Raw genomic sequence first — 52,516 nt, 5'->3', positions numbered from 1 at the left:
GAGAGAGAGTAAGTGAGAGAGAGAGTTAGAGAGAGAGAGAGTTAGAGAGAGAGAGAGAAGGTTAGATAGAGAGAGAGTGAGAGAGAGAGAGAGTGAGTGAGAGAGAGAGTTAGAGAGAGAGTTAGAGAGAGAGAGAGTTAGAGAGAGAGAGAGAGAGAGAGTTAGAGAGAGAGACAGAAAGAAACCAAGAAGAAAACAAAGCATGAGAAAAAGAAGAGATAAAAGAGAGAGAGAAGAAGAGAGAAAAAGAAGAGAGAAAGGGGAGAGAGAAGAAAAGAGAAAAGGGAGAGAGAAAAAGGAGAGAGAAAAGAGAGAGGGGTGAGAGAGTAAGAGACATTACCATTTATTTCATTACCCAGGTTACCCACACACACTTTCCTGCGCCCACACAAACTCTTTAATACACTTTTCTCACACATTTTCGCACATCCATTCTCATACACACTCCCCACAAAAACACTCACACCAGCAGTTATCCCAACTTTCTAAACATTTTAGTTTTTGTGTGAGTGTTTTTGTTTTTTTTTTACTTCATTGTTTCGTTGGTTTGTTGGATTTTTTGTTTTTAATCTATCCTACTTTCGTTTCTTTGCTCATAGTCCGGGGTTCGAACCCTTATGTTTCTACCCCAACCACCACAGTTCTAAACATTGATAAGAAAAAAAAAACACTTAAAGATTGTTTCACAAAACTGAGTAGAATTAATTTGGTTTCAATATTTGTTTTAGTTTAAAACACTAATAAAGTTTTATTTAAAAAACAGTAATTTATTTAAAGTTCTCTCTTTCTTTCTATAAAAAAAGGATGAAAATTTGGATATAAATTCCACCAAATGTTTTTCATGAAATTTTTTTTTTGCATAATTTCCCACCCCCCTCCCCCAGCCCTTACTCTCATAAAAAAAAAGTGGATGTCAGGTCTCTGGCATGCGCTAAAGTCACGATGGTCCCCAAAGGTACCCGCAGCCCTCTCCCGCGTTAATATTTCATAATATCAAAATATTCTAAATAGGCCAAATTCATGCCTAATTTGTAATACTTAAAAACAATGGTAAATAAAAATAAATTTACTAGAGATTGAGTTTTTTTATATATATATTATAAAAAAATTAATCTTTTTTTTAATCAGAGTATCTATAGTTCTATACATTTGATACCCCGTCTTTTTTTTTTCTTACTAGAGATATTACATGAAGTTTTATTCAAATAGCCAAAACCAAATATTTTCTCATTTCCATGTAACATCGTATCACTTTGTAGATTAGACTAGTTGGTAAATTGCAATATAGAGAAGGATACCTCTGCCTTACCAATCCTGTTTGGCATCGTTACTTTAACAGTCTACCAGCGAGTCAAAATGCCCTGCTAATGTCCACTACAACTTGTGAGTCTGTTGAAGCAGAGGCGCGAGCCCGGAGATCAATGAAGCTTCCACTGCATCTCAATCCCAATCGATAATCCTCCCTGGGAGACCAGCTCTGGCCTCTGATTGGTCGGTTCTGGCACTGTCATCTCACTAGACCAGACCCGTTGATTCTGAGGGACAGCATTTCTAGGCGGGATCTTGTCTCATTAAATAGTCAGTTGGTTCGGTGGAATTTGGACAGCTCTGGAATCTTCGAGGTGTGTGTTTTTTTTTAATTCTTTCTATACTGAAACTGCCGTTTGGATGGTGTCTTAAGTGAAATAATGATAGATATCTAGATCGTCGTTCTGAAAGAGAATTCTCAACATTGAGGTGAAATGAAACACATTTTATTTTGTTTATTTTATACAGGTCCAACTTTTTGATCTGTTTACTAGCTCTGATCAAGAGGCGGAAGTTTAACATAGGACGTAATATTACTTGCTTTTAAGTTTGTTAATTGACATTTTTTTTAGAATCGCAAGTTTTCGCTTTGATGGATAGGCTGGTGACGAAAAGAGGCAGTTAATCTTTTTAAGCGGTGGCTGAGTGGCAAAGCGCTTGGCTTCCGAACCAGGAGTCCCGGGTTCGAATCCTGCTAAAAACTGTTGTTTTTTTTTAAATTTCGGGATCTTTGACGGTTGATCATTGTGCTGGCCACATGACAGCCTCGTTAAACGTAGGCCCCAGAAACAGAAAACCTTTACATCAACTGCCCTATAGATCACAAGGTCTGAAAGGGGAACTAGCTTAATAATACATTATTTAAAAAAAATGCTATCAAGATCATTTTGAAATCGTTGCAAAGATCATTAAAGGTCATTTAGCACAACGCTGCTGTGATCAGGTACGATTTATTCATGCTCTCTCACTTGACCCTTGAGTTGTGTCGTGAGAATGATTTGACATTCCATTTGATTTTCTTGGAATGATGCCGCCCACAGTTACAAGAAACAATCCTCGTTGATTAGGTAAATGTTATGAAAATTATATTCTGTATCGGTTATCGTTCTTATGTTTACATGTGCTTGTAACTCGTCCGTAAGAATGTGTTGACGAAATGTGTGTTGTTGTGTTATCATTCAGTGTATTAACTCTTTCTCTCCGTAATTATTTACCACACTCTGGTGGAATCAACGCTGGTATCGTCAGTTAGGAGAGAAAGAGTTAAAGCCATACTATGCAGACATGGTTTGCGACAGTAACAAATTTACAACCCGATACACAGGGCCGGATTTTGGACTTGACAAGGCTTTAAGCTCGGGGCTGAATATTTACCTATGGGCAATAAAGGTTGGAACTTAGGGCTCCCGCTTACTTGGGAGGCCCCAGAAAAGGGTTACAGAAAAGGGTTACAGAAAAGAGTTACAGAAAAGGGTTACAGAAAAGAGTTACGGAAAAGGGTAAAACGTTTGTTTGTAAAATGTTTTACATGTTTCGGATGTTCCTTCAGAGTTGAAGATAATTACTTCCTAGTCCAGACCTCCCGCAGGACGACGGGGGATGGGAGCGGGCAGGGTTTGAACCCGGGACCATCGATAAATCTGAACGACAGTCCAGCGCGCAAACCGCACGACCAGGCAGCCAGAAAAGGGTTACAGAACCATTTTCAATCATTTTGGAGACATAGAAAACGGAAAAATTGCCTTACAAGGGATCTCATATACTTAACTCTTTCTCTCAATTCTAACGTTGATTAGACCCCTGTCACGAGTCGAGTCTGTGACCTATTTCGACCAGTTTCTAGAAGCGAGTTCAAACCAGTGCAAGTGTCCAGCGTAAACAAGTTAATTGTAGGCATCCAAATCAGAGAAGGAGGTTAAGGGAAAAAAATAGCACACGTCAGCTTCTAGAAGGTCAAAGTTACTAAAATAATTAACGGAGAAGGTTCCATGATTCTGGAACGTACGATCAAAGAAAGTATAAATTAGGGGAAAGTCAGTTAGACGGGGTCCTCACATAGTAGAAGTTCTTGTAGAGCGATGGTCCTCGCTTAGTCCTCTCTTAGTAAAGGTTTATTCAAGTTTTGTGATATTAGCGGGTTCATTTAATTAAAGTTGTATTAGTTGAAGTAATATTATAAGTTGAAGTTATACTAAGTGAAGTTTCATGTATCTTTAAGTTTTATTTATGAAGTATCCAGTCAAGTTGTTATTGAATTGAGAAGTTAATTTGATGTGAAAGTTGAAGAAGAGAGATGTTTCTTTCTTCATTTCATTGAATTATCAAGTTTGATAATATAATCCCCGGCAAGTGTGTTCGTCACAACCCCATTAAACTAAATTGATTTTTGGATTTATAAACTTTAATTTGTGTTGTGTAAAAAAAAGAGCATGCATTCCCTTATAATTCGATACGAAATATAACATTTTCTGATAAACAGACAAAAAGTTATTTAAGTTTATTCATAACAGGATAGTGTAATACAATAAGCAAAAGGAATATTTCTATCGGAACAAGGAAAATAATTACGGAGAGAAAGAGTTAATAGCTTAGGGCCATATCAAGTCTAAACCTGCACTGTCTAAGCTCCTTGTAATCAATATTAGGCAATTTATTCTTTTGCTTTTTCTTCAAAATAATGTTTTGAGTGGGGGCCCTAAGGCCTAAGGCGGCCCTAAGGTATAGCTTTTGTTGCCTAAAAGTAAATCCAGCACTGCCGATACGAAACCAGGTCATGATTTATCTACTCTACTGAATCCCAGCGTCGTGTTTATATACATCTACATGACTACATGTGCACATTTTGATTTGGTTTTTCAGAAAATATTTGCATATTATGCAAAATTTAAAAAGCTAGAGAAAGTTGACATATTTTATATTTATTAACTCCTAACCACATAATTGGTTAGTGTGAGAGTATAGAGAAGTTCTGAAAGTAACCTACTTTAAAAAAAAATACATTTCATGAAAAAAAAAAAAAACATGGCGAAAGACAGTGGTGTACCAAGGCCCCCCCCAACCCCTATAAGAATCGATTTTATTTCATTTTAGTCATGTGATTAGTTTTTTAATGCTACTTTAAGATCTGTCTTGACTCTTTTTTTTTAGACCTTATGCTGGGACAAAAACATACAAGAACCTCGTTTTCATTTTAGTGAACACTAAAATAGAAAAAACAAAGAACTTACGCGATTACAATCCGCAATGTTTTTATGCACAGAAATGGGCGATGGAAGAGATAACTTTTTTTATTCAGGGAATTTTCAGGTTGAAATAGAAAAGATAATAAGATGTATTTCAGGTTGAAACAGAAAAGATAATAAGACAAGGAGGTTAGGGCAAGGTTAGGGCAAGGTTAAAGCAAGGTTAAAGCAAGGTTAAAGCAATGTTAAAGCAAGGTTAGAGCAAGGTTAGGACAAGGGCGTGAAAATGTTCATTTCTGAAGTCCGAAACTTAGACAACAAAAACCTAGAAAATAATTTTTTAAAAAGGAAGAAAAAAAATGTATATCTATCAGAACTCCGTGTTAATGCTAGGCCGTTTGTTTTTAACTCCAAACAGTTTGTAAAACGAAACCGATGTAGCTGTTACTTAGTTAATACTTTGCACTCCCAGAGGAGCTTTGGGCCGCAACCGCGCCTCTCCACCGAACTCGGTTCTGAGCAGCTTTCTTCATCCATGTCACAGTAACCTCAGCTTCACTGATGACTGACCTCTTCCAGGTTTTCTTGGGTCTGCCCACTTTCCTTTTTCCTTGTGGGTTCCAGTCAAGTGCCTGCCTTGCAACATTGGTAGCTGGTTTTCGCCGGGTGTGTCCTATCCAGCTCCACTTTCGCTTTTTGATATCTTTGACGTTTGTCTAGCTCTCTCCCACAACTTTATGGAATATGGAACTTGATTTCAGCTTCTCCACCGAATTCGGTTCTGAGCAACTTTCTTCATTCCAGTACCCTCAGCCTCACTAATGACTGACCTCTTCCAGGTTTGCTTGGGTCTGCCCACTTTCCTCTCTCTTTGCGGATTCCTATCAAGTGCCTGCCTTGCGACATTGGTAGCCGGTTTTCGCAGGCTGTGTCCTATCCAGCTCCACTTTCGCTTTTTGATATCTTTGACGTTTGTCTAGCTCTCCCCCACAACTTTATGGAATATGGAACTTGATTTCAGCTTCTCCACCGAATTCGGTTCTGAGCAACTTTCTTCATTCCAGTACCCTCAGCCTCACTAATGACTGACCTCTTCCAGGTTTGCTTGGGTCTGCCCACTTTCCTCTTTCTTTGCGGATTCCTATCAAGTGCCTGCCTTGCGACATTGGTAGCCGGTTTTCGCAGGCTGTGTCCTATCCAGCTCCACTTTCGCTTTTTGATATCTTTGACGTTTGTCTAGCTCTCTCTCCCACAACTTTATGGAATATGGAACTTGATGTCAGCTTAAATCGAGTTCTTTTTTTAAACAACCTTGAAACTCAAACCTAGAAAAAAAAATTATCTTATCTTATCTTATATAATACAGACGTTACTTCATAAAAGAAGTTGATTACGTCCTACGCGTCTTGCATTCAGTCATGCATATTAACCAATGACTTAAATTCAGCCAAGTCACTGGTTTTCCTGGCTAGCTTCAGACAACCCATTCCATGCTCTAATAGCACTAGGGAAGAAGAAGCACTTGTACAAAATTAGTTTGGATTAGGCATGTATTTAAATCTGTAATAGATCTAGACCAACAACAATACATCTGTGCGATTAATAAAATGTTTACCAATTGTTCTTGTTTAGCGCTATCTTCACTTTTTAGCTGTCTCAATACGATAGGATCCTATCACTTTTCTGAACTAGTTGGGAAAAATGTGGCCGGGGGCGGGTGGTGGGGGAGGTGTGGTGGTGTTTATGACAAGTACTGTAGCGTACAAACGTAAAGTTACTTGATTACAGTAGCGAGGTTGTAACTGTGAACTGTGTGTCGTGACACAACTGTGTGTCGTGACACTTTTACATTTAAGAAGTTGTAACGAAATAATGTGTCGTGACAGTGGCGAGAGGTCCCAACAGACGTTGTTTATGACAAGTACTGTAGCGTACAAACGTAAAGTTACTTGATTACAGTAGCGAGGTTGTAACTGTGAACTGTGTGTCGTGACACAACTGTGTGTCGTGACACTTTTACATTTAAGAAGTTGTAACGAAATAATGTGTCGTGACAGTGGCGAGAGGTCCCAAACAGAGGATTCATATTTTAACTTACATATATATACAAGATAAATCGTTTGTTAGGGGGGGGGTGTTCGGGAGGGGGGGGGGGGGGGCTTTAGTACGTCACTGACCTTCGCCAGTGTTTTTTTTTTTTTTTATCATGAAATGTACCTTTTATTTTTCCTGTAGGTTTTAGGAAACCTCAGAATTCGCGCTATTCAATTTTAGCTTTATCATCATAGGAATCCTTGGGCCTTAGGCCTCTTTTTTTTTTTAGGGGGGGGCTTTATATGCATCTTTTATGGGCCCTTTTGCCTCTTTTGTGGGCTTTTTTTTTTTTAATAGAGATTTTTATTTGTAAGTTTTCATAATTCACAAGTATTAAATCAAAGGTTAATTCGTGAATTTCTTTTTTTTTTTTTTCTTTTTTTTTTATAGGTTTTTATTTGTAAGTTCTAATAATTCACAAGTATTAAATCATAAACAATTGAAAAGTGATTAACCTTAAAAATATAATAATAGTAATAGAAATATTATTTAATATCAAAGACATACTACCTAATCATTGAAACCACTGGAGACAGAAAAATGATACAAGTATCCTCTACCCCAGAACAATCAACACAATATCAGATATCCCTGACCCCCAACACCCCATTTCTAGAATACTACCTGAGTATTGTACAAGTATATGAAAATCAAACTAGATCATTCTCTACCCTAAAATCCATTATTTTCCTAAATGTCAATTCTAAGTGATTAGTATCAACACCTTATTATTATTATGTGGAGCTTTGAGCCAGTTAGCCCAAACAAGTTTCCTGTATGCGTGAATTTATATATATATATTTTTTTTTAAAGGAAACCTCAGAATTTGCGCTATTCAGTTTTAGCTTTATCATCATAGGAATCCTTGGGCCTTAGGCCTCTTTTCTTTGCCTCTTTTTTGGGCTTTATGTGCCTCTTTTATGGGCCATCTTGCCTCTTTTGTGGGCTTTTATTTTATTTATTTTTTTTTATTTTTTTTTTTTTTATATGTTTTTATTTGTAAGTTATCATAATTCACAAGTATTAAATCACAAACAATTGAAAAGCGATCAAACCAAAAATACAATAATAGTAATAGAAATATTGTCTAATATCAAAGACATACTACCTAACCAATGAACCCCCTAAAGACAGAAAAATGATACAAGTATACTCTACTCCAGAACAATCAACACAATATCAGATATCCCTGACCCCCAACACCCTATTTCTGAAAAACTACATGAGCATTGTACAGGTATATGAAAATCAAACTAGATAATTCTCTACCCTAAAGTCCATTATTTTTCTAAATGTTAATTCCAAGTGATTAGGATCAAACACCTTATTATTATGTAGACATTTGAGCCAGCTAGCCCAAACAAGATTCCTGTATTCGGAAACAATAATCAAGTTAAAGTTATGTATCATTTTATTTTTAGTTTTGGCAGCTTGTTTAAAATAATAGATAAGTTAACATTTACATAATTGCCACAGTTTGCTTCCAATAGGTCCATTACAGTACTTCTAACTTGAAAGAATAATGGTCATTCCAATATATATATGTTTCTCGTTATCAGCATTTTCAAGGTGGCATAATATACATTCACGGCCATTTGCCCGTCTTCTAACCATAGGGGTCATCCCAAAGAAAATTCGTGAATTTTTATTTTCTATTATAATTGACAATTTTCATCACACCGAGGAATTTTACATTTAGGAGTTAATAGATAAAAAATGTGTCAACTTTCCCTGGTTTTTTAAATTTTGCATAATATGCAAATATTTTCTGAGAAACCAAATCAAAAGTGTACATGCAGTCATGTAAATGTATATTAGCACGACGCCGCTATTCAGTAGAGTAGATAAATATTGCCTGGTTCGTAATCATTTAAAAATATAATTCCAAAAGGGCATAACCTATTTTCAATATCTATGGGCCATTTTCATTCCGGTAAATTTTTATTCTAGTAGATAAAATATATGTATTCATAGATGTATGTTCTCGGTAATTCTCTAGAAATACGGTTTTAAATGCGATCCGCAGTAACAAAAAATACACATCTCCAACATAGACAAATAAAGAAAAGTAGGTACTATTACAGACTAATTATTACAAAGCTTATATTAACTCGCTGTTTGTCTAGTAAAAGTTATGTGAAAGTAATTTCTCCGACGCCCTTTCTCAGATCAAATTGAAACTTTCCACAATTATACATTGACAAGACATGAATCTATACAAAACATTAACCAATTAGTCAAATAATTACTAATAATTTTATTATTATTTTATTTTTAGCTAATTAGATCTATGCATTATTCAGAACCGGAGGGGCTTCACCTTCTCTTATTTATTTCAAAGTCGTATGTTTTATTAAGAATAAATAAGTTTAAAATTAACTTTTAGAAAATGTAATATTTATTACATAAATTTAAAAGAAATTTTGTTAGGTTTAACATTAAAACTTCTCGGTTAGTGTTTGTTTTTTTTAAATTATCATTACAAGATTGGCAACCTTGCTGAAACCTTTTTTTTTTCCTACTAGATATGAAGATGGAATAACAATTAGAAAGTTTATGATGATATTCTGATAAGTACCGTGTATTATCGATGCACGGTGGCTGAGCGGTAAAGCGCTTGGCTTCCGAACTTGGGGTCCTGGGTTCGAATCCTGATGAAGACTGGGATTTTTAATTTTGGGATCTTTGGGCGCCCCTAAGTCCACCCAGCTCTAATGGGTACCTGACATTAGTTGGCGAAAAGTAAAGGCGGTTGGTCGTTGTGCCGGCCACATGACACCCTCGTTAACCGTGGGCCACGGAAACAGATGACCTTTACATCATCTGCCCTATAGACCACAAGGTCTGAAAGAGGACCTTTTACTACCATGTATTATCTCAATGAATCTAAAAGAGCAGATATCCGTTTTTTATTGTTCTTTAAAGCTCTTCATTAACTCTTTCTCTCCGTAATTATTTACCACATTCTGATGGAATCAACGTTGGTATCGTCAGTTAGGAGAGAAAGAGTTAATCCAAACAGGTCTTGTAATGTTACATCCGTTTTTCTTATACCCTCATCATATAAATTGATTCTCCATTAAAGTTTTACCGTATTATGACATCCTCAAAACGTAGCTGAGAATAGTAAAGAAAACTTAAATAGACCCTCTGCGGACAACGGCTTTGTCAGCACAAGAAGCGGAGAAATATGTAGGTCGCAACTGGGTCTGTTAGTCATGTGAACAACTGCATACATCATTGATCTTCGGAATCAAGACTAAGACTAAGACTGCTTTATTGATCCTTACGGAAATTAGTTGTGATTACAAGGACTCTTTTTTTCATATAAAGACAACACAACAGAAATATACACATAAATACAACAGACAACATAAAGAGTTCATTCAGCGACTACACACATTGCCAATATATTATAATCGTCTCAAATGATTCCCAAGTTTAAATGATTTCATAGCGTCATTACTTTGTTGCATAATTGACACACAGGCAATGAAGATAGGAGTGAAGCCAAATTTCAAATAATCAACTCAGTGCTGCATTCATTTCTTTTTGAATTAGGCCAAAGTCACATTTAGATATTTAAAAAATTAAATACAATGTTAACAATAACAAATTAAAAAATTTATTCGATTTATCAAGGTTGAAATTATCTTATCTTATGTAATACAGACGTTACTTCAAAAAAGAAGATGATTACGTCCTAAGTGTCATGCATTCAGTCATGCATATTAACCAATGACTTAAATTCTGCCAAGTCACTGGTTTTCCTGGCTATATTAACCAATGACTTAAATTCTGCCAAGTCACTGGTTTTCCTGGCTAGCTCTGAAATTCAAAGGATTAATTAAGGTACAAATCATGTGTGTATGACTTAGCTCCATTAATAGGAAATAAAATTTAAAGACTCGGCCTGCTTAGATGAAATCCACTATAGTAGACCCCCATTTACATTACATAGACTCCCATTTCATTATTTTCACTCTCGTAGACCCCTTGGAAGTCGCCGCAGACCCACGGGGTCTATATAGACCACTTTGGGAATTACTGGTCTAGATCTATTACAAATTTAATTGCATGACAGATTCAAACACTTGGTTCAAGCTTTGTGTTTTGTGGTTATTTTTTAGAGTATTTTTATGTCTTTCTTTTAATTGTTTAGTAACTTAGTTGACAAGCGTGAACTTTCGTCTATCTCTTTCAATATCTATCACAATCTTCCTCTTTTTAGTTTCTTCTTCTTTTTCTCTATAGGTTTCTATAAATGAACTCCATTTCTCTTTATCGCTTTCTCTTCTTTTTCTATAGAAATGACAGAATGTTGACCAGATCATACACATCAAAATGTAAACAAGGAAAAAAAATGACTCCATGCGTTTGAAATTTGAAATTCTCAATAGATTTAACGTTTTGATATTATTACTGATTACTTTTTGTAACGCCTGTCTAATGTTTGTTTTGCACATTTCGGGTCAGGGCCGGCTTTAGTTAATCGGAGGCCCTAGGCGAAGTGAATATAGGGTTGTGCCATATGAAATAGAAAAATAAAAAAAAATTAAGACCGAAAAATGCGAAGGCCCTAATGAATTATAAACCGTCCTGTATCTTTATCTAAATTAGCAAAGTAATTAGATTCATATAACGTCGATAGAACGAATGTGCTTCATGGACGATTCATGGTCACCAAACTAGAAAAAACTTTGACATTTTACTAAAAGGAAAACAATGGTTTTCTACATGGGCGTAGCCGGGGGGGGGTCCCTCCGAAAAAAAATCCTGGCTACGCCCATGGTTTTTTAACAAAATTAAGTCTAAAACCTTGAATCATAGTAGAGACTTGGGGCTAGTAGACGTAGAGCCCTAGAGTTTCTCTGTTATGTTTGAGATTTGGTCCACGTTTCGCAATGTTTTCTCTGTGTCCTGTGCCAGGGGCCCTCGCTAACCCGAGGCCATAGTTTGCCTAGTTTGCCTATACCCAAGGCCGGCCCTGCTTGTTGTTTACACTGTGAATACATTGACCCCCGTAATTTAACTTGTAAGTTTTTTAATCTTACTTACAAAAATAAAGGATGGTTACTTACTAGTCCCTACAACCCCCACCCCCCAGCAAGACTGAAGGGAATGCTTGTGGGAAGGGCCCCAACCCGAGACCACGGTGAGACAGCCCAGAGCGCATACAACACAGCCATCAGCCATCTGGTTTTGTCAATTCAGTTACTCTTTGTTAAACGTTTTGCTTCCGAACCGAGAGACCCGGGTTCGAGTCCTGGTGTGGACTAAAATTTTTTTAATTTCGGGATCCTTGGGGGCTCCTCTGAGTCCACCCAGCTCTAATGGGTGCCAGAGATTAGTCTTGTGGGGGGGGGGGGAGGTGTAAAGGCGGTTGGTCGTTGTCTTGGTCACATGACACCCTCGTAAACCATGGGCCACAGAAACAGATGACCTTTACATCATCTGCCCTATAGCCTATAGGCCCTAAATCACAAGGTCTGAAATGGAAACTTTTTGTTGACTTTCATTAAGAATCGTCTTTTGAATGCATCCGAAAATCTGCAAAACTTTTAGAGATAAATTCAACTCAGTTGTTGATTTTTCTCTGCAATGTAAATTAATATAGATTGTCCACCACTTTCATAAGACCTTGTGAACATATTAAAAAAACTTGCGATGTATTAATTATTCATTTTTACAATACCATACCTGTTTTACTTAGACATCAAATATTATAGAATCTATTTGACACCATATTCTTACTGTAAAAACGATCACTGCTTAAATATTAGCGAATCTTTACCGCAAGTGCAATGCCATTAGCGGAAGACATTTTAACCCTTATCTTATATAATAGCCTACAGACGTTACTTCAAAAAAAGAAGATGATTACGTCCTAGGCGTCATGCATGTTAACCAATAAATTAAATTCAGCAAAGTCACTGGTTTTCCTGGCTAGCTCAGGCAACCCATTCCATGCTCTAATAGCGCTAGGGAATAAGGAGCATTTGCACAAATTTGTCCTAGCACATGGGACGAGGAATGTGCCTTTATCTCTGGGTCTTTCAGAGTATTTTATTAGTATTTTATTAGGTTTTGTTTTTGTATTTGAAGATTATGGTTCAGCATTTTATGTATAATTGCTACTTTACTTTTAAGTCTTCAATCCTGAAGGCTTTCTAAATTTAATAAAGGTGTTTTTCTAGTCAAATGTGAATATTCGTATGTTATGAATCTCACTGCTCTATTTTGTGTCTGTTCCAGTTTCTTAATGTTTTCCCGAACCCTTGGCCATAAAACCACGAGATCTATCACTTTTGAGAACTACAAATCTTGTTTTAAAATACTCTCTAACAAATAACAAAACAATTATAAACATTCTCTATCCATAAAAATAAAGAGTCGTTGTGGTGCCATTGTTGACTCTTTCACTACTTACCTGTCTCAGTCTCACGCAGTGTTTTATTGAGTGTACTAAAGTTAGGGTGTGACTAGACGATTGGATTCAACTGGCTTGTGTCTAATAGTAGTACAAGCACGATGGCCGAGTGGTTAAGGCGTTGGACTTAAGATCCAATGGAATTATTTCCGCGTGGGTTCGAACCCCACTCGTGCTACTCATTTTTTTATTTTTTTTATTTTTACAAAATACTCTCTAACAAATACCAAAACAATTAGAAACATTCTCTATCCATAAAAATAAAGAGTTGTTGTGGTGCCAGTTTTGACTCTTTCACTACTTACCTGTCTCAGTCTCACGCAATGTTTTATTGAGGGTACTAAAGTTAGGGGGTGACTAGACGATTGGATTTAACTCTGGCTTGTATCTAAATGAAGAACAAGCACGATGGCCGAGTGGTTAAGGCGTTGGACTTAAGATCCAATGGAATTATTTCCGCGTGGGTTCGAGCCCCACTCGTGCTACTCATTTTTTTATTTTTACAAAATACTCTCTAACAAATACCAAAGCAATTATAAACATTCTCTATCCATAAAAATAAAGAGTCGTTGTGGTGCCATTGTTGACTCTTTCACAACTAACCCTCATCTGTTTCAGTCTCACGCAGTGTTTTATTGAGGGTACTAAAGTCAGGGGGTGACGACTAGACGATTGCATTCAACTGGCTTGTGTCTAATTGTAGTACAGGCACGATGGCCGAGTGGTTAAGGCGTTGGACTTAAGATCCAATGGAATTATTTCCGCGTGGGTTCGAACCCCACTCGTGCTACTTATTTTTGATCCAATTTTTTTCTATTTTTTAATGTTTACAAAATATGTAGTTTTAAAAAATATGTAGTTTAAAAAAAATATTTCTAATTTAATAAATTAAAATGCAAACAAAAGAACTCTCATACTCCTTATGCTGATAGCTCTTTTTCCAGATAGTGCCATTAGAGCGTGCAACGGGTGGCCTGAATTAGCCAATGACCTAGTAGAGTTTGTCTCAAATTAAGATGCATGACCAGATTAGCATAAGGATACTAGTAGGTCGTAATTAAATGTTCGTTGAAGGAAAGTCTGTAGCCCCCCCCCCCCGATGTATAAGATACCATTGGAATAAGTCAAAGTACTAATGTAAGTTCCCCTTTTCAGACCTCGCCGTCTATAGGTCAGATGATGTAAAGGTCAACTGTTTCTATGGCCGACCGTTAACGTGGGTGTCGTGTGGCCAGCACAACGATGGATGGGGCTGCCTGGTCGTGCGGCATGCGCGCGTGACTATCGTTCGGTCGTTTCGATGGTCCCCGGGTTAGTAGGCTACACTGACCGCTACCATTCCCAGTCTTCTTGTGATAGGTTTTGAACTAGGAAGTAGATTCTCTTCAACACTGAAGGAACATTCTAAAACATGCCAAAACATTTTACGCCAAACATTTGCAGCTTCCAACCGACTTTACTTTTCCCAACGGTCAGGTAGCCATTTGTAGTTGGGTTTAATCAGGGGCGTTCTTAGTATTCCTATATTCAAAATCCCAGCCTTCAGTGATTCGAACCAGAGACCCCCCGATTCAGAAGCGAAGCGTTTTACCACTCAGCCACCACAGCCCGTATACAAAGAAGGAATACCGGCTTGCCCCCCCCCCCTTTCCCCACCCTTTAAAAAAAAAGATACGTAACTCCCAACAGTTGTTAATGAGTAGCAGAACCCTGTCTCCATGGTAACCGACTCATCGAGTTACAGTTCACATCAGAAGAGCAGATAGAACAACATGCAGTGACAAGTTATATGTATATATTGCTATAACCCTGGTGGCGGACTGAAAGGGTTATCTTATCTTATATAATACAGACGTTACTTCAAAAAAGAAGATGATTACGTCCTACGCGTCATGCATTTAGTCATGCATATTAACCAATAACTTAAATTCTGCCAAGTTACTGGTTTTCCTGGCTAGCTCAGGCAACCCATTCCATGCTCTAATAGCACTAGGGAAGAAGGAGTATTTGTACAAATTTGTCCTAGCATATGGGACGAGGAATGTGCCTTTATCTTTGTGTCTTTCAGAGTATTTTATTAAATTTTGTTTTTGTATTTGAAGATTATGGTTCAGTGTTTTATGTATGATTGCTACTTTACTTTTGAGCCTTCTGTCCTGAAGGCTTTCTAAATTTAGTGATTTTACTAAAGGTGTTACTCTAGTCAAATGTGAATATTCGTTTGTTATGAATCTCACTGCTCTATTTTGTGTCTGTTCTAGTTTCTTAATGTTTTCTTGAGTTGAGAGGTCCCAAACAGAGGATGCATATTCTATTATTGGCCTAACCAAGGTTAAATAACATTTTAGTTTTATGTTCTTATTTGATTTATAGAAATTTCTTATAATGTGTTATAAAGGGTTAATGTGTGTGCGGCCTACTGACACACATGACTCAGGCCAATCACACAGGTCAAGGGCTGTTGAACAAGGGACATTACTGCTTAATGCACGCAATATGACCAATGTTATGGTCATGTGACCAAAAAGCCTTTACAGACGAGAGACAGTGTGTTTGAAAGGACAGTAGAGTCCAGGACAGCAAGCAGTAAGGACTGTGTGGTACGAAGTGAGTCCTCGAAAATGTAGCTGTACGAGCTAGAGAGACTTGTAGTGATTAGTTAGGCAGTTCTGTAGTGTAGCAAAGCATTTAAAGTTAAAGAAGCTAATTGTGTTTATTTGCTGTTTTTTTTATGTATTTGTAAATAAACCGCCACTTTGTTTATTGAAGCTCTTGTTGTCAAGTTGATGTTTTAGATGTGCTGTTGTGTTGAGCAGTGTTTGCAGAAGGCCTGATAGAGAAGAACATAACAATATATTTAAATCCTTTTTAAAAAAAAAAGCTTGAGGGAAAAAACTCAACACTACAACTGTATCTCTCAATAATGGAGAAGTTATTACCCAAGCAAAAATAATTAACAATTAATTGAACGATTGGTTCATTTTTTAAAAATTGATTTATGTTTTGTTAGATGCAATTTAATAATTGTTTAAAGTTTCAATTTGATCAAAAAATGGATGTGGGAAAAATAACGTATACAAACTTTTTACCAAACAAAGAGACAGACAGACACCTAAGCTAGCCAGGAAAACCAGTGACTTGGCAGAATTTTGGTCATTGGTTAATATACATGACTAAATGCATGACGCGTAGGGCGTAATTATCTTCTTTTTTGAAGTAACGTATTATATAAGATAAGACAGACAGACGAGTTGATACAAGTTTTATAAAAAAAAACAGGGGGAGATGACTTACGGTAAATTAATTATCAAGAATTTGTCAGCTAATACAACGCAAGTCAAAAAGAAAGTGTGTGACCCAAAAATGTAGCGTGTCGCACTTAGACCTTACTATTTACCATGACAATTCATACAGGTGTGTAGTGTCAGTGCCGACCTTAGGCAAACTTGGCAGCCGCTTAGGGCTTCTGATTGTTGCGAGCCTGGCACAGGACTCAAAGAGAAAAAGTATTTTTTAGAGAAAAACATGCCAAATAGGAATCACATCTCAAACCTAGCCAAACTCTATGGCTCTAAGTCAGCGGTTCTCAACCTTTTTGGCTCGGCGACCCCTTTTTACCATCCCCCACTCTGCCTCGACCCCCCCCCCCCACACACACACAGCAATAGAAGAATAGACATAATCAATTTTTATTTTCGATGGTCTTAGGCGACCCCTGGCAAATCGTCAATCGACTCCCAAAGGGGTCGCGATTCACAGGTTGAGAACCCCTGCTCTAAGTCTACTAGCCTAGCTCAAAGTCCGTACTAATATTCAAGGCTTATTCGCCTAAGTTTGTGAGGCGCCGTGGCTGAGCGCTTGGCTTCTGAAAAGGGGGGTCCGGGGTTCGAATCCTGGTGAAGACTGGGATTTTTAATTTCGGAATCTTCGGGCGCCTCTGAGTCCACCCAGCTCTAAATGGGTACCAGAATTAGTTGGGGAAAAGTAAAGGCGGTTGGTCGTTGTGCTGGCCACATGACACACTCGTTAACCGTAGGCCACAGAAACAGATGACCTTTATATCTATCTGCCCTATAGATTACTAGGTCTGAAAGGGGAACTTTTCTTTACAATTCGCCGAAGTTTAGATCTACTTTTTAGGCTTCATATGTCTTCTTATCTTATCTTATATAATACAGGTGAAATGTGAAACGTTATTTCTAGCGCTCTAAGAATTGAACTTATTTGTTAACTTAGATAGAGATACAGGAAGATTTTTAGCTCATTGCGTATTTTTCGATCTTAACTTTTTCGTTTTTTTCTATTTCATTTGGGGGCCACCCTGTTCACTTCGCCTCGGGCCTCCAGTTACCTAAAGCCGGCCTTCGTAGTGTAATTGTTTACATATATCACCTCCGGCTGACACCATGAGTTCGACGGACATTCATGATGTGGAATGAACATCACAACCGACAACCGCCACCCTCTCCAACGCTAATTATGCGAAACCCTGTCGAAGTGGGACGCTTCTGTCTATTATGAAAAGAACTGAATGCTACAAAAAAAAAAAACATGCGGTTTGCGCGCTGGACTGTCATTTGAATTTTTTTTCGATGGTCCAGAATTCAAACCATGCCCGCTTCCATCCCCCGTCGTCCTGCGGGAGGTTTGGACTAGGAAGTAAACTATCTTCAACTCTTAAGAAACATCCGAAAAACATTTTACAGACAAACATTTTACAGTCAAACATTTTACAGTCAAACATTTTACAGACAAACATTTCACAGACAAACATTTTACAGACAAACATTTTACATACAAACATTTTACAGACAAACATTTTACAGACAAACATTTTACAGACAAACATTTTACAGACAAACATATCACAGACAAACATTTTACTGACAAACATTTTACAAACAAACATTTTACAGACACATTTTACAGACAAAACATTTTACAGACAAACATTTTACAGACAAACATTTTACAGACAAACAATGTATCTGCGCTGCTTTTTGACTGGGGAGTGTGAAAAAGAAAAAGATGTCTGTGTGTAGTCACTTAACGATTGTGTGTGGGGTGTGTGTGTGTGTGGGCGTGTGTGTGTGTGGGCGTCAGTGCTTGCGTGTGTGCGCGCAATGTCCAGGCCTGGTTGTTGGATAAAAGCCTTTCTAACGACCAACGGGATGAACGGCGCCCCTGCAGGCGCCGATTCCCTACTGGACTTCATTGAAGGTTCTAGACTCTACTAGCATATTTTTTTAATGTACTTTCTACTTCCAGGTCACGCCATGACCATGACCCCGTTTCCAGAGACTACCAGACGACACACTACACGCTTCTACATCGATGACATTCTCGTCAGCAAGCCCAAGCCGCTCCCTCGTGAGCCGGCGCCCCAGATACTGCACCGCCCTCCGTTTCTCGATTACGCCTCCTACGCAGCCGCCAGCCTGTCCGCACCATGCCCGCTGCTGCTGACTCCGCCTTTCTTCGCACAAAGCCACGCCTCTTTCTTGAATGGTCTGCCCGATCACCCAGCGTTTCTTCTGCCTTCTGCTAGAGGTAGGAAGACACAATTGTCAGTGAATGTCTTTTTAAAATAGCGTTTTAGATTTATATCTAGAAGTGTATTTGTTTGTAGCACATATCAATGTGTCCGCAATGATTTATATGTAATGTGTAGCAGGTATTAAATGACTTTCCATTTCCATTCGTTTCTGTTTGAAGCCATTATTATATTAGGCCTATGCTTTTTTTTTTCATTCTTTTTTATATTTTTCACTCTTGCAGCCAAACTTTTTTTTTGGCCATGTGTCTCTGTCTTTTGTATATAATTTTTTTTTTGTTTCACATTCCCGCCATTTCATCCTTTTTTTCTTTCTTTCTTTTGTATGTTTCCTTCTTCAGTACTGTCTCTAGGACTTTTTTTTCTCTCTCTTTCTCTCTTTCTTTCTCACTCTCTTTATCTCTTCATCTCTCTCTCTCTGTCTCTCTTTCTCTTTATTTCCGTCTTTCTCTCTTCATATCTCTGTCTCTCTTTCTCTTTCTTTTACTTCCTTTCTCGTTGTTTTTGTCACAGTTCTTTGTTTCTCTCTCCATCACATTTTTGTCAGAATTTTTTTAGAAAAAGGGGGGGGGGGATTTGTTTCATTCCTCTCTTTCTTTCTTAATAGTTCTTTCCTTTTTTTTTCTTTCTTTCTCTCTTGATCTCTCTTTCTTCGAAACAATTTTTCAGCAATGTTGCTTGTTAGACCTCTTTATTCCTCTCTTTCATTCTCTCCCTCTCTCTTTCGTCTTTTCTCTCTCTCTAATTTCTTTTTTTTCTTTTTCTTTCTTTTTTTTTCTTCTCCATCTTTCTCTATCTCTAATTTTTTTTCTAAAATTTCAGCTTTTGTTTCTCAATCTCTCTCAATCTTTCTCAATCTCTCTCATTCTCTCTCATTCCCTCTCATTCCCTCTCATTCTCTCTCAATCTATTTCTCATTCTGTCTCATTCTCTCTCAATCCCTCTCAATCTCTCTCATTCTCTCTCAATCCCTCTCATTCTCTCTCAATCCCTCTCATTCTCTCTCATTCTCTCTCATTCTCTCTCAATCCCTCTCATTCTCTCTCTCATTCTCTCTCATTCTCTCTCAATCCCTCTCATTCTCTCTCATTCTCTCTCATTCTCTCTCAATCCCTCTCAATCTCTCTCATTCTCTCTCAATCCCTCTCATTCTCTCTCAATCCCTCTCATTCTCTCTCATTCTCTCTCATTCTCTCTCATTCTCTCTCATTCTCTCTCAATCTATTTCTCATTCTGTCTCATTCTTTCTCAATCCCTCTCAATCTCTCTCATTCTCTCTCAATCCCGCTCATTCTCTCTCAATCCCTCTCATTCTCTCTCAATCCCTCTCATTCTCTCTCAATCTCTCTCATTCTCTCATTCTCTCTCAATCTCTCTCTATCTCTCTCATTCTCTCTCATTCTGTCTTAATCTCTCTTATTCTCTCTCATTATCTCTCAGTCTCTCTCATTCTCTCTCAATCTCTCTTAATCTTTCTCATTCTCTCTCATTCTCTCTCATTATCTCTCAATCTCTCTCATTCTCTCTCATTCTCTCTCAATCTCTCTCAATCTCTCTCAATCTCTCTCATTCTATCTCATTATCTCTCAATCTCTCTTAATCTCTCTCATTCTCTCTCATTATCTCTCAATCTCTCTCATTCTCTCTCATTCTCTCTCAATCTCTCATTCTATCTCATTATCTCTCAATCTCTCTTAATCTCTCTCAATCTCTTTCATTCTCTTTCAATCTCTTTCAATCTCTTTCTCATTCTGTCTCTTTGTTTTCTCATGTATAGGTGTGTGTATTTTCAACGTATTTAATAAAGGTTTAGTGCCCCTGGCTGTACAACTCACACTAGAGACTTAGTGCCCCTGGCTTTACAGCTCACACTAGAGACTTAGTGCCCTGGCTTTACAGCTAACACTAGAGACTTAGTGCCCCTGTCTGTACAACTCACACTAGAGACTTAGTGCCCCTGTCTGTACAGCTCACACTAGAGACTTAGTGCCCCTGGCTGTACAACTCACACTAGAGACTTAGTGCCCCTGGCTGTACAACTCACACTAGAGACTTAGTGCCCCTGTCTGTACAACTCACACTAGAGACTTAGTGCCCCTGGCTGTACAACTCACACTAGAGACTTAGTGCCCCTGGCTTTACAGCTCACACTAGAGACTTAGTGCCCTGGCTGTACAACTCACACTAGAGACTTAGTGCCCCTGGCTTTACAGCTCACACTAGAGACTTAGTGCCCCTGGCTGTACAACTCACACTAGAGACTTAGTGCCCCTGGCTGTACAACTCACACTAGAGACTTAGTGCCCCTGTCTGTACAGCTCACACTAGAGACTTAGTGCCCTGTCTGTACAGCTCACACTAGAGACTTAGTGCCCCTGACTGTACAGCTCACACTAGAGACTTAGTGCCCCTGACTGTACAACTCACACTAGAGACTTAGTGCCCCGGCTGTACAACTCACACTAGAGACTTAGTCAAGATTTCCATCAACCAAAAAAAAATGCAACTCATGACATCTCTTCGATATCGTTCGTATTACTGGGCACTTCTTCTTCTTCTTCTTCTTCTTCTTCTAGCCAGCTTTATTGCTGCTGAGCTGTGAGCTCTTTTGCAGACTTGTGCCAAGGAAAAAAAAGTGTGCTGTTTTCTTCAGTTGTTCAGCACTGCCGTACAGGGTGTTGGTTATGTTGGGCTGTAGTGGAAGTAGGGTCTGCCTAAGGTGGATTAGGGAGGGGCATTCAAAGAGGATATGGTTTACGGTTTCAGAGGGTTGGGCGCAGTGTCTGCAAAGGGGGAGTTGTGTGGAGTTTATTTTGTTCAGGTGGTAATTTAATAGTGGTGTGTGTCCTGTTCTTAGTTGGAAAATTGTAGATTGTCCTTTGCGGGGGAGGAAGTTAATACTGTCCAGTTTGTTAGGCGCAGTATTACTGGGCACATGATGCTAGTTATAAGTGGGTCAACCTGGCCCATGAGTTTAGTGAAACTCTATTAGTTCCTCTACAACTAGTATAAGAGATTTAATGAAGGTACTAGAGCAGAGAAAGTGTTTTAGTACTTAGATACTTAATAATATGAGTGTAGCCGGGGAGGGGTTCAACCCCCCCCCCCTCCCCGAAGAACATCCTGGCTACACCCATGCTTAATACTATATACATAATAGATTTGCGGACTGGGTATTTTAAAATCCCAATTCTTGATTTAAACATTTAGCAGTCTACTTCGTTTCTATGTTTGTAGATCTATATATAACTAACATTCTCTTATTTTCTCGAGTTGATAAACAAACTGCTTTCGTCGATTCTAATTGAGTACCTTTCGCCACCCACCATTTCTACAACTTAAAAACTTCCGTATATATGTGATAAAATAGAGATATTTATTTTGTGTTAACTGCTACTAGTTTCTGCTCTAAATTCTTACTTACAAGATATACATATACATGATCCACATTTCGATTTAACACAGACATGACCACTCCTAAAAAGTTCTATCAAGCAGCAAAGCCAGTTAATATCTACATTAGCTCAGGGACGTAGGAGGCAAGAATATGAACAACTCAAATACACATTATTACACACGGATGGTGAAATCGTTAAAACAGAAACTCTTTTAAAACTAGAGGAATTAAACAAGTATACTTATAGGGGTGCTGAGATTAGGTGTAAAAATTACTTAAGTAATGAAGGTCCTAGTAAACTATCCCTATCGTTTGAACAGAATGTACAATCAAGTAAAATAATAAACAACATCATAGATAGTGAGGGGAATAAAGTAGATGATTATGAAGATATTAAGAATATTTTTACAAAACACTTCGCTACTATATACAGTGAAGAGCCAGTATATACTGATGCTCAAGATAATTTTCTAAAATTTTGTAATCAGCTGGACAAGACAGATGTAGATCTTTTACTGAGTGTAGATCAAGAAAAAGCCTTTGACCGAGTAAGCCATAGCTTCTTGTTCAAGGTGCTTGAGAAATGTAAAATAAGTTCCCTGTTAATCAGATATATAAAGCTTGTCTATACCAATGCAACAGGTAGATTGATAATTAATCATTCTCTCAGTAGGAGTATCCTCATACAAAGGTCTGTCAGACAGGGCTGTCCCTTATCCCCCTTCTTGTATATCCTTTGCTTGGAACCCTTCTTGGAATCTGTAGGATCTGACCCCTCCATTATTGGGATAAATATACCGGGTCGTTCCTTCTCAACCATCAAAGTCAAAGCCTATGCGGATGATACAACCTTTTTTCCATCTTCAGAGCAAGATATTGAGAATATACTAAAGAAATTTACACTTTTCGGAGAAGCTAGTGGTTCAAAAATAAATATAAATAAATCCTCTGTAATGGGACTAGGGAAATGGAAATTCAAAGAGAATTGCGCTTTCAGAATTGTTGATAAAATCAAGATTTGTGGTATTGTCTATACCTGTAATCCTTTGTTCTATTGTAAAGACCAGTGGGAGAATATCTTTGTCAAAGCCTCAAACTTAATTAAACTTTATCAGCACACAGGTTCTACAATATTTGGTAGAGCTGTATTGATAAATAGTTTGGTCATTCCAAAGATTGTCTATTTAGCTAACATTACAGAGCCACCTCCTAAATTCATAAAGAAGCTGAACAAGTTAATTAGAAGCTTTATATTTAAAAACACTATTAGGAGCATTAAGCACACTACACTCATTCAAAACAAAGAGGATGGGGGGATAAACTTGCAAGATGTTAAAACAAAAATACATTCGCTAAGGCTAAAATGTGTAGGTCAAGTAGTTAGGAACCTAACAAACTTTCCCTTGACAATTTACTATTATGGTTTAAGATTAAGTAGTCTTCTTCCAATACACAATGATACTCCTCACTATTTTGGTACAGTCACTCATCCATTTTACAGATCTATTTCAAGACTTTTACCTGGTAATGAACATTTAATACACAACAAAACCAAATATTAATACACAACACTTAAAAAGCTGTTACATGAAAGTCTAGTGAATAGGATTAAGTGGGGGAGAGTTCTTGGGGTGACAGAATTCAAGGACACATTCATAAACCTACACAGCAAACATATCCCACCAAAAGCTAGAGAGATAAGTTATAGACTTATCTTTGGGATGACCCCTATGGTTAGAAGACGGGCAAATGACCGTGAATGTATATTATGCCACCTTGAAAATGCTGATAATGAGAAACATATGTGTTTGGAATGTCCATTATTCCTTCAAGTTAGAAGTACTGTAATGGACCTATTGGAAGCAAACTGTGGCAATTATGTAAATGTTAACTTGTCTATTATTTTAAACAAGCTGCCAAAACTAAAAAATAAAATGATACATAACTTTAAATTGATTATTGTTTCCGAATACAGGAATCTTGTTTGGGCTAGCTGGCTCAAATGTCTACATAATAATAAGGCGTTTGATCCTAATCACTTGGAATTAACATTTAGAAAAATAATGGACTTTTGGGTAGAGAATTATCTAGTTTGATTTTCATATACCTGTACAATGCTCATGTAGTTTTCCAGAAATAGGGTGTTGGGGGTCAGGAATATCTGATATTGTGTTGATTGTTCTGGAGTAGAGGATACTTGTATCATTTTTCTGTCTTTAGGGGGTTCATTGGTTAGGTAGTAAGTCTTTGATATTAAATAATATTTCTATTACTATTATTATATTTTTAGGTTAATCACTTTTCAATTGTTTATGATTTAATACTTGTGAATTATGATAACTTACAAATAAAAACATATTATATAAAAAAAAAAGCCCACAAAAGAGGCGAGATGGCCCATAAAAGAGGCACATAAAGCCCAAAAAAAAAGAGGCAAAGAAAAGAGGCCTAAGGCCCAAGGATTCCTATGATGATAAAGCTAAAACTGAATAGCGCAAATTCTGAGACTTAATTACCGTGAAATTACGTTAGTGTCTTGTGTGTTGTTAGCGATGTAACCTCTTCAGTACTGAATAAACAATAAACATGTAAAAAAAAAAAAAGGGACTTCATAGGGGAAAAAAATATCGCCACTCCAGACATATTGCTAGAACGCATAATCAATCCTAGATTATATATAGTCCTCAAACTTTTTTTTTTACCTAGGAACCTCTTATTTAGTTAAAACTTGCAGTGTATAAGTTACAGATGTAAAACATAATACAAAATACAAGAAGCGTTCATTGAGATAATAGCTTTTGTTTTAAATATGAAAAAAAAAAACAATTATATTTCTTGGATTCTTTGGGCTTCCATAGGAAATAAGGACAGATCCTTCCGAAAGAATCCCAAAAACTTCGTTTGTCTACAGCAAAGGACAATGGACAGCCCAGTGATCGTCAAGTTTGGACAGTTTATGGACAATTTTAATGTGAACTGTTGTGTAAACCGTAAACTTATGTTAGTGTCTTATGTGTTGTTGGCAAGGTAATCTCTTCAGTACTGAAAAGTTCAAATACTTCGTTCGTTTGGTATGTGAGCTGAGTGAGCACATGTATCATATGTATGTGTACGCACAGTGTTTACAACAGAGAACAAAAGACAACCTAATGATTATGAAGTTTGAACAATTTCTGAACAATGTCCACCTTAATAGTTGTGAGAACAAGGAACTTTCTGTTTTGTCTTGTGTGTTTTTTGGGGGAATGTAATCTTCTAAACCAGGGGTTCTCAACCTGTGGGTCGCGACCCCTTGAAGGGTCGATTGACGATTTGTCAGGGGTCGCCTAAGACCATCGAAAATATGGATTGTATTTTTTTCTATTCTTCTATTGCTGTATGTGTGTGTGTGTGTGGGGGGGGGGGTCGCCGAGCTTAAAAAGGTTGAGAACCGCTGTTCTAAACAAAATAGTAATAACGAACCGTATTTCTCTCTTTGCCGCAGGGCTGCCTCTCAATCCCCTCTTCCAACACGACAACTCCAGCAAACATTGCCGAAGGCGTAAAGCGAGGACTGTGTTCAGTGACCAGCAGTTGACGGGCCTGGAGAAGAGGTTCGAATCCCAGCGCTATCTGTCCACGCCGGAGAGAATGGAGCTGGCCTCTCAGCTCAATCTATCAGAGACACAAGTAAATAGTTTCTATTTTTAGAATACGTATTTTTTTCCCCCCGTTTCTTTTAAGATTGTAAAATTAACATTAATAGCATTGGACCACAGACCTATAGGCCCATATATTATATCTAGACAGGACAGGACCCTCCCTCCTTTTGTCCTACCAATATGGTGGAACACGACCTTGTCACCTTTGAATGTGCTGTGTGTCACTCCTTGTTACGGAGTGTGTGTGTGTGTGTGTGTTTCTAAGGTGACAATGGGAAGAGGTAAGCGATTGGTTGTGGATGATGCAAGATAATCGGAATTGTCGTCTGCGGTCTAAAGTAGGACAGACGACTCCAGAGCGTGAAAGTGAAAATGGCGTGTTTTTGTAGGGATATAGATTTTTTTCAGAATTCGGTTTTATATCATTTATTAAAGTCTCTTACATTTATTTTCAGTTCATATCGAGCTGATTTTGTCGAAGCAGGACGTTTTGGCGCCGCCGTTTTGGCGCCGCCGTTTTGGCCCCGCCGTTTTGGCACGAAGGTCGTTTTGGCGCGAGCCGTTTTGGCGACGGGACGTTTTGGCGCGAAATACATTATGTACGTTTATTGTATTATTTCTTTTAAAAGAATTATTCTTTTTTTTTTTGCATGAGTGTTTGTGTTACGACATATTTTTCACGTACTAAATGTAAATGTGTGTTTGTTTTTCACATCATTTTCTTTAATAAACATTTTGGCTTGTGTATGTGTGTTTAGAGGCGCACTTTTATTTTCCAAAAAGTTGTTTAAGATATTACTTTAAAATTAAAAACAAAATGAAACGATGATAGACTAAAAATTGATGCAATTATTTGTTTACATTAACATTGGTTTATTTAATGACTGTATGTTATAACCAGCAATACATACCAAACACTTGCTAATAATAAGTAAAAATATAATACATGTACCATGTTTCTCAGAATACTTTAAGTTAAGTAGGCCTATGCATAGACAGTTATACACCATGGTTATTTGCTTAAGTCGCTGGAATTCAAGGGTTCATTAAAAAAAAGCAACGTGCTTATTAAATTATAGTCAACTGAGACTCAAATGATATCTCGCGCCAAAGCGTCCCGTCGCCAAAACGGCTCGCGCCAAAGCGTCCGGTCGCCAAAACGGCGTCGCCAAAACGTCACGTACCGTTTCTTTCGTCTATTGTAATAAAATTTATTTTGTATTGTTTAAAAAGAAGTTAATCATGTTATTTCAAGTTTTATTAATTTAAATATATTACGCCTATATCGGTTTAGTTGTCTACCAGCAGTTTGGTGCTACAAGTCAGCAACCATCCACAACACTGATTCATTTAGTTCCGTAAGGTTGTTACTGTTGTGTTTTTAGATATAGCTCTCCACTAGCTATAAACTGCTTCCAATAATTGAAAGCGTGGTCGAGAGGCCAAGTGCGCTTGAACTTGGCTTGGCTTGGCTACCTAGAAAGGGGCTCGAGGTTCGACACCCGACTCGGGCAGAGCTGTGCTTACTGAGCGCCTAAAGGCAGCACGGAAAACCAACTCCTAGATACCACCTCCCCCCTCCCCCCACCGGTCCACAAATGAGATTGGACCAAAAGCGCTCTGAGCATGCTATAAGCATGAAAGTAGCGCTATATAAAAGCTATAATATATAACAAATGTGTCTCAAATAACCTCTGACACCCAGTCCGACTCTTTGCTTTCCCGTGTGACTCAGATGATGGGTCCGAGGAACTGTCTTTACTCAGAGAAAAGAGGCAAAGGCGAGTAGCAGGAGGGGCTCGTGAGCCATGGCTGGCTACCCACCTAGGAGAAGGAAAGCTCTGAATTCAAACCTAAGCTGCCTTACAGCTATATCAAAAGATGGGAAAGTCTTCGGGAGTTAACCCGAGGAAAAATGCGGAACCAGCGACCCTTGGGCAGTTTGCACCATACAGTGCTACAACTAGGCAGAGGGATGATCCCAAACTGTATGACTTGCCATCCCCTTCGATACATCAGCAGCGTGGAGGGGAGGGGGGGACTGCTATGAGGGCGACATGGTTCCAACCATAGCATATGCCCAGGCATTCGTCTAATTTCTATGAGATTATTCGTAATACTTCTGACACTGAAAGAGGTTAAATAACTGCTTTGTTTATAAGTATAATAATGGTTACTCTACAAGGTCTTTTGTTATGATCAGTTCATTATATTATAAGTGTCACGAATCGATACTGTGACCTAATACTAATCTTTCCAGAAACGGGGGTCAGGTCAAAGAAGTCGCAGAACAAACACTTGTTAATTATAATCATTCAATCAGGAAGAGAGGTCAGGAAAAAAGTCGCATACGTCAGTTTCTATAAGTTCCTAGTTAATATAATATTTAGAATAGAAGTTTCTATGAGTCTGGAAAATACGGTTTAAAAAAGTATAAATTAGGGGAAAATAAGTTAGTCAGGGTCCTTGCATTGTAACTGGTCCTTGTAATATAACTGGTCCTTGTAATATAACTGGTCCTTGCAATATAACTGGTCCTTGTAATATAACTGGTCCTTGTAATATAACTGGTCCTAGCAATGTAACTGGTCCTTGTAATGTAACTAATCCTTGCAATATAACTGGTCCTTGTAATATAACTGGTCCTTGCAATATAACTGGTCCTAGCAATGTAACTAGTCCTTGCAATGTAACTAATCCTTGCAATGTAACTTGCCCTTGCAATGTAACTAGTCCTTGCAATGTAACTAGTCCTTGCAATGTAACTAATCCTTGCAATGTAAGTAATCCTTGCAATGTAACTAGTCCTTGCAATGTAACTAATCCTTGCAATGTAACTAGTCCTTGCAATGTAACTAATCCTTGCAATGTAACTAGTCCTTGCAATGTAACTAATCCTTGCAATATAACTGGTCCTAGCAATGTAACTAGTCCTTGCAATGTAACTAGTCCTTGCAATATAACTGGTCCTAGCAATGTAACTAATCCTTGCAATATAACTGGTCCTTGTAATATAACTGGTCCTTGCAATATAACTGGTCCTAGCAATGTAACTAGTCCTTGCAATGTAACTTGCCCTTGCGTTGTAATGAGTTCTTAACCAGTTGCGAGTCCACTAGTTGAAGTTAAAGTTGAATATTAACAAGATGTTAATGTCAAGTTGTTGTTGACTCTGTGTATTGTTTGAGTTATAAGTTTGAAGAAGTGTAATCAAGAAGAAAAAAAAAGAACTCAGATATTTTTTCAGTGTGTTTTCAAGCTTTATAGATATATCTCCCGGCAAGTGATTCTGTTTGTGCCAGAATTAATATAGAAAAGGAAAAGATACGTAATGGTTATACTATAATTAATATATTACATCATCAATAAATATTGGCACTAAAGAAACAGAAATCATTCCAATAAGTTCGTTTCTCGCGAGATATTGGTAAAGATTTTTTTTTTATCTTTTGTAAACAAAACAAGAGGTCAAATATAAAATATACGTTTGTTAGAAAAAACCTCGCTTATATAGAGTGAAATTGCATCAGTCATTTTGAATCCATCATGTAATTAATTTTTAATGACTCAAAATTTAACCAAATACTTGCAATACCATATAGGTCACTGGCGGATCCAGGGGGGGGGGCGGTAGGGGCGATCGCCCCCCCCCACTCGGCCGACCTCCCCCCCCCCGAAGGGGGGGGGGGCAGGACGAATTTTAGTATAGAATTCACACAATTTGTATACGAATTTATTACTTATGTTAATAATATATACTAATTATTTATATTTCAACCTATTTTTAGATTATTTCGCCCCCCCCCCTTCTATTATTTTGGCCGATTTGGTAGGGTCGGGAGGGGGCGATGGCATCAATCCGCCCCCCCCAACCATAAACTTTCGAGTGGGGGGGGGCGGTCCTATTTATTTGTAGAAATCAAAGCTTGCTAACAGAATCAATTAAATATCTATATGATTTAAACTTTTTATTGGTATTTTTATCGGTCTTTATATTATGTCGTTCATCTTTGGCCGATTGGAAGGGGAGGAGCGAATACCTCCACTGCCCTTCCCATCTAAACCCTTTGAGTGGGGGGGCGGTCCTACTTTTATGGAGAAATCATAGTATGTGAACAAAATTAGTCGAATATCTATATAATATAAACAGGTGGAAGTGCGATACATGCAATCACCTTCCCCCCATCGGACAAACCAATACTTTTTCTTTTTATATTATAGTAAGAAATTACAAAATTTAAAAAATCAGTCACTAATATAATTTATATATGCTATAAAGTAAATTCTTATATCGAGTCGCCCAACCTCTATTCTTTAATTCAAAATGCAATCATTAGCAGAAATTATAAAAAGGAGGGAGGATTAACCGTTTTCATTTTACCGCCCTTCCCCTTTCCAGACAGAGTTTGTGTAATTTCACATGAATTTATCATAACTGTTTTAAGAAAGACTTTGCTTTGGAAAAGTTATAATTCAAACGAAATTTTTCAATATATCAGTCACGGTTGAGATGAGTTCAAAGGCCAGATAATCTTTTCCTAGTCGACTTTTTCCAACCTTTACTCTATCTCATATTTTTCTAGTTAAATAAATTTAGGACTATGACTCACAATTTATGCTTACATTTTATTGAATATTATTAATCGAATATTTTTATTTTCGGCGGCGATCCTCAAAGCCTTAATCTAAATATGTTGGGTATCTTATCTTTTCAAAGAACAAATCGGTTGTATTTGCAATGTATTAAGGGACTATAAATTCATATTAGAATATTTTTCCACATTATTCAAAAGGTCCTTTATAATAGAATGAATAATGAGCTGTAGGTCAGGAGAATGCGTTACTGCAGTGAAGAATGCCAAAAAACGCTTTTAGCGTTGAGGCTTCGCCCCGAACCTCACTGATGAATAATAAGCTGTAGATGTCAGGAGAATGCGTTTCTGCAGTGAAGAATGCAAGAAAACGCTTTTGGAGTCGGGGCTTCGAACCCTAACCCCACTAATAAATAATGAGCTGTAGATGTCAGAAGAATGCGTTTCAGTCGTGAAAAATTGAAGAAAACGGTTTTGGCGATGGGGTATCGCCCCGAACCCCACTAATAAGTAATGAGCTGTAGATATCAGGAAAATGCGTTTCAGCCGTGAAAAATGCAAGGAAACGCTTTTGGCGTCGGGGCCCACTGATAAACAATGAGCTGTAGGTGTTAGAAGAATGCGTTTCTGCAGTGAAAAATGCAAGAAAACGGTTTTGGAGTCGAGGCTTCGCCCCGAACCCCACTAATAAGTAATAAGCTGTAGATGTAAGGAGAATGTGTTTCTGCCGTGAAAAATGCAAGAAAACGCTTTTTGCGTCGGGGCTTCGCCCCGAACCCCACTGATAAACAATGAGCTGTAAATGTCAGGAGAATGCGTTTCTGACGTGAAAAATGCAAGAAAACGCTTTTTGCGTCGGGGCTTCGCCCCGAACCCCACGGATAAACAATGAGCTGTAGATGTCAGGAGAATGCGTTTCTGCAGTGAAAAATGCAAGGAAACGCTTTTGGCGTCGGGGCCCACTGATAAACAATGAGCTGTAGATGTCAGGAGAATGCGTTTCTGCAGTGAAAAATGCAAGAAAACGCTTTTTGCGTCGGGGCTTCGCCCCGAACCCCACTGATGAACAATGAGCTGTAGATGTCAGGAGAATGCGTTTTTGCACTGAAAAATGCAAGAATACGCTGCGCCCCGAACCCCACTGAGGAAACTTACAGCGCTTTCCCAGACCCCCAAGCGTGCAAGAGAAAGGCCTCAACATGACTGTTTTTTTCCTGTTTTTTTTTGCCGAAGATTGAGAAATAGTCTTATTTTATTCTCATATATCGAATATATATATATATATATATATATATATATATATATATATGCTGTACGCACGTTTATTCATAGGGTTAGGGTTTACTGGGCGTTAGGGTTAGGGTTTGGAAAAAAATCGCCCCCCCCCCACTCTAAAGTTCTGGATCCGCCAGTGATATAGGTTTGTTATCCAAAAATGGTATGCTTGTTTGTCGGGGTTTCGCTTTGAGCCCCGTTCAATCGCTGCCACATCTCTCACTATTGGAAGGCTTATCTCCGGTATTCTTTGTACATTTTTCACATAAAACAATAATAATTAATTACTAATAATTGATTACATAATTTGTTAATTGTATTATTGATTCATGCGTTGTCATCAACAATGAGTAATTGTGCAAAGTTTCAACTTAATCCGAGAATGGGAAGTGGGAGAAATAACGTGTACAAGATTTTGTCCAGACAGACAGACGGAATGAGTAAGCTCGGTATAAAAAAAAAACACGTAATGAAATTTTAAAAAATATTTTACTAGCAAAAAAAAAAAAAATTAGCACGAGTGGGGTTCGAACCCACGCGGAAATACTTCCATTGGATCTTAAGTCCAACGCCTTAACCACTCGGCCATCGTGCCCCTATAAACCTGGCAACACAACACAACACACTACACTAGTTATTTATTATCATCGTTTTGTCACACGCTGTATGCTTATATCGATACAAAATGTTTAGTATCAGTTTAGAATTAGTTTGGTTCCGCAAGGTTGTTAACGCCGGAAGTGGTAATGGTCGTAAGCCCATCATTACCTATAAAATTCTTCCAATGGCATGCGTCTCAAATAGCCTCTGACAACCAGTCCAACTCCTGACCTTCATGTGTGATTCAGATACTGAGACCAGCGAAACCGTTACCACCAACAGGAGATGGGGCGAAGGGGAGCAGCTGGCGTCTAATTCAGTAAGCTTCGGACAGGAGGCGCTCGTTAGTCTTAGTTGGCTACCCATCTTGAAGAAGGAAAACTTTGAATTCAAAACTCCGCTGTCTTGCGGCTATACCCAAACGCGGGAAAGGATTCGGGAGACAACCCTGACGAAAAATCAGGAGCTGGTGACCCTTAGGCAGATTGTGGCACACCGTGATACAGCTTGGCAGAGCCTGCGGCGCTACTGATCCCAAACTGTATCGGATATTCCGATCCTTTGGTCACATCAGCTGGGCGGAGAAGGGGGGAACTGCTGTGTGGGTAACATCGTTCCAACCATAAACAATGCCCAGGCATTCATCTCACAGACAGACAAGGCAACAACAGTATCAGTTTAGAGCTTGACTATACTTGTAGGCCTATTACAAGAAGATTCAATGAAGAATTTGCAAGCTGAATTGAAGAATTATTACAAAGTATATCTTCCCCACCAAGGCAACGAACATAGTTCTTCGGCGACTTAGGCGCCCCATCGGGGGTCTTGTTTTGCTTAAGTCGACCGTTTACACCCGGGGCGCCACGTAAAGCGTTGCTGGGAGCTTGCTTAAGTTAACAGTTCTTTGGTACAATAGGCCTAAACCAGTGACGTCCAACCTTATACTGCCCGTGGGCCATTTTTAATTTCCGACACTCGTGTCGCGGGCCACATAAACAAAAAGATACAAAAAATTAAATAGAGCCTAAATAATTTTAAATAGTTTACACCCGGGGGCGCCACGTAAAGGCCGAGAAGCGTTGCTGGGAGCCTGCTTAAGTTAACAGTTCTTTGGTACAATGGGCCTAAACCAGTGACGTCCAACCTTATACTGCCCGTGGGCCATTTTTAATTTCCGACACTCGTGTCGCGGGCCACATAAACAAAAAGATACAAAAAATTAAATAGAGCCTAAACAATTTTAAATAGTTTACACCCGGGGGCGCCACGTAAAGGCCGAGAAGCGTTGCTGGGAGCCTGCTTAAGTTAACAGTTCTTTGGTACAATAGGCCTAAACCAGTGACGTCCAACCTTATACTGCCCGTGGGCCATTTTTAATTTCCGACACTCGGGTCGCGGGCCACATTAACAAAACGATACAAAAAAAATTAAATAGAGCCTAAACAATTTTAAATATTTTACACCCGGGGGCGCCACGTAGAGGCTGAGAAGCGTTGCTGGGAGCCTGCTTAAGTTAACAGTTCTTTGGTACAATAGGCCTAAACCAGTGACGTCCAACCTTATACTGCCCGTGGGCCATTTTTAATTTCCGACACTCGTGTCGCGGGCCACATTAACAAAAAAAGATGGCTTCAGTAGGCCTACTTACACACATAAGTCAATTACGTATCACTGGCTTCAGGTCTCTTATACAGGAAAATGTGTTTCTACTAAATAAGTCGATGTAAAGATTAGGATCAGAGTCAGTCATTGTTTTCGGAAATGTGCAAGGCTTATGTAGACAACACGGCGTAGAAATCTATTGTCTGTATTGATCGAAATTTCTTAAGCAGGGAAGTCTGGCTTTGTGAATCAATCAGTTTCACTTGGTGTCACTCCTCAGTGGAAATAGTAATGATTTCGAAATTTGCTTCTATGTCATTTAGTTTTGAATGGAGATTTTCACAGACGTCGTCCACTCTTTTTGCAGTTGTCATGCCAGAAGGGCGGCACAGCTTCAACTGCATTTATTTTTTTTCAGGACGCTTTTATCCTATCATTACCAGCAATCAACTTTTTTTATGCTTCATTTCTCTTGTTAAAATGTGAGCAACTATGTAGCCTCTTACGGCCGCGACTCATTTCTTGACTTCTTGGTCAATATTTTCGTCAACCGCTCAACTCTAGACGTAATTTAGCGATTTTTTTCTTAGCGGCTCAAATGAACAACGCCACCATATTTTTGTAATGGTTTGTTTTGGAAGGAGAATAGATTTCAATCAAAGAAAAAGTTAGAGTCCTTACACACAAAAAATAAATTTTTCAATCTTTTTATTTTTTTTTTATTTTCCACATTTTGTGCCGATTTCTTTGCGTGCTTGTCGGAACCAAGCCGAGAGCCGGATTTAGCCCGCGGGCCATAGTTTGGGCATCACGACAAGTCTGGTCTGTGCGACGTCTGTATGAGTAAAAAAAATGGAGGGGTTATGAGGAAAAGGGTAAACAGAATGTTTTCTCCTGTTCAAACAAGTAAACAATGACGCAATGACAAGTTAAAAAAAAAGAAAACAAAATATCAAGGCTTTAAAATAAGGTTAACAAGCAGTGATACTAGCTGACAAAATAAAAAAATGAAAAAAAAATTTATTTCCTAGTCAAATTTTGTAAAACCTGTTTTTTGTATTACAATTTTGTCCATTTAAAACGCGATATTTGAATCTCTGTATTATTTAGAAATTTTTACAAGGTTGTTGGCACACCTAGTTATAGGTATAGGTAACCAGGCATATGGTAGTGTGGGCGTGTTGGTTCCTATTTGCTTTTATAATTAATTGGTTTATCCATTAGTTGTTGATATGCTAATCCTTGTATCATTTTAGTCTCTGATGGTTTCAATAGCTATGTAGTATGTCTTTGCTATTAAATAATATTTTCATTACTATTATGTAAAGTAATTAAGTGTAATAAAGCCCACAAAGGAGGCTGGAGGGCCCAAAAAGAGGCAAAGAAAAGAGGCCCAAGGACTCCTTTGATGACAAAGCTAAAATTGAAATTCTGAGGTTTCCTATTTAAACAAAAATAATTCACAACTTGGTGATGACCAGCAACACGTTTTGCTTGATTACCCCCAGGTAAAAGTATACATTGTTGGACACAAACCATTCACAATGACAATAGGAATTTATGCTGTTGGTAAACGCACCTACAAAACCGTTTAGCAGTATGTTTGGGCTTCCATAGAAATTAGAGACCTTTCCTTTCGAAAGAATCCCAATTTCAAGGAATTCGTTCGTTTGGCACGTATGACACATGTGTAAGTACACGTGTCTACAACAGAGGACAATAGACAACCTAATGATCATCAAGTCTGAACAATGTCTGAACAATGTTAACCTTAATCTATGTGAGAACATTGAACTTATAGTACTGTCTTATATATTTTCGGCATTGTAATCTTCTATTAGAAAAAAATAAATTTAGAAAAGGTGAAACAGGCATAAAGTAAGGGCAGAATTGATAAATACATAAATTCACGCATCTGACGGTGTCAAAATCACGGGCTCGATACCCCATTGGACCAATTTTTTTATAAAAATGATAATAAGTGGAAAAAAACAACAAAACAACTTTACCTTTACCTATCCCTTAGTCTGTTGGACCGTTGGGTCACCATGCACGATTTGTCGACCGTCTTCCTCCATTCCTCTCTGTCTTTTGCCTTAGTTAGAACCTCTTTCAGTGGCAGGCTCGTCCATTCTTTTATGTTGTCTTCCCATCGCTTTCTCTGTCTAAATACCAAATAAAACATTTTCTCATAACAAACGAGAAAGTTATTAAAGCTTAATCACGACAGTGGAGGGAAAATTGAAGATCTCCGCTGAAACGTGGAAAAATAATTACGGAGAGAAAGAGTTAACTCTTTATCTCCGTAATCATTCCTCACGTTCTGACAGAATTGTTCATTTTTCACATTTGTACATTCTACCCTGTTATGATTAAGCTTCAAAAACATTTTTGTTTGTTGTCAGAAAACGTTTTATTTGGTATAGAATTATCTTATCTTATATAATACAGACGTTACTTCAAAATGGAAGATGATTACGTCCTACGAATGCATGCTCTTTTTATAAAACACAAGCATTACTTTCTAAAAACCAAAAATTAATTTAATTTAATGAGGTCAAATCAACGACGCTAACGTTAATTAAGAGAGAAAGAGTTAAAAAGTTCATCCATTGGAAGCCGTTTTGAACGCTGCTCCCAGGTATGAACCAGGGAACTGTGTCCTGGAACTCAGAATGCCATCTTCTTGTCGTCTGACTGCATGACTGAGAGGCTAGGGTTCTAATCTCCTATGAAACTTGACGGCGATGCCGTTGAACCCACGCAGAGTTAAAGTTGAGGCATATAATGACGCCGCTTGCTCTGGCTTGGACATGTTCGCCGGATGGAGGACAAGCGCATCCCGAAAGCCATCCTCTATGGACAACTCGCGACTGGCTCAAGAAAAACTGGTCGCCCCCACCTCCGTTACATAGATGTAATAAAACGGGACCTCACATCAGTGAACATCAATACTGACCATTGGGAAGACATAGCTCTAGACCGCACCAGATGGAGAGAGACAGTGACCAAGAAAGCTATGGATAGCGAAAGCCCTTAGCCCTGGAAGAAAAATGACCAGCTCCTCTACCACTGAAGCAAAAGCCATCTTAACCTGCGATATTTGTGGACGGGAGTGTCTCATCAAAATAGGGCTCCACAGCCACAAGAGGAAGTGTGCGAGGTGAACCATAGTCGTTCTACGACTGAAGGAGGCCAAATGAGTAATGACTAAGATTTATGCAAATTACTATTGCCAGAGTAAGCCCAGTAAGTCTGTTCTGGCGATATTTTTTTCCCTCATAGAAACCCCTGGACAACCAGTCTCTACCAGGAGGTCTGATATAATCACCCCGGATACAGATGGATATGCAAAGAAATAGCATCTGTTAGTGACGATTTATATTTAGGAAAACTTCAATATATTCCCAAGATGAAAGGTTTTTTTTTTCCTTTTTTTTTTTTTTTTTGGTTTATTTAGATTATACTTTCATTTACACTAATACACAAGACAAACAGGTTATCGCATCCATGTCCAGACCATATAGTACAGTCAATGTTATTGAGAAGTTGTATATAGGTCATGATCAAAAACACTGTACATTGTAATATACCCGCTGGAGTTCATCAATTGGAGAGTCATAGTCGCAGATATAGGAGCATAAACGAGTGGTCAAAATAAGATCAGTTTTTCATGTAGAATGGACCTCATTCACCAATCATAAACAAACAACATTTAGCCACGTGGTTCTCTATCTCTTCTACACATATTGCGTAATTCACACAGCCAGTCACGTGACAGTTTTTTCCCATTGTTTTATCAATATTATCACGTGAATTAATGATGCCCATTGTTTTAATTGCAGACAACTTCTACCTAATTACAAAAGAGTAGCTTTAAAAGATATGATACATTATAAATTGTCAACTCTTTTAAACTTTCTATATTTTGCATAGATTAGATGCATAACACTGGTTTGCTTTAACTTGTCTGTACTGCATTGTATGGAAGGTGAATACTTCGCGTGAACTTTATGTTTATTCTTCGTCACAAGTAACGCAGCGTCTAGATCAGTGGTTCGAAAACTTTTTTGTCTCGTAGACCCCATGCCAAGTTTTCAGGTTTTCGGTAGACCCCCCTGCTTAACTTATATTGCATTTTTTGCAAATTCATCAAATTCATATTGAACAGAAAGACTAATTTCTAACTATAGTGAATCAAAGAGTGGAAAGTAACTTAAAGCTACTTAAGTCATATCGTCCGTTGCTAAGGAGATTATGTTTGAAGTGACCTAGTTTAGAGATTATGCTACTTTTGTAAATAAATATATTGTGCGTTGTTTTTAGCGACGGTAAAAGTAGTGACAAACGAATGACGTGGCAGATTACGGGTACATGACATGAGAAAAATATGGCTAGGGCTTGTAGAAAGATGTATAGTGAATAGACTAGGCAGCGGAGGTTTGAGTTTTCCTTCTCCTAGATGGGTAGCCAACCAATGCTAACGAGCCCCTCCTGCCCGAAGGTTACTGGTTTAGGCGCCAGTTGCTCGCATTTGCCCCTTCTCTTGTCGGTGGTAACGGTTCCGCTAGACTCAGTATCTGAACCACACGTGTAGGCCAGGAGTTGGAGTAGTTGTCAGGTCTATTTGAGACGCGTGACATTGGAAGCATTTTATAGGTAACCATTATCTTATCTTATCTTATATAATACAGACGTTACTTCAAAAAAGAAGATGATTACGTCCTACGCGTCATGCATTTAGTCATGCCTATTACCCAATGACTTAAATTCTGCCAAGTCACTGGTTTTCCTGGCTAGCTCAGGCAGCCTATTCCATGCTCTAATAGCACTAGGGAAGAAGGAGTATTTGTACTAATTTGTCCTAGCATATGGGACGAGGAATGTGCCTTTATCTTTGTGTCTTTCAAAGTATTTTATTAAATTACCATTACCACTAACAAGCTTGCGAAACCAAAGGAAATAACGTGTACATTATTGGTAGATGTAGTTTTTACGACGGAGTTCTTCCCCTTTAGATAAGCTGTTACTTTTCTCCGATGAGTTTTTAAACAATAGAAATACTTCCTAAATGAGAATATACACAACACTTGTGTACAACTCATTTAACTCTTCATTCTCTCTACCTGTGGTCCTGTCTAGAGAATAGGCGAGTTTCTGCTATAGTCCCCCAAGTCTTGTTCATCCTCTTGGCATTCTGTATCAAAATCTCGAGGCTATTTTTTTGTCTGGGAGTGTGTGTGTGTGTTTGTTTATATGGTGATGGTGGGGAGAGGTTAGCGATTGGTTGGGATTCTGTTGTGTGGTCGAGAGGCCAAGTGCGCTTGAACTTGGCTTGGCTACCTAGAGGGGGGCTCGAGGCTCGACACCCGACTCGGGCAGAGTTGTATTTACTGAGCGCCTAAAGGCAGCACGGAAAACCAACTCCTAGATACCCCCCCCCTCCCCACTGGTCCACAAATGAGATTGGACCAAAGCGCTCTGAGCATGCTATAAGCATGAAAGAAGCGCTGTATAAAAGCTATAATAATAATAACATAGGTGGCGATGTCGTCACTTGGTCTTAGTTAGGGGAGACAATAACACAACCTTTTTGAGTCTCACGTTTCTGGAGTCACATACGCACACACCGCCTTTAGGAGGCAGCTAAACGAATTGGGATTTCATTTTCCCGGTTGTTTTAATTACCTTTGTGTATAAGCAGAACATCAGGCTAGAATTGCTCGAGGGTTATGAGCTATCACCTGTTGTATTTCTAAGACTGGTTTTGTTTGTTTCATTTTAGGTGAAAACCTGGTTCCAAAACCGGCGAATGAAGCAGAAAAAGATCCAGCGAAAGTCACACGACGAGGAATGCCGACCAGACGATGACGTCATGGACGCCAGCCGCGAGGCCGGAGACGACTCCGACGTGGAAGATCCACATGACATCCGGTCTCCGCGTCCGTCACCTTTCCACGAGCATCATCTCCAAGCGCATCACTTGCAGACGGGAGTGTCTTACCGAGCGGAATTCCGGCACCACATTTCGGGGGAGCTGGAGTCACAGTCTTTGAGTCGTGAGTCTAGGTCAAGGTCGTACTCAGACTTCCGGCTATGTGATCAAGAAGACAACGAAGAGATTAATGTGGTAGATACAGACCATAGCGACCTACAGGCTAACTGTCCGGACACCTAAGCCTGGTATTGCAACGTGACCATCATCGACACATACAAATCCGAAAACTTGAAGTTGGGGGTCTCGAATCTGTTTTAAGTGAAACATTTGGTCAGTAACCAACAAGAGTCTTCTTTCAAACCAGAAACTTGAAATGCTGGTGAGAACAAAAAGGATTACATAACATCCATCGTCCCGAAAGCTTACTAAATAAAATAAAAATAAATAACAGATCCCATTGCATCGAAAGCGTATCCTGTACGATCATACGATGTTGGTCAACATTTTAGTATTTATCATTAAGGATGGAATGCAAATATTCTTAGCTAACTAGGATATATCATTATTTATCATCGATGAGCGAATGCAGATAGTCGTAGCTAATTTGGAAATATAATTAAGATCTATATACACATATGTAAAAGTCTCATTTTGGCATTGTTCCGTTTACCCGCCAGCTGTTGTTTTGAAATTTTGAGACATATTAGTCGAGACTTAAAAAAATGAAAGATACCGATACTTTTAACGAGATCTTCCAGCCTCGTTTTCATCCTGCCAGACGATATCTTTCAGCCTCATTTTCATCATGTCAGACGATATCTTCCAGCCTCGTTTTCATCCTGTCAGACGATATCTTCCAGCCTCGTTTTCATCCTGTCAGACGATATCTTCCAGCCTCGTTATCAACCTGTCCTACTTTTAAAACAACCAGTGTGATTAACACACGCAATATTTATTTTACAGTGGATTGTTCGATGGCCAGATGAACCAGTCACATCTGTCCGAGTTCCTTTTAAGTCGCCTGGATTATGTTTTGCAATTCATCGCTTCTTCATAAAAAAATGACTACACTATAGCTATGTTCAAAATAAAATTAAAACGTTACGATGTAGAATATAAATATAGCTATTGGAGCATTGAATGGGTTGCCTGAGTCAGCCAGGAAAAACCAATGAGTTGAAGTAAAATTGAGTAACAAGCATGGCTAGATTGACGTATCTTCTGTTTTTTTTTTTAAAACGTCTGTATTTTATAAGATAAGTTGTAACATTTTTTCTTTACATTGTCTTCGTATATTTTTTAAAGATTTATGTGTAGACGAGTGTGTGTGTGTGTTTATAGAGTTTGTGAAAAATAAGTACGTTGTATATTTACCTATTACGGCTGTGAGGTAGGCGCCTAATAAAAACGTCTGTGAGGTTTGCGCCTATTATAAACGGCTGTTGGGTTTTGCGCCTAATATAAACGGCTGTGAGGTTTGCGCCTAATATAAACGGCTGTGGGGTTTGCGCCTAATATAAGCGGCTGTGGGGTTTGCGCCTAATATAATTGGCTGTGGGGTTTGCGCCTAATATAAACGGCTGTGAGGTTTGCGCCTAATATAAACGGCTGTGTATATCCAGAGACGTCGTCAGAAATGATTAGAAATAAAAAATAGCACAATCTTCTTTTGACTGTAACTTACATGGATTGCTTCCCTTTGATCCCTGGCGGCGTGACCCTGTTGAATGCTAGCCGTTTTGTTTAACACCAGTACAGTTGCATTACCTGCAGATAGAGATGGGTCACCGAAGAGAAAAGCCACAGCGCCACTCGACCTACAGGCATGGGCAACTTGAACCCATGGGCAACTCGACGCCTTAGTTAGGCAAGCCATCGTCTTGTAAACTCAACTCCATAAGCAGATCAATGTAATCTTCAACTAATGCCAAGGAATGCACCTGGACAGCGATCATCTTGTCTCCCTTGATAGTCACTGGAAGAGTCGAGATAGTGGTCACCACTTTCAGTATTATGTTGTTCCTACGTGTATTGGACTAATTCCCCTACTAATGGTCACAATGGTGTTCTTGTTAACATTGCAATTCTCCAGCACACTTTAAAAAAAAAAAGTACACAACTATTGTTACATGGTTTTAAATGGCACTCCGTTGGACTGCAAGCGTGTCTACCAATTTGATTTCAATCTGATTTAACGGTGTTTTAAAAAAGGTGCACACAAATTAACATATTATTTTTGAAAAAAAATACTTCCGTATTCTGTACAGCGGATACACTGTTTTACTGTTTGCTGCCATTGTATGAACATCTGGTGGTTTTCAAATACTTCTTTATTTTTTACACCGGATACACCAATAACTCGTGTTGTTTATGAATGTGCTTCCATTGTGTTTATATACTCCAGTGCGGATTGTTCTACTTATTTATTGGTATTAGAATACATGAAATTATGGCTTTTATACAGCGCTACTTTCATGCTTATAGCCTGCTCAGAGCGCTTTGGTCCAATATCAGTTGTGGACCAGTTGGGGGGGGGGCGGGGAGGGGCTATCTAGGAGCCCCCCTTCGTAGGTAGCCAAGCCAAGACAAGTTCAAGCGCACTTAGCCTCTAGACCACGCTTACGGTTGAAGAGCGGATGAATACAATCTTTATAGACAGCTGGAGAAATCGTGTGGGGTGAGTTGAAAAGATGGAGCGCGAGGCGGAGAAAGAAATAGACCAAGAGATGTGAGGGGTAGGGGGAAGAGAGGCGGGGGAGGATTGGGCAAGAAGAAATGAGAGCAGGGTAGATCAGAAGCAGGAGATCAGATAGAACGAGAGTGCCTATGGAAAGAGAGCTAGGGAGAGACATGGGAGACAAAGAGGGAATAACAAAACAACACTCCCACTCCGTGAAGCACTCTTCAAACTTGTCACCTATTCAGCAGTATTAACAAGCTCATTTGTATTACAATCTTTTCATGTTTTGCTTGGTCAAATTATTGTTAGCCCTATACTCGGTTCTCTTAGGAGCCAAATGGGGTAGTCCCGGATCTCTTCTCAGTCACGTGGGTGTGTTGTTTACATTAATGACCTTATTGATTTCATAGTAATTAAAACATGAAAATAGTATAGATCTAGACATCTTTAAGTAATAAAAAGTATGTTACAATAATTCACTAATTTTTATGATTATTTAGTAGGTCTACTAGATCTAGGCTAGCACTAAATCTAGATCTACATCTTATCATAGGAAGATATTGCCATTATTGCCATGTATAAGGCCTCAGTCACGTGACTTTTTATAAAGTAGGTCAGAGATTTGGAACTACCTCATTAGTACACATTGACTTTGTCAGTTTCACTTCATGTAGCTTATACCCTTATGTTTTTTCCTATAGCTAAAACATTGAATGCCTGTACAAAATATTTATCTATGAAATCGCTCAATAAACTGGGCAGCTAGCAGTGCTCTCAGTAGAGAGAAAGCTAAGCTCTGCCCATAAACTGATATTGAGTTTCTTTGATTGTTGTTCATGAAATATAGGTTCTCTTTACACCTTTTATATTTATAGCTAATTTTGTGTACGCGGTGGATGAGTTGTTAAGCGCTTGTCTTCCAAACTTAGGGTCCTAGGCTTGAATCTTGGTAAAGACTGAGGTTTGAAGGTTTGAATTTTTAGTGCGTCTCTGAGTCCACTCAACTCTAACGGGTACCTGACTTTAGTTGGGGAAAGTAAAGGCGGTTGGTCGTTGTGCTGGCCACATGACATCCTTCTCGTTAATCGTTGTCCAAAGATGACCCTGATATCATCAGCCCTATAGATCGCAAGGTTTCAAAGGAGAACTTTATTTTACTTTACTAGTAGCTAAAGATAAAGAAAAGTTATAGTTGCAAGTCAAAAAACATTTGTATTATCGAAATTTGTGGAATGTCTCCAGAGAATGCCGACCATGTCAAAGCTGCATACTCTATCGAGAGGCCCTAACACACTGGCCCCAGAAACATTCCCTTTGAAAACAAAAACTATATGGGGAGCTGCCTGATCTGGACAACCGAGGAGTTCAACTCAGATACAGGACTAGTCAACTGAACACTCTAAAAAAAATAAGAACGCAGAAGAAAGACATAAAAAATAATTAAAAAAACAACAACACCAACAAAGCTTTTATTAAGTGTAATTGTATCAATAAGTATGGATCAGTCATGTAATTAAATTGTGAATGTTTCCGTGATCGCTTTAAAAAAAAAAGTTTTACGACTTTAATTCAAACTTCGGCCTCCTGGGACTAATTCAACTTATACCACCACATTTGTCAAGTACAATTTATATTCCTTTTTCAGTACCAAATAATAATAATAATTACCAAAAGTTAATAAACAATTTTTTTTTAATATTGATTCTTGTGTTGTCAGGTAAAAGAAAGAATTGTGCCAAATTTTGACTTGATCCGAGATTGGGGGGTCGGAGAAATAATGTGTACAAACTTTTGTCCAGACAGACAGACAGACAGAGTTGATATAAGCTTGGCTATAACTATTGATTCCATGTAATCACAACAAATAAGGATCAAGAAAGCAGTCTTAGTCTTAGTCTTAGTCTTACTCTTAGTCTTAGTCTCTTAGTCTTAGTCTCTTAGTCTTAGTCTCTTAGTCTAAGTCTAAGTCTTAGTCTTAGTCTAAGTCTTAGTCATAGTCATAGTCATAGTCATAGTCATAGTCATAGTCATAGTCATAGTCATAGTCTTAGTCTTAGTCTTAGTCTTAGTCTAAGTCTAAGTCTTAGTCATAGTCTTAGTCTTAGTCTTAGTCTTGACTAGGACAATATCGTGCAAGTGCTTTTTCTTGCCTAGTGCTATCAAGGTGTGTGACGGGTTGCCTGAATCAGCCAGGAAAGCCAATGACCTAGCAGAGTTTAAGGCTCAAAATAACATGCGCGTATACATGTAGGACGTAATTATCTTCTTGTCTTGAAGTACGTCTGTAATTAATAAGTTAGAAAAGATAAATACGACAGGTATAGACACTTTATAAATAAAGATAAATTGATAAATTATAATTATGTCCAATTTTTTTTTTTTGTGATACAAACTCTTAATTTTCACTTATTATCCGTATCCCTATCCAAACTGGGCCCCGCGCAATCCGTTTCGTATAGTGCGCCCCCCCCCCCGCAATGGTTAAGGCCGGCCCTGAGTCTAGGTATCATTTTTAGGTCTCAATAAATCTGTAGTCTAAATATTTCCTTTGTTGAATTAATAAATAAAAGAGTTCCTAATCAATGAAATGAGCATAGTGTTGATTCCGCTGGCTCTTACGCGTTCCATTCTTGACTCCTTGCCCTTCCTACCCCATTTCCTAACCACACTCCCCTCCCCCCCCCCCCCAAAGATCAAATTAATGTTAGTTCTACAATTTAAAATTTAAAAAAAAACTTATATTATGGATTGAAACGCTAATTTACTGCCATTTCTCTCAATACTGCAAGATTCATTTCACCATTTTCTAATTTTATGTATAAAAAAAAATAATTAATTATCGCTAATTAACTAATTTTTTATTTTTTTTATTCATGTCATCGACAATTAATTAACTGTGCAAAGTTTCAACTTGTTACAAGAATTGGAAGTGGGGAAAAAAAACGTGTAAAAGAATCCGCCCAGACAGACAAACAGACAAACGGAAAGAGTTAATATGCATTTTGTAAAAAAAAAAATGAAAGAACAATAACCCTGTTTAAAGTTTCACTCCCTCTACTGACATAGGTGTGTGTGTGTATGTGTGTGTGGCGAGAAGGTGTCAGGGAGCACTCATACACCTCAGTTTAGCTTCAGTCAGTAATAAAACCCTGATCTATATCGGGATTTGAACTCGATCCCATTTGATAGTTACCCAGGCAGTTCATGCCATCCAGCCCCTATATTTACGTAATTTGGATGGATCATGTGGCGGTTTAAAATTGTATCGATATTTGCTGAGACAACTTTGTTGAAAAAGTGCTTTTAAATATGGTAGAGCTGTACGTGTGTGTTTCGACGCTCTTTTAACTCTTTCCCTCCTAATTACCGATATCATCGTTGATTTGATCCCATTAATATAAATTAATTTTTGGTTTTAGAAAGTAAAGCGTGTGTTATATAAAAAGAGTATGCATTCTCCTATAGTTATATACCAAAAGTAACGTTTTCTGATTAGAAACAAAAATGTAATTGAAGTTTCATCATAATAGGGTAGAATGTACAAATGTGAAAAAATTATCAACTCTGTCAGGACGTCAAGAATGGAATAATTAAGGAGATAAAGAGTTAAACAGACTTTCAAAACGTACCCACCTACGGTACATTTGTGTTTAGTGCTAGAGATCGGTGCGTGCAGTTTAGGTAGGGCCGGCCTTAGGCCACTGAAACCTATGCGAACGCAGCGGGCGCCACACTTACATAATTCTAGGTGTAAATTATTGAATTAAACCATTTTACAACTTATAACAGATTTCCAGTGGTCTCCTGTTTTACCAGGAGCTCTTGGAAATATGAAATTGCAAAATATACGAAAAAGTCCTTGAAAGCTCATGAAATTATACAAATCTTTTGAAGACTCATTAAAATCTCTTGAAATATTGACAAAATAGTCAATTTTGGTGTGTCGTTCAGTATGTAAAAAAGCCACTCCTACGCTCGAAAAAAAAACACAAAAAAAAAAACGGCCTTATACATTACCCATAACCGTGGCATCTGGTGAAAGAAGCTTATGAAGAATTTATTTGAGGTCAAAAATTTTAGTGAATAGATTGAAACATTTGGTAATTCTTGATATTAAGCGGGATCTATGTATGAAACATAATCTTGGTATGATACTGTATAACTTCGCTACACGCAAGGCTCGTAAAGTTAATTTGATCATGATTTTTTTACTTAGTAAAGAATGAATAAAATGCATAGTCGAATTTATTTTGTAATACAAAATCTTAAATCTTCACTTATTATCCGTATCCCTACCCTACCGCGCAATCCGTTTCATATTGGGCCCTAGGTGTAGGTAATCATATTTAGGCGCAATAAGTCTGTAGTCTAAATATTTTCTTCATTGAATGGGAATATTCCTGATTAAACAGTTCCTAATGAGCATAGTGTTGATTCCGCTGGCTCTTACACCTTCCATTCTTGACTCCTTGCCCTCCCTACCCCATTTCTCTACCACATTCCCCCCCCCCCCCCTTTTCCTTCCTGATCCTGGCAAAGAGGGCCGTCCAATTGAGGGTTAATCTAAGAGGGCGTCCCCTAATTCGCAGCCCCCTCTTTGATAAGGACGTGAGACGGAAGTGGCCTCTATTTGTAGCGGAAGAACATCGCCTTGCTGCGCTGTCAGGCGTCCCATGGCTCAGCGAGGGAACCTTTTGCTGCGGGACGGCGTACCAGTGGGCGACACCAGATTGTCACGTGATCGACTTAACTAGATTACTCGGTAGCTCTTAAGACGCTTTTAATGTTTGCAAAAGATTCATCTTTCAGTTGGACTCACGTTTGGCCTCTTTTAATTATAAGATACTCCCAACATCTTAATTATTAGATAGTGCCAGTAACTCAATTATAAGATAGTCCCAGTATCTCAATTATAAGATAGTCCCAGTATCTCAATTATAAGATAGTCCCAGTATCTCAATTATAAGATAATCCCAGTATATCAATTATAAGATAATCTCAGCATCTCAATAATAAGATAATCCCAGCATCTCAATTATAAGATAGTCACAGTATCTCAATTATAAGATAGTCCCAGTATCTCAATTATAAGATAGTCCCAGTATCTCAATTATAAGATAATCTCAGCATCTCAATAATAAGATAATCACAGCATCTATCTTATAAGATGACAGATGTAGAAGGGGAAAAGAGAACCTAAATTGACCACCTCTTGACAAAGGTTTGTCTGCATTGTCTGTGGCAAAATATGTAGGTCGCACCTTGGACTGCGTCTGTGGCATTAAACGTCTCGATGTGCGTAGGCACATGATATACATGTACTGTACTCTAGTGGCGTAGATAGGGTGGGGGAGGAGAATTTTAAAATCCCCGGGACCCCACATTAGGTGGGCCCCAATGAGTTTTATTTTACATTAAATATTAATATTACGCAAAATGCAGGGGCCCCCAAAGAGGTCAAGCCCACCAGGTTCCAAAATGATGGAAAATTCCTAGCTACGCCCCTGCTGTACTCCTCACTACTCGTTGGACTCAATGAAAAGCCTTATTATTTATGTATAGGCTATGTAATAGATTTATAATACGAATTTTAAAAAAATATAAATAAACCGCAGTGAATAGGTCGGTAGTTGTCATCGCTAGCTATTTTATTTTTTTTTTTTTATTTTAGGTTTTCAAAAAAATAAATATTTGAAAATTCACAGTATAAAATAATTATTAAACTCAAAGAAAACAAACCAAAAAAAAAATTTAGCACGAGTGGGGTTCGAACCCACGCGGAAATAATTCCATTGGATCTTAAGTCCAACGCCTTAACCACTCGGCCATCGTGCTGATGACCTGGTGCGAGCAACTAGTGACGACTTGACAGTATCACAAAGTTTTTAATCGATTTTTTTTTTATCTCGACTAGATCAAGAATCTAAATCTGCCTGCCACATGTGTGCTTTACAAACTTCAAACCAACAGATATTGCGTGACTTTAATAGATCTAGGATTCTAGATCACAATATAAAATCTAGATCTATAAAGAAAGCTAGATCTTCTATTTAAATCCTACTTGTTACTAGATCTAGATAGTAGATCTAGATATAGGGCCTAGTTACATTACAATTAATATACAGAATATAGGGTAAAGTTTATATAGTTACAATATAGTAGATAGATCATCATCATATTTCTGATATGAATGAAAATGAAAGTTGAAATGGGGCCCGGAGCTCTGAAGTGGCCTGATGATGACATTGACATTATCACTCATCATTATGATTGATTGTCACTTGTGGTTTAGATTTAGTCTTAGATCTATAATATACCTATATCTAGATTCTAAATATTATTATAATATAGATTTTATAGTTATAATGTTTTTTGTTTGGTGTAATGCACAAATTGTAAGACAAATTTCCTTACGGATAATAAAGATTATTATTATTTATTTATTTATCTAGAGCAGGGGTTCTCAGCCTAAGAAGACCATCGAAAATACGGATTGTTTTTTGTTTATTCTTCTAGACTGCTGTGTGGATGGGGGTCGCCGAAGAGTGAGATTGTAAAAAGGGGGTCGCCGAGCTTAAAAAGTTGAGAACCGCTGATCTAGAGTCTAGATCTATATTCCATAGGCCTACTAAATACTTAGCCTTACTTGTTTTCAGATTTCGGTCGGGCTATTAGGGAGTGTACTGTGCATGCTCAACTCCGTCTTATAGCTTATGATTTTGATATATTTTACAGATCTAGATCTAGGCTATATCTGTTGCTTTAAATATTATCACTGTTTATTAATCATTAGTATGTTGGTGTTATAAAAACCTTTGCTAGTCTTTAGTCTTTAGTTTAGGAGAGAAACCGAGAAAAATCCTAGGCTTATTGGGGAAAAAAGCTGCCGCTTCATCCGTTTCAGTCCTGATTAAGTAATTAAGGTGCTTATTATAGATCTAGATTCTATTATTATAGATCTATCTAGCTGTTCCGGGCAAATGGTATGTAGGTCTAATAGTAATAGCATGTAGATCTATTATTCTATATGATAGGTAATCCGTGTTCCACCCCTCAAAAATCTTCTGCTTACGGCTGCTTACGCCAATAGCTTAAATATTTCTCGTGTCGTATTTTAGTCTATTAAATTCTTTTACGAGACCCCACACGCTCAGTCAAAATGCCCCCCCTTTTTTTTTTCAACGTAACTGGATAAGCAGACGATATTTAGTCTAGGCTATGCTATGGCTATATAGGCGCCGCCTACCGGTAGTGTCCACATACCGTAATTTTACCCCAAAACAATGTTTAATTTATTAAAACTCATAGATCTTAAATAAAAAAAAAAAGTGGCCACAGCTTAAATTGATGTTGAACTTCTCTTTGCTTGCTCCCTTTCTGTCTGGCCCCCCTATGGGCATTAATTGATCACATTAGAATCTGTTCGGGCCTAGTTAGCGGGCCTCATCAAGCGTCATCTGATTGGCTTAGCTCTCCTTCATTACGTGAGGTCAATCTAATTCGCTGACACTTGGCGTGTGATTGAGGAAGTCGGGAATCAAAGAGACCAATTTTTCTCTCAACGCGGGCTGTTGTTCAGGCTTTTAGATCTAGATTTGTTGAATGAAAACTTAATTGTCTTCGACTCGTGTTAATTATGGCAAATAGATTCATAGATACATCATACATGCACGAAAAATAATAGGCCTACAATTAAAAACTAAATGTTTTGTAAAATGGTTTACATGTTTCGATTGTTCCTTATTCAGAGTTGAAGATAATTTACTTTATAGTCCAAAACCTCCCGCAGAAAAATGGGAGATGGTAGCGGGCAGGGTTTGAGCCCGGGACTATCGATAAGTCCAAGCGACAGTCCAGTGCGCAATCCGCACGACCAGGCAGCCATCCTAGCACCTAGAACTAGATTAACTATGGCTACACTTAAAAAGCGTAATATAGAAATCTTCTTTGAAGGAACTTATTTACAAAGACTTAGGCGCATTGGGCGACAAGCTGCTGTCTCCATAAAGATCTGTCACTTGCGATGTCTGAAGCCTCTTCCCACCTGGTGTCCTCTGCTCCGGGGTCCTGTGTGAAAGTGCGTCACCAAGTTATACGAGGACGTCCCTGTTTGCACTTTCCTCGTATTGGCCTCCATGTCATCGCAACTCTTGGTGTTCGTACTTCATTCTGTCGGTTACATCCTGATTAAGCGGTCGACTCCCAGTTCGGCATAGGATTACCCTGTTTTTTTTTTGAGAGACCCGATCTCTGGAGATTTTGGCGCAGCTGTTTTTGGCGCGAGACGTTTTGGCGCAAAATGTTTTTGCCGCATTGTATATGTTCGTTTTATTATGTCTTTAAAAGGAATGAAAGGCCTTTACGTATCTATGTTTTGTAGGCCTGTTTGTGTTTCTATTAAAACCTATTTTGCAATGTCGGCCTCGAGATCAAGTTATTTTCTTGTCCATTAGATTTTGGGATTTGACTTGGTTGTGTAATTATTGTTATGTCAAGTAACGTGTTAGGCCTTTATTGTGTGTGTGTTTTACTCTTGTTCAAAACAAAATAAAAATGAAACAATGATAGTATTGAAACCCAGGGGGCGAAGCTAGGAATTTCCCATCGTTTGGGGGCCTGGGGGGGGGGGCTTGACCCCTTTGGGGGCCCCTGCCTTTTGCGATATATTTAATTTTTAATGTAAAAAACACTAATTTGTGAAGGGGGTCCCGAGGGGATTTATTTTAAAAATTCCCCCTTCACCCCCCCCCCCTCCCATCCAGCTACGCTACTGTTCAAACCTATTATTTTGTAATGCATGCCTCAAGAACAAGTTATTTTTTTTGTCCATTAGATTTTGGGATTGAAGTTTAGAATTTGGGATTGAAGTTTAGATTTTGGGATTGAAGTTTAGATTTTGGGATTGAAGTTTAGATTTTGGGATTCAAGTTTGTTGTGTAGGCCTAATTATTACTGCGTCACTAACGTAGGATATTGTGTGTGTGTGCGTGTATGTGTGTGTGTGTGTTTTAATCTTGTCCACACATAAAAAGATGATGCAATGAATACATTTTTTGGTAACACGAAAATTATTTCTTTGATTTATATCAGTAGCCTACCTCCAATAAAAACACACACAAAAGTTGGCCTTACACTGGTGAATATCCAACTGAGCGTTTCGCACACCTAGCCTATAATTTATGGGGTTGGGGGGGCGGGGTGGGGGGGGGGAGGAAGCATGTCAGTATCATGGTCTCAGGTAGGAATCTGACCTTTATTTAGTTTGTAGGCTTTACATGTTTCGGATGTAGAGTATTACTTCCAAGCTCAAACCTCCCACAGGATGGCGGGGGATATTGTGGCGGGCAGTCGTTTTCGAACCCGGGACATTCGAGACATATGTCTCAAGCACATGCCCCACGACCAGGCAGCCATCCATCCTTCGCAATGTGTTCATGAAATAGTTACAATTATTAAAACTTTTTTTTTCTGGCTTGAGGGGGGGGGGGTGGTTATACTTTATATAGGCCTACTATATATATAGTATATATAGGCTACTACTAACATAGTGAAAAAAAAAACAACAAACAATATTTATTGTATACAAAGTTTGTGTTTTATAGATTATCCTTATTGATTCTTGTTTTGTTTGTTTAAATTAGTGATTGCCTTAGAGTTAGAGGTAATGGAACTTCGAGGACACTCTGTAGATCTATGTACCAAAATTATTTATAGGTCAGGTATTGTGGTACAGGGACCTAGCCATTATCATTATTATTTATATATGTATGTTTATTCATGATGCTAATAAAGAACATCACTTCCGGGTCATCCACAGGAAAAGGTTATAAATACTAAAACATTTCTTCACATACTGTTCGATATTCAATAGTATTAATAAGTCACGACACTACAGGTATTTTTAAGTCAGGCGAAACTGCACATACCCTTGCAAACAAGGCAGCCACTTGGGGCCTCCGATTAGAAAAGAAATAATGAAGCGTGTCTCCAACGTTTTTGTAACATATTGGTATTTATGTACATTTGCACACTAGCGCGTCAGTCCAACACCGCTTGTGTTTACATAATAAATGGGGTTCCTAATATGTCTTCCCTCTTAAACACTAGTTTGTTATTTGTGTAACACAAATATTCTACAGTTTTTGTTTATGTTTGTGTACACTATGTAATAGTGTGTTTTTAATAAATTTTTATAAATGTCATAATTTTGCCTTTTTACTGTT

General features: G+C 38.3%; 1 protein-coding gene and 5 non-coding genes across 6 annotated transcripts; 4 read left to right on the top strand and 2 right to left on the bottom strand.

Moving 5' to 3' along the window:
* The first annotated feature begins 1,602 nt into the window (after positions 1–1,602).
* On the top strand, positions 1,603–42,102 carry LOC106070637 (brain-specific homeobox protein homolog). The gene is made up of 4 exons (XM_056031420.1): positions 1,603–1,737; positions 18,283–18,564; positions 25,450–25,634; positions 39,461–42,102. Exons 2-4 carry the CDS (start codon positions 18,291–18,293, stop codon positions 39,851–39,853), a joined length of 852 nt encoding a protein of 283 aa, XP_055887395.1. The 5' UTR covers positions 1,603–1,737; positions 18,283–18,290; the 3' UTR covers positions 39,854–42,102.
* On the top strand, positions 13,110–13,192 carry Trnal-uaa (transfer RNA leucine (anticodon UAA)). The gene has a single exon. It is a non-coding gene; the product is annotated as a tRNA-Leu (tRNA).
* Trnal-uaa (transfer RNA leucine (anticodon UAA)) lies at positions 13,417–13,499 on the top strand. The gene has a single exon. It is a non-coding gene; the product is annotated as a tRNA-Leu (tRNA).
* On the top strand, positions 13,722–13,804 carry Trnal-uaa (transfer RNA leucine (anticodon UAA)). Its single transcript has one exon. It is a non-coding gene; the product is annotated as a tRNA-Leu (tRNA).
* On the bottom strand, positions 31,986–32,068 carry Trnal-uaa (transfer RNA leucine (anticodon UAA)). Its single transcript has one exon. It is a non-coding gene; the product is annotated as a tRNA-Leu (tRNA).
* A 5,943-nt stretch (positions 42,103–48,045) lies between the features above and the next one.
* Trnal-uaa (transfer RNA leucine (anticodon UAA)) lies at positions 48,046–48,128 on the bottom strand. Its single transcript has one exon. It is a non-coding gene; the product is annotated as a tRNA-Leu (tRNA).
* Positions 48,129–52,516: the final 4,388 nt, after the last annotated feature.

Source organism: Biomphalaria glabrata, chromosome 6 (genome assembly GCF_947242115.1).
Source record: "Biomphalaria glabrata chromosome 6, xgBioGlab47.1, whole genome shotgun sequence".
NCBI classification, from domain to species: domain Eukaryota; kingdom Metazoa; phylum Mollusca; class Gastropoda; family Planorbidae; genus Biomphalaria; species Biomphalaria glabrata.
The sequence above is the reverse complement of the archived record's forward strand: the minus strand, read 5'-3'. Positions and strand labels throughout refer to the sequence as shown.

What these genes read in the sequence shown, in the direction of transcription:
- LOC106070637 (XM_056031420.1), top strand. Translation starts at nt 18,291, where the DNA reads ATGACCATGACCCCGTTTCCAGAGACTACCAGACGACACACTACACGC. An exon ending in TCTTCTGCCTTCTGCTAGAG is followed by an intron (nt 18,565 to 25,449) that starts GTAGGAAGACAC and finishes TCTTTGCCGCAG; the next exon opens with GGCTGCCTCTCAATCCCCTC. An exon ending in TCAATCTATCAGAGACACAA is followed by an intron (nt 25,635 to 39,460) that starts GTAAATAGTTTC and finishes GTTTCATTTTAG; the next exon opens with GTGAAAACCTGGTTCCAAAA.